The following is a 55,334-nucleotide window of genomic DNA, read 5'->3' as shown; positions in this document are numbered from 1 at the left end:
AAGGATTTGGTGTTTAATTAGAATGAACGCTAATTACAGCCCATAACCAGTGGTAATATCGAGCCTCATGGTTTGTTTGCTTTAATGGATTTCTTGCCTCTGAAAAAAAAAAAACAAAACAAAAAAAAAACAAAAAAAAAAACCAGAGCAACTCCCCATAACTGAATCTGTTTATGTTCAGTGTAAACTCATATCGTTGCCTATGCAATACAGCTGAAGTGTTTGAGCAGCTGGATGTAGTTACGCAAATAAATTAGCTCACACTTGGTTGCTTGACATGGCTTTTATTTCATACCAACATGCTGAGCCAGAAAATGTTGCAGTTCCCTGTGAATGGCCTCCTCTGGCAGCTCCTGCTTTCGGATAACCTGCACATTTGACTTTGGTTTAGACGGTTTTCATTCTGTGGTCACTCGCCTGCTTAATTTAGCATCAACTGACAAAGCAAAAGTTTGAGTTACCCATGCAGGCTTGTACTCTATAATATTGTCGCCTTCAGCTATAATCATAAAAACACCAAATCAAAACACCAATGCAGTTTCCACTGTCAGACACTACATATTGCTATTGGATTTGGTGCCTGAAATATAATAAGATTTACAGCCCACAGGAATTTAATGTGAAATATGTCCGTCCCACTGGCTGTTTAGTCTGCAGGGACCTCGATACTCACACTACACTCACTGACTTTGAACTAATTAATGGATGTCTGTTGATCATCTTTATGGTTACTCCACTGGTTGTAGAGTGTGTTTCCTTGGCGTGTTTATATGTTGATTTATGCATGAAAATAAATCAAAGCACTAAGAAAAGGAAAAAAATGTAACTCCAAGATGTATCAGGGTGATAAAAAAAAAAAAAAAAAAAAAAAACCTTGGAGGCTTATGAATGCATCTTATCTCACATATAGAGATTGTGTGTCAGTGTGTCATGACATATTGTAATGTATCATTAAAATTCACAATGTAATATGATTGAGACAAAGACAAGGGAGGTGTAAACTGAGATTCAGGTTAATGATCCATGCCATTATAAATTAACCCGCTGTGTACTTATTCAGTTACCCTATTGTACATTTTTATATAATTTATTGTATGTTTTGTCTATAAAATGTACAAAAATTAGTGAAAAGGTGTGACGTAATGTCTCAGATCTTGACGTTATTCATTGTTTAAGAATAGGCAAGAGGAATAATGTGTATATTCTGTGTCGAACAAGAACTGACAAGGTAAGTTAATGATAATTCTTGTGTTAAAAGCAAGGAGCAGGTTTCTTCTAATGCACATTTTGTATCTATATTGATTTCATGTTATTTGATATAATATTAGCTTCATTTTTTAGACAACAATAAGACTGTATTTACCTGAAAATGTCAACTGGTGTAACCACGAAAGAATGATTAGAATTACACCACCTTAAAGTTGCATTTACTTAGTTTTATTCAGTATTAAATACTTCTAATGCAAACCGTATAGGATGATTTACTGAGAATTTCTCCTTTTTAACCCTTTCATGCATGAATTATGAGAACCTTAATCAAGATTTTTTTTTTTTTTTTGTTCCTGTTTTTATTCCTCTTTAGGCATTAAAAAAAAACAATGCGATTGAAAATTCTTTTTATGAACCTATTTTTCATGGAGTTGCAAAAATGTCCACTCAGCTGGACACCAAGTGTTTAATTTTTTAAGAAAAGAAACATGCATTTACTGATATACTGTGTGAAAACTATGAAATAAAAACATTTTTAATGCTGCAAATCTGATGTTTTCTCACATTTTAACATACTCTAATACTAATCATAACCCACTTCCTGGAGATAATATGCAAAAAAAGAACTTTTTGTTGTTAATTACAGTCTAGTAGTAACAATAACAAGCAAGTGCTTTACACTCAAACATGTTACTACAGATGAGGTTTATCAAGAACAGCAAAGTTACAGTAATGGTATGAATTGCAATGTATTGGATGATGCATGAGCACCCAATGTGTTGGCTGATATGAAACTAAAACAACAGAATCCATGAATATACAAGAGAACAGCTGTAGAATAGCTGTCCACTGTAGTGACCACTATGCATGAAAGGGTTAAATAGGTAACTCTTTGGGTTGTACAATTACACCACAAATTTGCACAACATTATCCTAAAATGGATTAAAAACAGAAAAATACAAAAAAAAAAAAAAAAAAAAAAGAACATATAAAAATCACCACCAGACATCTTATGTTACACCATTGGCCAGTTTATCAAAATACTTGCTCTTTAATTAGTAAAAGGGTAACATGATTTCCAGTAACCGGTTGTCGCTGTTTTGATCACTGATTTTTTCACACATGGCTTTTGTTGTTGCTTTGTGCACCCTCTACTGTGCACAACATGATGTTACTGCTCACGGCCACTGGAGGGCAGCAGCACTCAGCATCTCGACACATACTGGGCAGAAAGCAATAATGTTGACCTCCATCAGCACACTAATTAGATACAGCTGAGGTGAATGCAGTCAATTGATATTTTGAACTATGAACAAAGTTGCACTTTCTTATATAATTGCATTCCCACTCACTGTTTTTCCCTGGACGCTGCAAATCTGACAGAGAAAAAGATTTTACATCAAACTAAACACCAAAAGCTTAAAAGCCTTACATACAACAGAGGCCCCAACTCCAGCTCTGTCTGATGCTTCATTAAAATTCAAAATCAATCACTTTGTGCTTTTTTGGAATACAAATTTGATACTCTAATAGACAGTGTGGATGTTTGACCAAACAGCTGTCCAGAGGAGATACAACACATCTCAAACGAGTCTGCCAAGCCCTTAAGCCTGTAGAAGGACGGCAGCCAGGTTCACTCAGAGGTCTGAGTGGAAAGTGTGTGTGTACACAGACACCGGCGAGATATACTATATTCATGTCACTTTCACAGACCCCGACTGTGTATTTCCCTCTCACCTCTATGAACACTTGGCCATGAACGGCAGGCGCTGCTGCCTGTTTCATGTCGGGACGTCACAGCCTGTATTTGTCCCCATTGGAGTGCAGCATAAAACAGTGCTGCATTAGAGCCAGGCCTTCAGGGTAGTAAATAACAGATGATGTTCACTCTGGCCAGGTCTTCATACCATGGCTCTAAACAGTTTCCCTGTGAGTTATAGCTGTTTACTAAAAGCCCTTGCCTTTGTTATTCATATAGTATATGGTGGGACATTACACAATATACTACAGTGTAAATATAAAGCATCTGAGAGATGGCTGCTGTTAGCTGCTCTACTTTTCTATTTCCCTGCATAAGCGATTAATCAATCATCAAACATTTGTATAATGTACATTTTGGGAGAAGTTACAGACACTAATGCTCGCTCATTTCCTACCTTCTTTTCCAAATTGACTTCAGTTTCCTGCCTTGACTGAAATATAGTGAAGCTGTGAAACGGACACTTTTAACTGTTTATTGCACTGTGAGTTAAATCCCTGCTCCACAACAGAGAATAGGCTTTACTGAAGACAAGAACTAAATTGTGTACCTGACAAAGAGCTATGCTTGTGCATAAAACAGAGCTTTATTTGTAAAGGACTTAAAAAAAAAGTACAACAGTGATACAATATAAATAACTGGAGCCAGTGGTTTAGACCGCTCTCTTTGACTTTATTTAACAAATATAATTAGCAGATGCATAAACCAGCTTTTGAATCGTTTAACAATACGCAGGAATTCCCCTAAATCCACAATTCTTTCTTTCAATCATTTGCTGGTTTTGCTTGGACTACAGATATTTGGTCACATTGGAAAATGTCATAATTATGAGCATATTGTCACTTTTTACCAGTCACTACAACACAAAGTATGACCAAAAGCAATACAAACTTTACTGATTTATTTACTTTAATACCTTATTTTAGTATCTGGCATTAGTGAAAATCAGCTAACGCAACCACAGTTTTCTATAATCTTATGCAACAACAAAATAAGCAATATTCCTATTCTTCTTGACACAATAGGCATACATATAAAATAAACTGTGATAGTTCATTAACATTGACAAAATAAATAATATTCACTATGTACAGTTGTTATAATACTCATCATCAATAGCCTTTTTTCTCTCAAAACGTACGACATTTTATTTCAGCTACGTCCTACTTGGTCAGGAAGAAGAAAAAAAAGGTAAAAACTTAAAGGTTGAATATCTTTGTAATTTCCAGTATAATGCAGAACGACAGATGGGACAAGGCAATGTTAAAATATAAGATCCTCAGCAGTGACTTTGTTGAAACGCAGATGTTTTGCACATTGAAACATTTGATTCAAATGCATCATAGCCACATAAAAGTTATTTGCACCTAAGTGTTCTTCCTGTTCCAACTTTTCTAGGGTAGGCGACTGTTTATCTTGACTCCTGTCTTTGTCGGACTGAGATGACAAGCTTTGACACAGTGAAAAAAAACCTGCACTTACTGTCTCAGGAATTACCCGGCAATGTTTCAGTGAGGCCAAAAAACACCTGGAAATAGCTTGTTTTTTTCTTAAAAACTCAAAGCGGTCCATAATGCATGAGATTAGTCAAGTGAAAATGTCCTTGGAGTTGGCTTTTACCGAGGGGGAAGAAGCACTCAGTCACTGAAATGCAAATGAAATTCTCACAATGCTTTAAAATAACAAGCTACATCCTTGTCACCGACTGCTCACATGTGGATTTCTTTAATTGAACACAGAATGCATGAAAATATGTAGACGCAGAATGATACTGATGCTGTCATTTAATGTACATGTGAGAGAGAAGAGTGCAATCTCAAGAAAGTGATTTAAGGGTTGCTTGGATTGATTTGCCATCCTTATGTGCGCGTTCAGCATTTTAAAAATACCTTACTGCCCACCAGTGTTTATCTGGATGACTTTACTTCAATTACAGCATTCAGCAGGCTTACTGCGCAGCCAAAGATGGCAAGGACGTCTGCCAACAAGCTGGACATGCAATTCATACAAGTCCCACATTTTACAGGCTTTCTTACAAACATTCTGATGTATTTGCTGCGTCTGACCGAGCAAACTCTTTCTCTGCACTAAATGCTGTGCAGACCCACAGCAAAAGGTGCCCCTTTCTTGTCTCGTCCCAAACATGTAACATCCTTTTTCCGCCTTCTTCCCTCGCACCTCCCTCCCCCAAATCCCCCCCGCACTGATTTACATCCTTGTTCGTTGCGTGACCTTCTATGGTGACAATGTTCACACATTTTTACCCTTTGCACGATCTGAAGTTCACTGAAGCACAGTAGGTGAGGAAAAGATATTTAAGCAAAACAGCTTTTATCACAAAACACAGCTTCTTCACCCACTGCAAAACAAATGCATAAAAAAATGGCTTGTTCTAGAATTGCTCCAAGGTTTTCACCCACTATTTACGCATTCCTCCTTCGATCCTTGTAAACATCCAGAAAATCTGCTTTCTATTGGTTTTTACCCAGATTTATTAGAGAACTGACTGAGCCTCGTGCTGAAATGACACTTCTGTTGTTTGCTAAAACCCAGTAGGCACGAAAACTCGATCTTCTTCTGAAGTTTTGGACAGTTTTACTTTTTCAAAATCTAGCTTGCAGCGATGCTATAACCAGCAGAATGAAGGCCAATTCTGCTGTAAGTAGGACAGATGCCTCTTCAGATTATCATTTATCTTCCAACGGATGCACAGATCACAGAGTTGCCGAACAAAAATAGGTCAAGGTGCATGTTAGCCATTGGTAGCTCACTGTTCCTGTTGACCTCACTGTGTTTTCATAGGAGCTTTCTGAAGGTGTGTTTACATTGGACACAACAGATAAAACCTTGTTTAGTTTAATTTCCTGCTTTAACATACCTGAGCCAGATTGCACACACAAAAAGCTGGGAATTTGATGCTTTTCTATATCCATGACAGTCCAGCTAAGTAATAATGTGCTAAGTGTGTCACTACAAAGTCATAGATGGCTTTTAACGATGTCCTGAACCTGACTATGTCTAGGCCTACATGCTCCGGTAGGTTTTGATGATATCTTTAATTGTCCGCCTGCAGATGGGGCAGCAGGCGTTGGCCATCTTTTTCAGTTTGAGGCCACAGGTGTAGCAGAGACACATGTGTCCACAGGCGTACAGGACTGTGTCCACGACGTTCTCGTAGCAAATTGTGCACTCGTCGCTCCACGAACTGGAGCAGGATGGGAAGGTAGGGGACTCTGGGTGACTGGAGAATGGAGAACTTGGAGTTGTACCTGAGGAGAGTGAGGAAAACATTAAAAAATTAACTTCATCCAAAGCTGAAAATAGAAGTTTACTAGTGTTTCAGATTCACGTCTTGACATTATAATGTGAAACATTTTAATCCTATAAGGTTATTGTGTTATAAATACTATATTATTTGTGCTAGAGTTAGGCCTTTATTTCTGATTTACACTGTTTATTAAGTAGAGATGATAATATTGTTTTGATCTGCTTCTATTTGCAAAGTTAAAATAAACTCTAGAGCAGTTTTCTATAAATATAGCCCTTCCTCAAGTGTTTCAAGGTAGTGTTTCAGTTGACAGAAACTATTCATTGCTTAAGAGAGCTCTTATTGTGTAAATGTTGTACTTGTAAATTTCTACAAATGACAGTTTCACTGAAAAGTATCACACACCTGCAGTGACTTAAACTGGCCAGTGACTCTTTAAATGACTGATATAAAACAACAAAGTGTTTAAGCAGAATTATTACGTTATTGACGGTAGTAAGTAAAATCTGTAAATGTAAACGTTGTGTTGAACTGGCAGTGCATTATATGACTTGCATTGTATTATGTTTTTTACCTAGCCTGTATTTGAGGACTGGCCTTTATTCATGTCAGCCTTGGCCCCAGCTATTAATAGTGGCCTGGCCTGAAATTGACTCAAGGTATAAGGAAGAAAAATTGAGGAAATTCAGTGTACATATCAACTGCCATCTACCAGTTGAAGCATAGCTACTGTGACTAGATTTTCCTTTTGGTTGAGCAGATTTCCCACACCGACCACATCATTAAAACCACTGTCTACAGCACAGGTGTCAAACATGCGGCCCAGGGGCCAAATCCGGCCTGCCAAAGGATGCAGTCCAACCCTTAGGATGAATTTGTGAAATGCAAAAATTACACTCAGATATTAACAATCCTTTCATTTCAGGTTCCACATTCAGACCAATTCAATCTCAAGTGGGTCAAACCGGTAAAATACTATCATAATAACATATAAATAATGACAACTCCAAATTTTCCTCTTGGTAAATGTAAATATTTCCGTGTATTTACACTAAAACAAAGTATAATTTTGCAAAAAATGTGAATAACCTGAACAAATATGAACCTGAAATGTCTTAAGAGAAGTACAATTTTAACAATATTCTGTCTGTTACTAAATGTTTTGTGTTTGTAGATCCACTGTGATCTATAAGTTATAATGTACATGTGTAAATGATAAACTGAGGCAGAATATTGTTAAAATTACACTTATTTTTTCAGTTTGCTCATGTTATTCACATCGTTTGAAAGGATAGTTCGTAGATGTAAACATTTTCATAATGTAAATTTACTTTTTTCGCTCTAAAAGATAGAGAAAAGTTTGGAGTTGACATTATTTATATAGTATTATGTTATTATTTTACTAGTTCGGCCCACTGCAGATCAAATTTAGCTGAATGTGGCCCCTGAACTAAACTGAGTTTGACACCCCTGGTCTACAGGTTGTACTGTTAGCATAGATTGCTAGTAAGTTCTTTGTTTACTGTATTTAGTAGATTAGGTCCCATTTTCAATTTTTATGTTATTAGCTATCCTAAAAACATGGCTAATGGTTGAGCTACAATGGAAACACACACTGCTGTGAAAACTTCCAGAGGAAAGACCCTTCAGCCAAAATCTCTGGGGTTTAACCCTTTCATGCACAAATTATGAGAACCTTAATCAAATTTTTTTTTTCCTGAGTGTTTTTATTCCTCTTTAGGCATGAAAAAAACAATGTGACTGAAAATTTTCTTCTGAAAAATAAATAAAAATAATAAATCATACAAAAATACATAAAAAATAATAATGAAAAAAAATTCTTATATTTTTTATTTTCTTCTATTTTTCATGAAGTTGCAAAAATGTCCACTCAGCTGGACACCACATGTTTAATTTTGACGCACAGAAACATGTATTTACTGATAAATTGTGTGAAAACTATGGGGAGGGCTTGTAATCCTGGGGGTTTATGCTCAGGAGAGATCTACATAATGTTACCAATTCATGTCAGAAAAGATATGTAGTGGCTTAAAACTTTAATAAAGATGTGTGTAAAAAAAAAAACAAAAAAACAAAAAAACAAAATCCATGAATATACAAGAGAACAGCTGTAGAATAGCTGTCCACTGTAGTAACCAGTATACATGAAAGGGTTAATTACATTATAAAAATGTATAAATGAGCGTGTGACAAAACCCATTAAAAAAAGTTATGAAATTTTAAGTTACAGCAAATCAAAGACCGCAATTAGCTTAAAACCACTCAAAGATACTATCACCCTTTACTTAGCACAGAGCTAAGCTAATTGTTTTTATGTTTCCTGTTTCTTCTTCTTAAGCTAACTGTCTGTTTGCTGTAGCCTTATATTTATATTGCCGTATTTAACTTCTGGCACGAATGAAAATGAAACTTGACAGGGAAGACATTGCTTAAAAAGGGGTTCTAAAAAATGAATAGGAAATTAGCTGTTGGCTATGGTTGAATTAATATTAATAGTAGCATAAATGACTACACTGTGTTCATAAAAAAGAATAATGGGTTCATCTTATCTGACATTACTCTAACTCATTCTGTCAAAAAAAATTACAAGCAGGGTATTAAAGACATCTGATTTTATATATATTCATTTATTCTCCAGTGGAGGGGAAACACAAAGAGGAGAAATGGAATAAAAAGACAAAACCTGTTGAAGAGGAAAAGGCTGTCTGGTAGTTGGTATTGAAGCTGGAGTTGAGGTTGATGTTTAAGGATGCGTTGAGGTTGGACTCTGAGTTGCCACTGCAAAGCATTGTGGGAGTGTTGGGTGTGCAGGAGGGGGAGCTGGGCACAGATATCTGGGTGCCTCTGAGGTCAGGGTGCAGAGATGAGCCTGGGGATAAACAAGGAATAAGTCATTTACATTGGCAACAGTTGATTTCCCTGCTTTTGTTTTTTGTTTTTTTTACATTACATAATTTCAGCTGAACCGAAGATGTCAATCCTTTACACCGTGTTGATGATCTGCATCTCTTTTTGTCCGTCACACTCTCTTACACTTCCTCAGACACACACAGCCTGTGCTATCTCGAAGCAGATGACTTGTGAATCCACAGCGTCTGAGTGTGGGTGTGTGTGAGTGAGTCAAGAGCCTGTGAGTTTGTGTAGTCTTGTCAGTGACGCCAAAAGACCCCGTCTCCCCTCCCCAATTCCTCCTTCATATGTCCATGACCACCCTTCAACTGTGTATCTTTCGTCCCTCCCATACTGTCCATTCCCATTTGCGCCTTATAACCATCTGTTTTCATATTGACAGCTCATTTTTCCTCACAGAAATACCGACCCTGATTCCACAAATTCTGATCTAGTCTTCCTGACAGACTTAAAACATTATTTACGCTCTGTCCTTCAACTGACCATGACATAAATGTTGCTACACCACTGGACTGCTGCTTATTTGGCACTGCCATCCATCCATGTTGTCAAACGATCTGGAATTGTTAATTAACATCCAAGTGCATGATTTACTAGTTGAACGCTTCATACAGTGGAAATTTCAAGGAAAGTTTAGCCATATATGGTGATAAATGAAAGAAAAGTTTAATAAAAGCACCTTCAAAATGCAAAAATAAGCACTTGTGTGGTTTATTCCTTGCACAGAAATGTGTACAATATGTTGCACAACTCTCGCTATGAACCCTGCTGCCTTTTCACTTGGACCAAACCGACCTATTGAAGTCTCAGTTTCAGCCTATATAAACAAAGCATACAAGTTTTTTAGTCATGCAATAACCAGTCTGCCCCTCAAAAAAAAAAACAACAAACACAGAAATAACTGCACAGAGACAAGTCTCTTGGTAATCTAAGTTTGCTTTTAAGGTTAGCACTGAGATCAAAATGTTTGTTTCACTTTGCTGAGACATGCCTCTTCTGAGTCATCTATTTTTTTATTCTTTTCAGTGTTATATATATATCTATATTGTAGAGTGCACACAGGACTTTATGCATACAGTAGCATTTATCCACGACAGAGCTGTAAATAAGTCCCTTCCATTACCTACTTAACATGACCTATGTGGAGCAGCTGTTAGCAAATGTCTTGGTCAACTCTAATAAGGCAGAATGTATAACCTTCAGGTCTATTCATGTGCACTTTCATCAAGGTTACCTTTCATCCTCTTTTGTATTATGAATTTACTGCTGGCTCTAGGACCAGGAATGAGTATGTGAATATTTTTGCTATGCAGGCTCAACAAGAGGTCCACTATATGCGGATGAGCATTTGTCCGGTGGCTTTCATCACACAGTTAACGCATATAAATGACTCTGCCACACCCTATGAGGCTATATTTTCATAGTTAATGCAGGAAATAGTTGAAACAGAAGCTGAAAACATACCACATTGGGATGCATGGCATAGAAAATGTTGGTCTCAATGAAATTTGTTATAAAATTAATAATGAAAAGCCTTTAAAAAAAGACAAATTGACCATGTGAGATCAACAGACTCCCATCTGTTCCACTTCACAGGCTTGACAACACCCAGCCATGACAAACTGTCACTTGCCTCAGTGGCTAGATGTTTCCATGGCAACTCATGGCGTGCGGCTGCAGTGAGTGGGTGAGCAGAGACGTCACAAATGCACTCCCCACAGCTGGAGTGGGTAATGACTCGAGGAACGTTCGTACCCCCAAGAATATAGAGAGACTGGGAGGGGGAGAAGTGTGTGTGTGTGTGTGTGTGTGTGTGTGTGTGTGTGTGTGTGTGTGTGTGTGTGTGTGTGTGTGGGTGGGTGAGTGAGTGTGTGTGTGTGTGTGTGTGGGGGGGTATGTGCATGGAAAAGAGGACACACCGGAGGACCAGTGTAAAAGGAATGGACTGTGGATAGAAAATCAAACATCTCAAAAACCCTCAGTGCAATTACATTTTAATAATGCATATGGAGTGCATCATAAGGAGCTATCACAGGCTCCCTGTAGATACATAATGCTGGCTGCTGAGAGCCCACGCATGACAGAAATAACCTCCTCAGCCCTGGTCTGGTGTGACTACATGAAGAAGAGAAGAAAAACACAGCAATACAGCAGAGACTCAACTTCCTTTCGCTCGACAAATTCAAATCAGGCAATAATTTGCAAGAACAATCGATAATATTTCCAAGCTTCACTGCATTTTAACTGTGTTTAAAACATTTCCAGAGATTTCTCCTCTAATTATGGATTTACTGTGATGAAAAGCCTGTATCCTTATCATTAACAACTTGCCTGGGATGCAAAGCTGGCGTGAAAGAAAAATAAAGATAAATATCATTATCTGCAGGAACTGTAAACAAATCACGAGCGCTCACATTTGTTCTCCCAATACTCTGCAGTACTTTGCATTTATAAGACTCTTTGCCCAAGTAATGCGGCTGGTTTATTTTATGAAAAACACAGGGCTTAAAATACCTTAAGTGCAGCACTCCTGATGACGAACAAGGCATTTTTAATATTCCAAAATGCAATTTAAGTCACACAAGAAGCGGTAAAGTGGAATTCACTTACTGAATACAAATATCAAGGCGAAGGTTGTATTTTAAGGTAACAATATTAAATTTGCATTCAATCAACAGAAAAAGCAACACTTTGTGCACTTCTTACAGGAGAAAACAGCATGTCCTCAACTTAACGCCTAACACTGTTAGTCTTGCCAAGCCTGTTAGTGATCATTTAGCCTTTTATTTTGAAATCCTCATCCTCTTATCTTTAGATATTCAATCCAGTTTCCAAAAGTCCACCATCTGAACACAGACACGAGTAACCTCTGTGTAACATCAGCTGATATTGCGTTATCATTGTGTGAAATCTGCTGGAGTCAAACCGAATTGATAGAAATCCCAGAGATACAAAGTTGACATTCATATGCACACTGTGGGAGCGCAATGTGAATTCCCAGGAGATAAATGAGTTGATAAAAACACAGAGAGCAGCCCAGAATGTTGGGGTGAGGGGGAACATTTTCTCACAAAGGTCATTCAACGATCAGACACATCAGGTTCTGAATGGAAAGTTACAAATGACATCTACTAAAACTCTTCTGAACTTGTCATTATGCTTTAATCCATGACAATAAAATACAGAAAATGCTAATCCTAATGAGAAAGGCTTCTTGGATTATATCTGGTATTTTCCATGTTTTATGCACGCAAACAGCACATCTTAAAATGTAATTTTTATTCAACTACAGCAATACCTTTACAAAACACAAACAGTTCTGTGTTATAGGATTGATGTCACTTGTCCAGGTTTTCTTTCTATGTTTAAGCCTTTCAAAGTGTTATCTGTTTTCTAAAGGAATATTAGTAGTGAATGAATCTATTGGTCACAGAGGTGTCCTATAAGTCTAAAAGTTAATGTAAGGCAATAAAACAATGTATGTGTTTCCATGTAACTGTCAAGCAAACATTTCACAAAAAAGGCAAACAAGGGCATTTAATATCAAATATTTTAGGGCAAAAAAGGAAAGTGTAAGAAGAAATAAAGGTTGACTGGTCTTAGCCTGTCTCTATTTTCATTCTAAAATGGCGGTGATGTTTTTTTCTGTTTGATTTGTAATAATCAGTATAGCTAAAACATTGGTTAAGCTAGTTTTAATCTCTTGTAAAGTATGTGAAAAAGACAAAAAAAAAACACTTTTTTTGCATCAACATTCTACAATGTGCAAAAAGATATATGCTTGGAAACATGGCCTCTGTCAGACAGTGACAGTGTTTCTGTGCGTATCACTGATGGAACGTACCTAAAATCCTGAGTTGCGTGATGGTTCCATGCAGGCCGTAGAACATCCACAGCGGTCTGGAGTTGTCCACGCACAGCTGCATCCCTGCACTGACCCCATTATGGCTCATCATGACCTCACCTTCTGCATTTACCACAAAGCCTAAGATGTCCCCGCTGTGTAGCGGCACCGCCACCCGACACACTGCCCAGAATTCCTTGCGGTCAACCAGCGACTCTGGGTTGGATGGCAGGTCACTGGGCCTAAGAGTAGCAGGGTCACATGATGTCACCCCATAAGACAGACACCCAGGTCGTGTGACACCTGCTTTTGTCACCTTCACAAAGACTGTCTCTGAACAGCGTAGTGGCCGACTGGTGAACACAAGGGTCCGCTCATCACCACGGTGATCCAGCCGCGCCACTGTCTGCTTATCCAGGATAGTCACATGAATGCCATGCACTGAGTGGAAGTGCACATCAGTGTCCAAATGAGCAGGCAGCAGCGAGCACTGCTGGGAGTTCTGAGAGTTTTGGGGCACATGGCAGGAGCTGGAGCTCAGGGGCTGGAGCTGCTCTTCCTCCTCTTCCTCTTCTTCCAGATGCAGCTCTTGCTGCTGCAGGCTAAGGTCACACAGGCTGATGGAAATGCGAGGGTCATCGCTGTTTCGCTGAATGGAAGCCCGGTGGGCGGCAGCAAATGAACGAGGACGCAAGCAGTCTAGGGGGACCATCTCACTGTCTGTGGAAACAGAAACACAGGCATGTTACGTAATCACTCATCTGCAGCATCAAGTACAAACTGCAGCCAAATTACTCTCTTTTTTGTTCATTTTTTTGGATAACCTGTGTTCACAAGGATTTTTTTATTTATAACACTACAATAGAGGAACGTTTGAGTCATTTCATGTGGAAAAAAGTGAACCACCCAAAGTAATTTATGCACTCACTTTGTATTCTGCACATTTCTCTTCAAACCACTAGTTTGTTTCACTTTCACTGTTTGGAGGCTGCTCATTCATCATACCTGCTGTTGTAAAGGAACGGTGTCTTTCAGCCTCTCTGCTTTTTAAAAATTGAATTAATTGTAAAATACACTCTGAGCTAAAGCTTGTAGTTCAACAATATGAATAAAAATGCCAATGTTTACATTCTAAGATGCATCTCCATACTTTAACTGGGGACAAACTGTAGCTGGAGGCTAGCAGCTACGCCACAGTAAAAGAGACATAACAGCTTTATGTAACATTAAAGAGGTAAGTGATGCAGATGATAAAGCTCTGCTGTCTTTGAGGAACCCTCTCTTTCTCAGACAAGACATGCTTAGGGACCCATTTACTTATGTATCTGTCAACTTCTCCTTATTTTTGTTACCCCAGTCCTTTGAATAATGCGTGGACTTGCAGATATAGTCATCGGTTATTAAATTATACAGTAATGTGGGTTTTAAAGGCCAGTCTTTCCAGCATTTTATAATAAGGCCATCAGTCTTAGTCAAGGACTGTATGTGTTTATATAGTATAGGTTTCAAATAGCTATGAGCTGCCACGAGTCATAGCTGTTTACATAACAAAGTGTCTCAGTAGGAGTGACTAAATGTACTGTATTCTACCTCTGCACACGCTTAACATTTCCAGTTATGTGTCAAGATGCTAAAAATGGTGTTTTTTCCTCTCATTGATATGGAAAGGCATTCTATAAACTGTATCACATGTCAGTCTGTGTCATGTAACGCTGTCACAAATAGTCCTTCCCTATGCTAATTTTGCTGACTGTAAAATAGAAGCCACACGAGTCCATCAACGCAAAAGAGAACAGAGACAAAAAAAAAAAAAAAGGAGCGTGTCTTTCCATGGACACAGTTGGGGACACGTGGCCAAATTTAACACAGCCCTCTGACACAGGCTAAAATTAGCCTGATTGGACATTTGAGGAGAGTGGAGAGGGACAGACAGGCATGATGGGTAAGTTATGTTGCTCACAGCCTCATTCTGCTTTGGGCTTCCCCTATGGAGGGCTACGAGTGCGACACAGGAGGAGAAGATGAAAATTTGGGTGGGGTGAGCACTTGAGTGGAAAGAGAGAGCGCGGGAGAGAAGAGGGCATACCTCACAAGCCGCTTTTTTATCACACAAAGACAGCACATCTCCGGCCAGCCACTGATAAACTGCTTGAACTTAATTACTTCCTCAGTCAAGAGTGTCCACAACCAAGCATGGGGCTCTTATTATTAGCAGCCTTATCATCTTCAAGGCAAAGTTATCAGACTTTGGGATGCAAGAGATAATTTCTATTCTGGCCATTATGGCTTCCTGCAGTTCACAGTTTCTGTTTTTGTGAGTGGCACGGCAGTGAAAACAATCCATGAGCGGAATTAAAAAATCGCACATGGAAGTTTCACACACCAAATCAAAGATGCACACAAGGTAAAAAAAAAGAGACAAAACAATCAAAGATAAGATGTGAGCCAAATAAATATGTATGACCTCTTCCTGTTTTTGTGTCTCTGAGGAGACTGGGATAGAATTACGTACATAAAACACCTGACAAATATAAAAAGCATTGGCTCACACTGTGGGATCACAGCTTGAAAACACAATACACTATATTTGTCTTCGTCTTATGAGTGGATGTGCACCTACATTCACAGCAGGTTTGCAACATTCACAGCATGTTGCACATTCATGCGGTTAAGCATTGCATTCAGACAAAAAAAAAAAAAAAACACACCCAGAGCAGGGGACACAACAACACTCTTGTCTTTACTTAGTGCATTATGCAACATAATTCCAGCAGCACAAACACAACAACAACCGCTTTTTCTGTCTCATCCTGGACAGTGTTTCAGCGCTACGGTTTGATACAGAGGCAACACCCTTCACTACAGACTTAAAGGTGTTCCCTCTTAAACGTTGAACTCATTAAAATGTCAGTCACATTCAGACAGGTGCAGACTTGTCATTTGACCTCTTATAACTTATTGTGAATTTGTTGGAGTACGTTAACCTCACAGGAAGCTCAACAAGCCTTAACTTAACATAATCACTTGGCGATGCTCCAGTGATTTTACAATAAGCCGTGTTGAACATAATGGTCATTATATTCTACTTGGAAATGTTAATATCTAAATCCGTCAAGCGTCTTTGAATGGCAGGAGTAAGTTTTCTTTTGGGCACAATAACAGTACAGACATGATTGAGAACTGGGCTTTGTGTCTTTGAGCGGCTCCAACTGCTCAACCTCAGGAGAAAAGCTCCTTTTTACTACAAAAACACATACCAGACTGACACTGCTCTGCACGGTCAATGGCTGACCTCTGGGCTTCGGTGTTTTTATTAACCGTCGAAACTGTGAGAAAATTCAGAATTCAGTTTTGCTCAACATTTAGCGTGCATTAGACAGGAATTTGTTGGCTTTGAACAAAGAGCACACCCATGCCAAAACCTACACCTTTGAAAACCACAGAGAGGTAAATACTGCGCTTCATATTCACCTCCTCAGACAAGTCCAGACCTTCACAGACAAAAACTCTTAAGTCGATCCGGAAAAACGAGTTGCTAGAAAACAAAACACAACGCTGGGAAAAAGGGGATGACCAGGATACGACAAAAATATTTGGCATCCTGTTTCAATTCCCAGACTGACAACTAACTAACATACGGTTTTTACTGCCAAAACAAACTGACTGCTGAGCTCCACCTCTTCTTTTAACATGGCCTCAGCTGTCTTTATGCATACATTACTGCCCAAGTGTTTTTGATCTGAATCATTCAACTAAATTCAGGATTTTTATGTATCCTATGCTTTTTTTAGTCTCTGACAGCACTCCAGCGAGACAATGGCATGGAAATGAATAGACATGGGAGGGTTCAGTTTATTCCTTGGCCCAGTGGAACAGGATTAGGAGGCTTTTGGGGGGTTTTAGTAAAGCTGCAACCTCTATACAAGGTCAGCTGCGGCAGCCGTGTGTGTGTACATGTGTGTGTGTGTGTTTGGGGATTTGCCATAAGTATGCGTGCCCAGGGTGCCTATCCAGGGTCTGTCTACAATGAGTGAGTGAAGTCATCTGTCATGAGAAAGGAGTTCGGGAGGGGAGGTTGTGTCCCGAAAAGGAGAGGGAAGGGCTTTCACTTATCAAAGAAAAAAAAAGAGAAAGTGCTCCAGAGGGAAATCTGCATTGATGAGCTTTTAAGGAGAGGTATCCCGGTCAAGATAATGAGTGTGAAGCAGGAGGGGCTGAAAGGCAAGAACGCTACAATATTGACAAGTAGGAGAAGCTGTCCAGAGTATCTGTGCAATGGGAGCCACATGCTGTTTGTGGAGTTTTTGTTAGATCAAGTTAGACTTTTTTGGTCCGGCGCCAGAAGTCTGAATTTTGGATCGTGGTCGTGGAAAGAAAATGGGACACGGCGAGGTGACAAATGGCAGCAGTGAAAACCACGCTCAGCACTTCAGGGATGTCACGACTGCAGATTGTCTCCTAGGCCCCTTAAAAGCCCCTCCTGAGCTTAGCTTCACTAAAAAGGCTACATGCATAAAACACCACGCACTTTCACACCCCAATGCTTTCATAACACAAATTTTAACCAAATCCTCCTCCTTCTGAATGTGCAGGAATGTGGTGTGTGCAGCAACTTTAAGGTTTTTTATCTGAGGACAGTTTTGGCCATTTCCATTTTCCATTTTATTTATTTATTAAGACAGGGACAATGCACTATATACATTAACCTTAAAAAGGAGAGATGTAGTGTACCAGGTTGTAGCACTAATGCTAATTTCCCTCTGTAGTCGCTGGGCAGGCTGATGTTATTAAAAAAACAGACAATAAAAACTAAAACATACAAAAAGCAATAAAAATGCATTTCTATAACTCCATAACTCCATTAATATGTTTTTGTTTTTTTTGCACTGAAATGTAATGATTACACTTAAAACATGACAAAACTTTTTTTTTATTTACTTCATCACAGTAATTTATTCAGGATTCATGATTTAAAGTGTTTTATTGTCATGTGTTGAGTAAAGTAACAGGTTTCCCTGTACAATGAAAATCTTACTTTGCCATCTACACTGAATTCCAAGAGAATTTAAGATGTATAAACATTAAAATAGAATAATTTAACAAAGAAATTAAAAGAAACAAAAAGTGGCATTTAAGAATGGCATGCAAAAGAAAACGAGCATACAAATATAAACTACTATTACTTAGAGAAAAATATATATTTACATAAATGTGCAATATCTGGGTAACTGCAAACCATCATAGGTAAATGGTAATTAGCACTGACGCTAACTCCAGCATATTTACATGTTTATACTAAAATGGAATGTATAAATGTATTCATTAATGTGCACTGTCCCGCCTAAATAAAGACATAAAATTAAAATTAATTAATACATGTGCAACACTGCTTGAGACAAATAAGATGTAAAATGTGCAAGACTGTTAGGGAAACAGTATGATATATATATATTTTTTTTATTTCAATAGTGTTAAGTCTGGACAGATGCTTAAAGAGGACCCTAAGTAAAGTTCCATAAAATAAAGGCACTATGTAAAAGATCCATCCATCCATCCATCCATTCATTCATTCATTCATTCATTCATTCATTCATTTTCTGACAAGTTTAATCCTCTAGAGGGTCTGGGGGCATGCTGGAGCCTATCCCAGCATCCAGTGGATGAAGGCAGGTATCACCCTGGATGTGTTGGGGGCATATAGAAGATTATACCTCACATTACATGAAGTTTCTGGCAGACTCTGTTTAGTGCTGGGAACTGTCATTTTTTTATGTTACCTAACTCCATTACCAAGCTAACAGCTGTTTCCAGAGACTACATCCATGATAACAACAGCCTGTACACTGATTTCTGTGCTGAGAACTCGGTGTGAAACCCTTAAGCTTCTTCAGTGTCTCACAGATGTCAATACAAAATTTATGTAAGTATAAAAGCACATGCAAATATATGTATTGCACCTTTAATTACAGATTTTTTGTCAGTGACAGTTAAGTGCAAACACATATTTTATAACTGAATTAAGTCATGGAAATGTAAAATGTCATGTAATGTAAATATTATAACACAATAATGGTTCTTTAACAGTAATGTGATTTCTTTTTCCAATTTGTTAAATGTGATACATTACTAAGGAGGTGGCTGAGGTTTGATCAGACAACTAAAGTCATCATTGCTAACATTAAGGGCACAATGGATTCATAGCCTTAGGAGCTGACTGTAGATATATCTATATGTGTGCATCTGACATTGGTATATTGTTAATATGTCTCATTTTTTAAGTTCCTCCATCTTCCATTTGATTCTCATCTTTTGTTTTTACAATGACATCTTTGCATAACTTTCTGTGATTGGTCTAAAGTTCAAGTAAGTAAATGGTAAAGTGTTCTTGTGCATGTACTACAGTGGTTCCCAACCTTTTTTGGCTCATGACACCATTTTAAAATTTGAAATTTCTGGCGACCCCAGACATTCAGAATGGAGACATTTTTTTGGTTAAAATTATTTTTTTTTTGATCATGTAATAGTTTGCTATACTATGTTACAAATAAATGTTAATTTTAGACAACATCTAGTCTATATAATGTATATTATTATGGACGGAGGCAGAAAAGCCAGGTGTAGATTACTGCACAAAATGAGAATTTTATTTTCCTTGGTCAGGATATGTACAGTCAGTCCAGCTTGGATTCCCAAGGCTGACAATTAATACTGAACAAACAATAACTCAAACTACGAATTATGAAAGAGCTGCAGCATCTGAATCCGACCACAATGAACATTTGACAGATAAACAGTACCACAGTGCTTCAGTTTCAGCTTCAGTTTGTCATGTCTTATATGTATTGGAATTTTCTCTCTCAACTCACCATATATTTTATTAGTAAGTTTTTATTTATTTTCATCAATTACAAGAAATTTCAGGTCACCCCATTTGAATTCCAGGCGACCCCATGTGGGGTTCCTACCCCAAGGTTGAAAAACACTAATGTGCTAGCTTTCAGGGTTGTTTCAAAGCAACTATGACAGCGTAACTAACTATTTAAGCTACCTCTGTTCATGTGTAATGTGACTATTAGTACTTTTGGACAACTAACGTAACTAACCAAACACTTTCAGTAAAATGAATGTCTCTGGTGCTTTAATCTGATCTCAAACACATTTCCTCAATTAAAGATACATCTTATTGTTTTGTCACAGGAATATGGACAGAGCCTCTATCAAAACTAAACAAACCTGCACATGGACACAAAAAACCACACAGTATGCATTAACATCAGAACTGGGACTAGACTCTGGTCATCTGAAAGTGATTAGCCTCGTCTCCGATGGCTTCCCCTTGTACAGCGGGGCTTCCAGGATCCAAACCTGACAGGCTCCATTACGATCTCTATTTTGATTTCTTTGCAAATCTGTTCGATTCCATCTGTGCCGATTAAATCCCAGCTGAGGCTCAATAGTCTGTCCGGCGGCATTTATTTTGCTTCAACAAATCAAATAAATTCCAAGCACTGAGATCACTCTCATAAATACATGGACCGATGTGTACATTCTGGCAGATGTTGGGTCAGAGGACGGTCCAACATTTCAGTTTGTAACAGGTCTCTCCATTATTACCGACTGTCACAGTTAAAATGATGGTCCAAGGGATACATGAGGCAGTTTCTCTTAGTAAATTCTGCAGGTAAACAGAAGCTTTTGACATTAAAACAACTATAAACCTTAAACTTTAATCTGTAACACCTAAAATCTATTAGTTTTTTTACTTAAATAGGTGATTACAATGATAAGCTGTCAAAATTTATGGACTTTTTTTTTTATTAATACATAGATAGTGAGACACACTTATGAGGAAATCTGAGAATATGAACCATAAACCATTTTATTTATAACAGGGTCACTGGGAATTGGCTCTCTTTGGCTTTAGTTTAAGTCAAATAATGACTTCTTCCACAATTCCCCATCCTAACATTTGCCTTTTAAAGCCCCAGAGCCCTGCTTGTCTGCCTGCCTCTCTCTGTGTTTGGTCTCCAAGGTCGACCTCAGCCATATAGACCGGAAACACCAATCAAAAGACACCATCTCCTCATTTGCCAACTAATTTTTAAGAGCCCATGAATTCATTTCTTGCATGTAATTTCTTGGCTCTTGACTCAGACCAGTTTTAGAGACACCGTTACCAAGGTTACCATTACATCCACTGTGTTCCTCTTGTTGCTCAGGGCTAATCTACTGCAGATTAAGGAGGTTCATTATCATGGGCATTGCTATCATTGGTAATTGTAATATTTTTTGGATGAAAATCTTCCAGAAACCCCTGCCCCAGAAAGTCCTCTTCTTCACTCTTGATCCACATCATATTTACATTTATACATTTACAGATATTTTACACAATTTCCTTGACATAATATTTCCTTTACTAATGAATTCTTATATAAACGCAATTATTTAGTAATAAAACACACCCTTTTAATGACTTTATGCTTAGAGTAATTTATGTTAACTTATGTGAGCATATTTTTAGAGATACGGCTACACATCCCTACATGAGTCAGTTTAATGGCTTTATGACTGATCTTTTTGGCCTACTCTTAAAAATACATTTTAGAATCCATCAATATCCAGTGAATAACAGACAGTTTTAGCAAATGTTGCTAAGGTTCAGTGTAAGATGCATGATATAATAAAAAGAATTCAGTGCTTTTTTTTTTTTTTTTTTGCAAAAAACATCTGCATTCAAGGTTCAAGGTTCAATTTATTGTCATTGGACACATGATAAATATTCCTGTAACCATTTGTGATGAATAATGCATAGTGAGGATGATCTCATGTGTTTTGGCATTATCATCTCACTTGTTTTAAAATCCATGGAAAAACATTCAGCATATCCAGGTTAAGCTGACCTTTTTTGGACACATAATGTTATTGAAACTAGACCTGAGCAACTGAATCAGCCCCAGATCATAACACTGACCCCACAGGCTTGTACTGTAGGCACTAGGCATTATGGGTAATCACATCATCCACCTCTCTTCTCTCCCTGATCTGACTCTGGAATGGGGTCAGTCTGGACTCATCAGATCGTCTGATGTTTTTCCATTGAAACACAGTCAAATCTTTATGCTCTTTAACAAATCAAAGCCTTTTTTCTGATTAGCCTCATTGATATGTGGTTTTCTTAAGACTATACAGCTGTTGAGTCCCAATCCCTTGAGTTCTCTTTGCAAGCTTTGTTTTTCTGACCACATTCTTTCCTCGATGATGATGGCGTACCACTATCCTTCCAGTTTTAATAATGCACTGGAGAATTTTCAGCCCAAATTTAGTAGTTTCAGCATTCTCCTTATTTGTCTTCTTTGCTAGATGCTGCATGATAATAATTTAACCTCTGTGAAATATCTTTTATATCTTTTATATCCATGATGATCATAGGATAGTCCTTCTGTTTCAGAAATGAGAAGCTATTACCGTATTTTCCGGGCTATAAGTCACACCTGACTATAAGCCACAGGTGTCCACGTTGTGACATGAGATATTTACACAGAAAGATGGTAAACAGAGAGATTATTTAAATATTTATTTCCATACCTTAACTGCTTTTTTCCAAACAGTGCCTGTAACACGGCAGTAAAACGGCAGAAACAGGCTGGTTAAAAAAAAACAGAAAAGTCATTGATCTCCATCTTCATCTCCCTTCTGCTCATTGAAACCACTGCAGTCGTCTTCTTCAGTTTCAGAGTTGAACATCCTCAGAAAGGCTCCGTCACACACCTTTGACATCTCTCCTCCGTTGTTGCTCAATGGCACTTCCGTGCAGCAGCTCTATTTCCTTCTTTACAGACACATCGATTGCTTTTAACTTAAAAGCTGCAAAATATGTATTTCTTCCTGTGTTTTCCATGATGAGGGTTTGTGCATGACACGCAAAATGATTATTAAAAGTTAAGATTAAAACTTCTCCTCTCAGGTGGAAACCTGTCTGTCTCACTTTTGCGCTTCCTGCTAGAGCGCCCCCTGGAGGCTGTTAGCCCATATAAATCTATACTCGAGCTGCATCGCAGTATAAGCCGCAGGGTTCAAAACAAGAAAAAAGTAGTGGCTTATAGTCCGGAAAGTATGGTAATTGCATCCGTACTTGATTCATCTGAAACATTTTAATCTCCGCAGAGTTAAATCCAGGTACAAACTTTTTTTTTGGCCAGGCTGTGTATTTTTACTGTCTTCCATTTTACATAATATATAATTTTTGTACTTGTGCTGTACATTGTTTCCCATAAAGCTGGAATAAAATATTTTTACCTCTTCTCATGAAAAGCTTGTGACAGTAGTCGCTTTTCCATTGACCCTCAAATTGTGCAAATATAACTTGTGCATAAAAATTTACCTAATGAAAAAAACAACAATTTCGCCAAAAGTCTCATATTTTGATTAAATGTTTTTGCACTTGCAAGAGGTGGTTTTTCGGGCGTAGCGCAAATGGTATATCACGCAAAACTGCAATGGAAAGACCTTTTTTCGCAACTAGAGTCAGGTCAATTAAAAAACCAGACGTTGACGTACGTTACAACAAGCGAAGAAGAAGAAGAAACATGTCGCGGTATGTGTGGACACACCAGCAAACCCAATCATTTTTTAATTTAGTAGAGATAGAGGGTTAATATATAATAACAATGAATATATCTGTAAATCAACACCATATTTACGTTCGTCACCATGTTTATGGAATTACTTCTCGTGTCATCTCGCAATAATAAATAAAACAAATCATCGCATTTGTGATTTAATGGAAAAACCAACATTACACACTTCTGTTTTTTCAACATTTAGTTATATCGGTAAAGATTTGTGCAGATGTCCAATGGAAAAGTGACTAATGTGATGTATTCTTGATAGATACAGTGTAACTGTGATTACTGATTACTGTTTGTAAGTAGGAATAAAATGAGGAATGTGACTGAAAAAAAAATACACCTTTATGGGCAGCAGTGTAAAATAAGTATTTGTATCTAATTACTATACAATCATGTTTATTACCAAGTTACAACACAAGGTGCTCACTGGCAAACAAGAACATCTTATTATAAGTGTTTTGTGGAAGAGTGCTTATCAAAATCAAAAACTAGTTCTTTGTGGCTTGTTTTAGTAAATCATGCAAATGTACTGCACATATACAAAATGGTTTGATTAAGCATGTGAATCATGGATACAAAATACAGATACAAAATAGCCATGACTCACTTAATGTTGATCATAACACGACTTTTCAGGGCTGTCTTGTACAGACTGTACTAATGTGAATGTGCATTGTTGAAGGGACAACGCATCTATTTGGAAAAAGAACATTAAGGACTTGGACACAATAATCTCTAGTCTTTGAATTTTACCCAAAAAGGTATCAACAAGGGCTGAAATGGTCCTCTTGACCGGAACATAAGTTGCAGCTTCAGTTATTTCCAAAATAGGAGAAGTTCACACAAGGTCCATTCACTATTCCAGCAATATCCTAAGGTGAATTAAATCAGGTTTATATGTCCAGTTCCTTAAAAAAAGGATTACTTTCACATGATTTATTAGTGTGATCATCAGCATACTGAGGCAGTGTCGGAAGGAAAGGGAGCCAAAGAGGAAAAAAAAGGAGCGACAGGCTATAGTATGATTCATGATTTTGGTCTAATTCTGCCAAAATAATTCAGCTCAAGGAAATTACTAAATGTTTAGAATATGGAGACATTTAGCATCTCTCTTTGCCTTTCTCCCTCACTGCCTGCTGTTTGCCTTTGGCTGGAAACTGACTTTTGACAGATGACTTTGCATATTGTTATTACCATGCTGAATTTCCAGTTTATTGTTTTTGGAGCATTTGGCTGTAAGCAGCAGACCTGAAATCGACTATATTAGAGCAACAACCATTTACAGTACTTCAGGGTAGTCAGATCCTTCAGGGCTGTGTCTGATTGTCTTCATCCATCAAAATTAACAAAAGACTTTAGTTTTACTCCCAGAGGACACAGATAAGAAATACATGTACACAACGTAGCAGAGTAAACATTCATACAGGCTGCACTTCTTTTCTGTTCTATACAATAATTATAAATATATCGCTCTTAAATGAACACTGAGCTGTTTAAACCAGTGCTGTTTTTCCAGCTCAGCTAAAGACTGACGCTTGGTTCTATATGTATTTCTTATCTCTTATGTTAGTCTGCACCTCTGAGAATTTCCAACAATTTTATCCACAAACACATTAAAACTCAGCATAATCTACGCTGACAAGTGAAACAATAAGTGGGATCTTTAGCAAGCGAGCATGAGTGTTGAACACACTGTGTGAGCGAACACAGACAAAAATAGACACAAAGAAAGGAAAGGTAGAGCACAATCAGGTTCAAACAAACCAAAATGTTTGTGCAACACAAATCTTTTCAGTATTTCTATGCTATCGTTTTCTCGGTTGAAAAAGCAGGTATGACTCATAGGTGCGATAATGTGACCTGATGACAGGACAGTTTCAGTTTTAATGTTAGCAAAATGAGATCGAGATGATAACAGGAGCATTTGAGACAGAATTACGTTGCATACGTGCATGGATTTATAGATGATACCGACACACTGTGCTCCAAAGCATTGGCTTTCATTTTTCAAGGCTCAAACCCCAAAGGAGGAAACATAAGCGATGGCTAGTAGGATCTTACTAAGCATGAAAAGCATACAGGAGGAGGTTTTCCCCTCCATGATGCTTTACAAGCCTAATGTATCGCAATGCCATGTACGCAGATGATTGATGTCAACAGCCCCCTCTTAATCACCTGAGAGGGACAGAGCCTCTTGACAGTCTGGCAGCCATTTTGGATTCTTCTCTAATGACTGGAGAGACATGTTGCAGATGATGTTAGCTGAAGCCAGTCTCACGGATCACTAGCACTCTGTCAGTGATTAAGTGACTCATCTACCTCTAGTAAACAAACCCCCAATAGAGCATCTTGCATCCATCAAAAGAAGCCTTTGACTCGCTCTGCTTATCTAACTTGGAAGGAATCCATCATACCTGTACAAAACGGTGGATGCTGTGTGGTCTCTCGGGATTTGTCCCATAAACAAACACATTCTGTTAGGACTACAGCCATACATGTGTAAAGGGAGCATGATGATTCCCCATTACTTTTTTGACTGTGGATAAGATATACTATTCCCATATGTGCTTCGCTTCTGGGAAATAAAACTGAAAATGCTTCCCAACTTCAGTATCTGTGACCTCATTTCTGTTCCTTTTGCAACAAAGTAGGCACTCGGAAAAAAAAAAATAGCTTGAGAAAAATAAGAATTGAAGCTTTACATTTTTAGAATGTTTTTCTTTCTCACAGCGTGGTATCTAAATAAAGACAAATCTAACCTTGAAAACAGATATTTTGCTCCAGCAGCATAACGCACTTCAGCAAATCTTTTGTCAGCCCCTTGAAGGGCTAATGCGTCTCCGCATAGCGCCGTCCGTTCTTTACAAAACCCAAGCAAGGCACTTTAGCCTTTATTGATAGCTGCGTGAGTAGGACAAGTATGGTGATGTAACAGATCTTTCTTAAATTGCATGGGCCGCATTGTTGGTCAGGACAAACCCTGAGGCTCAGTTTGATTTCAGCAGATTAATTTAGCTTCCTCTCTTACGTAACACATCTCAGCTTTCAAGCAGTCTCACTGATCTCAGGTTCACCTTTGACTCGTTGCATGGGTGGCTAGCTACTGAACTGCGCTCCCTTGATAACAGCTTAGTGAGGAAACAACATCGCTTTTGAAAAGATCCTTAAACATCAGAGCAAAACATTATAGGAGGAAGACAGTTTAACAGCGGGCAGCAACATAAGTGAAAAGAGAGAGCATGAATTGTAATTTTGATACATGATATTAAACTATATGAACATCCTGTTGGTGGATGTGCTTAATGTGGGTTATCTTCAGTCAAAAAACAATTAAACTTTTAACTACAGTCTTCCTAATCTTAATTATTTTCTATCTTAAGTCACTGATATTGAATGAAAACAACATCCTTACATAGGAAAAAAACAAAAAACAAAGTCACCTTAGGACAATTAACAGAATCCAGATTCCAAAATCAGTTCTGTGAAAAAACATATTTCCTTCCCAAGAGGTTGACCGCTGCCTGAAGAAACTGTTACATACAGGCACGCTGACATGAACAGGGACTGTTTTATAATTAATCCATGAAATATAAAGGGCAATGAAGTAATTGCAGAACGGATATGATCAGATACAGTTATCCCTGTTGACAACAAGACTGAAAAGAAGGGCTGTGTCTGCTGTGTCAGCTGCAGACTGACGTCAAGGCACAAAAAGCTTAAAGAAAGTTCAGCGTTTTGTGAAAAAAGTAAATCAGCTACAGTTCATATTTAAAAAAAAAAAAACACATTTACATTATCTCACTGAGCCAGAATGCATATTATTTGAGTCAAAAACTTTATCTCAGCTTATTTTCTATTGTATTTTATTTGTTTTGTTCATTTATCTCAAAAGCCAAATCAAGGTCACCTAACCACAAAGCCACAGCGCTTATTTACAGCAATACTCCATGCTTCATTTATCTTGTGAAAACAAAAAAGAAAAAAAAAGAAAGAAAAGGAGAACAACTGCTGCAGACCTGTAATTCCCACCTGGACAGATTATGTGATAAAACGCCTTTTCCCCACAACAGGTGAAATTTGGCTGAATTTATCAGCTGGTGGAGCATTAATTTCAGACCCTAGTGTAAGCATCATTAGGTATAAAATGGCACCCTTCTGTTAAAGGAAAATAAGCACATGTGCCAATTTGCAACACCAGACTTTGATGTGTCCGCCCATATTTCAGCGACTAAGTGTTAGCTGAACTGCAGCCAACTGCCGAGACAATACTGGGCCTTTGAGATATACCATGCTCTTGACTGGTGACGCTCTCAGGCTATGGAGGAAAGCTGATAGCCAAGTGATCCTTCAGCTGACTGAGAGCTATAAGGCTCCTGTGTTTAAGCCGTCAATGTGGGGATAAAGTTTGATCGATGTGGGAAAACTGGTGTAGAAACAAGAGGATTTAGGGCTATTGGCCACATATATAATCAAAGAACAGCCATAACTCAACAAAGAAATATAAGCATTCATTGCAACTGTAGCGCTAAGATTAAGCTTTTCCTAAATGCAGGAGTTGTTTTGTATATTTTCATATTATATACAGTATTTCGAGTGATTTTTTTCCTGCGCTCCATTCTGCCTGTAGGGGCACTAAACGACATGTTTTAGGAGTCAGTTATATTTCCATAAACACAACGAAAGTGCATTTTGATATTTCAGAGTGGAAAATGCTTGTGGAAATAGAAACACTTGAGGTGGTTTTGGCCTTTATTTGTGTAAATACACAGCATAGATTCAGATCAGCTGTTTGCTGCGTGTTCCAAAATACTCCGATAGTGTGAAAACTGGTACGGCAAGTCTGGTACAGCAGGTCATGAGGGCTGATGAGGAGACCAGATTAGTACTCTGACCTGAGGAAAAAGTCATGACTGTCAGTTCTTTACTTTTTTATTAGAGCCATGTATAATGTTGCCTGTGCTGCCACCATCTGGTGACAACAGCCTCTTTCAATTACTCCAAATCAATTTATGGAAATAAACATAATTTGCATACTGTTTTTGTTTTTTTTTTACATTTGCTTCAAATTTGCTCTATATTTTATGGAAACACAGCTATCGAGTATGTTTACGTGCACACTAGTGATCTATTAATGTTGAGACATGACAGGTATCATCTAAACAGCATGTTCTGGCTGGATTTTCTGAATCATGCCTTTTCCCGAACAGAGCATTTTACAGCTAAGACATATGGGATTATTCCAGGTTTATGAGGATTCTTTGCACATGCAAACAGCGCTTTCGGGATATGTGTTCCATTTTTTTTTTGGTGTTTACCGCAGGTTGTGACACACAGCCCCTGTTTACAGTCAGCTGGAGCAGAGGTTAGGTTGTTGAAGGAGACGTTCGCACATGGGGAACATCTGCCACCAATGGAAAACAAACCAAAAAAAAAAACAACTCTTTTTAATCAGCATATGCACAGCTGCATGTAAACAGGAATATTGGAGGAATATTCTTTTTCATTCCATTCCATTTCCATATACAGAATAAGAAATATTTTGTGCAAGCAAACAGTCAACCTGACCTCATGTTTAGATATGTGGACGTATTGTGTATAAATACATATGTTAAATATAAAATTCAGATTGCAGGAGATGTTTATTCTTATTCAAGTCCATCTGAAATCACATCGTCATCCCTATTTATAAGTGATTTCTTAATGGACTGTTACAGCCACATAAACTACTGCTGTATTTCATGAAGATTAAGGACCTCTTGAGCATTTCTATTGACTAAAATGGCATTAGCAAGCTAATTAATTAACATGCTTGTAGAGTGACATTAAATGTGCAGTGTACCATGGCTCCGTCTTTCCGCTAGTTGAGGCTAAGGTTCAGGACAAGCCGTGTGTGTCTGTAAGTTAGATAAGTGGGAAACATTAGAGGAACTAAATGTAGGTTGTTGTGTAAATCTGTGGCTCTTGTGTTATGAAGCAGGCTGCTGTCTGGCTGCGAGTCACTGTGTGGGAGGCTCACAGTTGCAGAACAAACTGGTTAGTCGTCATCCTTAATGCCCTTTCTCATTTAAAATCGAAACATGGCGCTCGAAAACACATGAAATAAAGCGTAATCCTCATTTTTTTTTGGTGTGGTAAGACAGTCCTGTGTGTGACCATCTGCCATCTACGAAGTGCAAACACAATACAAGGAGCAGACGACTTCGGACTTGGATCCACGGAGTGAGACATTCCACTGGTTTGATTGCCTAGAAGGGAGGTGGGGGGGGGGGGGGGGGGCAAACAACATAGATGTGTCTTTACCTGACATCATCCCTGCTCTTGTCTTTCCTCTTGTGGTGACCAACACACGCCTCTTGTTCTTCGACAAGAGCTGTGTGCTAGTCACCACCACAAGGCCAGTGAACCCCAGATAGACCCACTCTGGTGCTGGATACCAAACAGCCCATCACAAGATAGCACGCTTCTCGCTGTCAACCACACCGCAAGAAATGAGGTTAAATGGCGCTATCTACACATTACGGGAGCCTCTTCTATTTTTATTAACAGTGCTGACAGCCTCTATTCGTTGCAGAGAGCCGGTGCAATTCTTGGAAATGGTTATAAATAAGCATTGTGGTGTCTACAAGGATACCTATTTACCTCTCATTTTGCATAGTTTTCTTTTGTTTTGAGATATTACATGAAGCTGTGCAATGCATAATGCGTTTTAATCCTTTATCAGGCATGTGACTATTTTTGGTCATTTCCGCATACATAGCAAGACAGTGACAGCACCTGTTACAGTGAGGACAGTGAGTCAACAGTCTCAGGTCCGATGTGGTCTACAGGGTCTGTAAGGTCCACCTGTGCATGAACAGTGAGTGTACCTGCTTTGTTAGGTACCATGAAGTAATGGTACTAATGTAAGGAATGATGTTCAAAGGGAGAATGTGGATGTGGACAGGGGTCTGGATCAGCACTTATGTTGGTCTAATGTTCCAAAAGTGATGTTCTAATGTTCTAAAATACATGTTCCTTGCACCTTACATGTATTTTTTTATTTATATATACTCCTAAGATTTTTTTTTTTTTTTTGCCACTTATGTGTAAGGAGCCAAATATGGTAACTTCATTAACCTTCATTTTCTTCATGACAATAAAAAGTTTAGAAAAATTTCACAAAAATAATAAAGTCTTGTCATGTCCTCCCATAACACACACACACACACACACACACATGGCTCATTGATGCTCTACGTTAAAGACGCAGATGGATACGGATGGAGTGTTCTGTCCTTCCCCTGTGTACATTATGTGGGTAATTCTGTCCATTTTCCGGGAGCTTGCAGAGACGTACCCAGACGTACGAAATGGAGCAGTACCACCGGGAACAGTGGAGGCAGTGTTGAGATTTGAAGAGAATAATTTCCATTTTTCAAAGAGCGATTGTGTGAGTTAGTGAAAAACGAGCGACATATTGATGACAACTACCCTTCTTAATATTAGCGTTAGTATCCACATTAGTAAAACCTCCTCTGTCGTTGCCATGTTTGTCATCATTGCCTTTCTTCTTCTTATTCATCTCGAAAAACTTCACTGGTCAAAACTTTCATGGTATTCCACCAGAATGGTAATTAAAAGCGGTGCCCTCTGGTGGATTGATTGATAAATGCTCATTCAAACGTACAGGACGCATGGAAGTGTGAAGTCAGTGACGCATGACGACGTTAGAGACGGACATACCTATTCATGTATGTAAAGCGAGCATAAATGAGCCTTAAGGGTGAAATTTTGAATTTCAGAGTATTTCTATGAGTGGCCTATAAAGTTAATAATGCATTTAAGGCTGCAATCTGAGCATGTCTCAGATAAAACAGTGCAGTGAAAATGTAGTGTTAATGATCAGTGAGGACCTGTTTGCTCTTAATTTGTTCTTTGAATAACTCAACGGCATCATGAACTTGTTTGAATAGATTTCAGACATTTTGAAATTCCCTTCTTAGGCAGATTTCTTTGATACTAATGACCACAGTAACTTTACAATCTACCTAATCTCCCACCATCTTTTTCCACTGAACTATTTTGTGGCGGAAAATTAGAACAGCTGTAAGTAACATCACCTTATAACCACTTACACTTTAAAAGGAATCAGATGCTGGGTGGTTTTTCAGTGCAGAGTATTAAACTTACACTCACCCACATCTAAAACCAGAAAAGAAAAACTGACTCACCGAGCAGCTGTACACCTCTGGTGAGGCCGTAGACGTCTATGAGAGCCCACAAAGGTTCAGCGACGTGCACCCCACTGAAGAATAGCATCGGGCTGGAGTCGTTGATACGGTAAAACACCCGACCCTTCTTGTCTACCCAGAAGGAGATGACGTTCCCCTCATTGGAGAGCTCCTCTGGGAGGGCTTTGGCCCAGAAGCCGCTCTGTGAGACCAGGTCAGGGCAGGCGTACTTAGGCAGGGTGTCAGGGTTGATCCTTGACGGGTCTTTTGATGTAAAACCAAGACGTAGAGCACCGCTCCAACAGCACTGCTTCTTAGTGATCTGGAGAGGACATATACAGTAGACCATCAAAAGTCATCAAAAACAATGGTTATGCAATCAAGTACTAACTCCTGTGTGTATCATGTGACTAAAACAGACAGAAAAGAAAACATGGAATGCCTAAAAGCACTGTTTTTGTAAGTACAGTGCCATAGCTATTGATGAAAGAACTGAAGTGATTTTGGTTATTATCAAGAAAACATGGAAAACCGATAGATATCAGCTCTGAAATTAAACTCTTATGAGCAATTTTTGTTGCTATCATTATATTTGTCCAAACAAATGTACCTTTAGTTGTACCAGGCATTAAAATGAACAAGAAATTATCTAATAATAATTTTTTTCCGCGACTGTAGTATGTTTGATAATTAAAAAGAAAAAAAAGGATTAAATCAAGTCCACCCTCTTTTTTTTTTTTTTTGATCGACCTCACACTAAAAATAACATCGCTGTCCTAAACAAGATCAGTACCTTGGTATGTTTATCACCTGCAAACGATTTTTGTCTTATTTCGAACCTCTATTTACTTTGCATTTACGGTGCAAGATAACAGTATTCCTCACATGGCAATGCTTGCCCTGCTCTCTCACATTCGAGACATAGATGGCCTGATAGGTGAAGTGGAAACTTGTTCTAAGCTGCTGCTTTGGCCCACACAGGAGCAGAGGGAAAAAATAAATCAAAACAGAGGAGAAAAGAAAGGAAAAGCAGAGACAAAGAGAAGAAAACAACAGAAACATGATACAGAAGAGGACTTGTGCTGCCCTTCATCACTATCACAATCTGCTGTGTTTACATATATTACAAAGTATGCTGTGTTAGATGTTACTGCTCTATCTTGACCCACATTAGTGAGAGAAAAATGCTGCGGTGTATGGTTTGTACAGTTTTTTGCGAAAATAATGCAGTGAAGAAATAAAAGAAAGCACTATGTATATGATAAACTGTGTGCGTGTAGAATGCAGCAACATAAAACACTCATTTATTCTTTAATTTTTATCTTCAGAGCATTTAGATAAGGTGATTTACTAATGTTAATTCTTCCATTTTTCTTGTATACTGCATTACTACACAACAGCTCCCGACAAAACCCCATTTTAACATTTTTATTATGATACTTTTCAAGCTGCAATGACTAATCAGTCATTATGATGATGATGATCCATTAAAATTGTCAATGAAAAATGTCAAATGTTTGCTAGTTTTTCCTTTAGACTGTAAAGTTTGGACGTGTAAGTCAACAGGTTATGGAGTCTGATTCTTTTGATTCTTTTATGGATTAACCCATAAAGACCCATACATCCACTGTCGACCAAAACTGTCTATTGATCTAAGATGTTTAATACCTTTAGATCCACTAATCTTATCAATACATGTAAAGAATTGGTGTAAAATACGGTTTGTCATCTTTTCATGGTCATCAGATATGACCCATTTGGACGTTCAGAGGCTCCGTAGTGAACGTGGAAACACTGTCATCGTCTACAACATTGATTCACCAGTAAAACCCATAGAGTTGGATCAATGACAGTAGATGGACACATTTATACGTTCATTTATTGATATTGTTGCTGTAAAACTCACTTTTTCATCAGTTTTGTCTGTTTGTGATATAATAACCCTCAACTTTAATCTGAGCTTTTATGAAAATCTACATGATCAGTGAATTAAATACAGGAAAATACAGGAATTACACTGAAAACACTAAATGAAGAAGATAATATTGCAACAAATGGTGATAAATCACTTAGAAAAGGTTAAATAGAGAGAAAAATTCATTTGGGAACTGCAACAAAATGGGTTAAATGAGTAACAGATAAGTTATTCAGCTGATTAACAGAATACTAAAGTTACAGTTACATTACCAGTCCTTGAACATATCACAGTCATCAAAGGCTTTGTCCTGTTTTTACCTTCAACCGAACTTGCTCGTACACAGCGATCGGCCTGTTTGTGAAGGTGATGGCGTTGCAGAAGCTGGCCTGTCTCTTGACGGTCCTCTGCGACATGTCCATGACGATCTGCGAACCCTTGGTGCTCGGGTGGAAGAGCAGAGGGAAGGAGGACAGGCTGCCACATGGCTGAATGGGCAGGCAGCGCTTGGGCTTATGGTGGCATCGATGTGTTGTGGCAGGAAACGGCCCATTCAAAGAATCTACAAGGAGAAACAAAGGAAGATGTGGTCATTTTTGCAACACATATTAAAGGTGGAATATACAGATTGCTGGAGAATTAACTGCAACAAAATGCTTAATGTAGAGTATTTGATTACATTCATTCATTATCTGAACCTGCTTTATCCTCACTAGGGTTGCGGGGGGTCACTGAAGCCTATCCCAGCTACTTATGGGTGAAGGCAGAGTACACCCTGGACATCACAGGGCTGACATATAGAGACAAACAACCACTCTCACATTCACACCTATGGGCAAATTAGATGAACCGATTAACCTATCAGTGCATGTCTTTGGATGAGGGGAGGAAGCCGGAGTACCCGGAGAGAACCCACACAGACACAGGGAGAACATGCAAACTCCAGACAGAAAGGTCCCACCCCATTCAATGACATATTCTGCAATAATACATGTTTCATTTGGAACAAGTGGTGCCAGGCACAACTAACCCTGCCCCTTGCATGCATTGTAGCTTATTTTGGCACCAATCCAGCTGATGTCATCATGTCTGTGCATGTGCTGACATCAGTATAGACAAATTCCAGCCATTATAAGTAAATGGGCAAAAAAAAAGATTTTAAAAATTCATAAAATGTTTTTACTTTGACCTACTTTTCCCAAAATGTAATCACACCTTTTCTGGGCCACTGGGAATCTATAAACCCAGTTTGGAATTAATTCAACCAATAGTTTTGCTGCTAAAGTGTTAACAATCCAAAAAACAAACCGAACCAAAAATAATACTTTTTAGTTTCAGTTTAATTGTGTTTATCCAGACATTTCAAGCATTATACCAGTGGTTCCCAACCTTTTTTGGGTCGTGATCCCATTTTAACATCACAAATTTCTGGCAACCCCAGACATTCAAAACGGTGCCTTTTTTTTTTTTTTTTTTTCCGGTAAAATTAATTTGTTTTTGATCATGTGATAGTTTGCTATACTATGTTACAAATAAATGTTAATTTTAGATGACATTTAGTCTATAATGTATATTATTATGGATGGAGGCAGAAATGCCAGGTGTAGATTACTGCACAAAGGAAGAATTTGATTTTCCTTGGTCAGGATATGTACAGTCAGTCCAGCTTGGATTTACAAGGCTGACAATTAATACTGAACAAACAAGAACTCAAACTATGAATTATGAAAGAGCTGCAGCATCTGAGACTGACCACAATGAACATTTGACAGATAAACAGTACCACAGTGCTTCAGTTTCAGCTTCACAGTTTGTCATGTCTTATATAGATTGGGATTGTCTCTGTCAACTCACCATATATTTTTTGTTAGTAAGTTTTTTTTTCTTTTTAACAATTACTAGAAATTTCAGGTCACCCCATTTGAATTCCAGGCAACCCCATGTGGGGTCCCGACCCCAAGGTTGAAAAACACTGTATTATACGTTTGTACAGGATACAATGTTTAAAAAATTAAGGAGTTTGAAAAGGAATAGGCTGAAGCCTAAGCTTACCTATGCCTACCCCTTATTCATATTCAATACCCCTTGCCTCCCCTTCGGGGAGGGGGGGGTAATAAAATACTTGATGCTGTGAAGTGCAGGTTTGATGACCTTTTAAAATGAAGATGTCTTTCTTCTGTCTCTTTTCTGTCAGAAAGATGGAAAAAATTTGATTTTTTACCTTGACATGTTTTTTTCCATCTGTCTGACAAAAAAGAAAAAGAAATCTTTACAAGTTCAGTAGATAAGATGAACCTAATCGGACTTTTAAAATGAAGCGAAAAGGTCATGAAATTATCTACTTTCTACAACATTAGGGTTTATTTATTTATTTATTTTTTTAGCTCAAGTAGCTATAGAAAAGGCAACATTTGCCTCTACTTTCTTTATTAAGGCAAGAAACTGTAACTATGCACCTGCTTTAGATATGAAGGACAACGTTCAAGGTAAACGGATGCAAATTGAGTTAAAGCATATATACTGTATATATACATAATACATGCCCAAGGACAGAAGTGCTGCTGCGGCTATGCAACTCAGAGGAAAAATGCAGCTGTGAAAAGTTTGCAAAATTGCCTTAATTTCAGTAATTCATGTTAATGACCATCTACTTTGTTTTTCTTAGCAAATCTCTACTGGTTTGCGTTCTCTCTTTACTGGAACACATTTGTATGAATATATGTAAGAAAAAGGGAGGAATGAAAAGGATGGAGCATATAATAATTAGTGCTGCAGAATGTGATCTTCAGGGATCTCAGTGGAGTCTTTGATAGTATATATACTAAATATATTCATCTAGCTAAACTGGTACTGACAAAAGGGTGAAGCTTTATTACTACATGGAACTCCAGTGAGGAGTCATGTTTCATATGGCTTTATATGAGTAAAACTACATTACAATGCAAAAAAAAAAGAAGAAAAAAAGCAGTGACCACCTGCAAGTACAGCTGCAAAATGACATTAAATGTGTAAGAAGTGCCAAAATAACCCACAGGATAATAAATGACTCATAATAATAATCACTCAGGTCTTCATGTTTTTCCCATGTGAAAATGCGAATTATGACTCGTTCAACTTACAGTAACTCTCCGTACAGATAAACAGCTTCACATCACATCTGTCCTTCTGGTTTGAGACTGATGAAAAACTTGACCAAGTGATCATGGGAAATGATTCCTCCATGCTCCCTTTTCTTTGGCCTAAACTCTCCCCATTTCCTGGTGGTGGTTTCTCACAAACACCATGTTCTTATTAATCGTGGGCCAGACTGTTGATGATTCATAGGTAAGAAGTGCAAATATAATCTCTTTACTCCTGCAATATTTTGGAAAGACGTTAAAGGACAATATAATCACAGTGATCGATGACAACTTGAAGCCAAAAGATACTCAAGGCACAATTAATGTTTGTGCTTGAGGAGTGATTTTATGTTCGCACCTACAATTGGAAGAGTGTGTGGGAGATGCATGTGTTTGTATATGAGAAAAGAAGACCACACAAGCCACCACTGAGAAACAGCTATCCTCCCTTTCCTTGGGAAAAAGTGACCTTGGAGGCTCAAGAGGTTTACGATATCCCCTGGAGACAAATCAATTACTAAGACTGTCAGGGCTGGCAACAACCGATCATTCAGTGTCTAAGGTCTGATCGCTGACACCATCACCTTCCCATTTCAGGACAGAGAGACAGGTTGAACACAGGGTTACAACTCTTGAAATTTAAAAGATTCATCTTAGACGGTTTTTCAAGAAAGGAACAAAAAAAAAAAAAAAAAAAATCAGGCATATTCTCCAATGAGCGTCTTTTTACAGTCTCATGTTGCTTTTTCTCCTAAAAATCAAATCATATTTATGCTCTGCCAAGTGTTCTGGATTCAGTACAGTGTATTTGTTAAGCTCTTCGTGTGCTTTTGTTGCTGGAGTACAATGTTGAATTGTACTCTTCGCACAACAGAGCTCTTTAATGAAGTCATGACATATCCTCTAACCATAGTGCATCCATGATGTCATGTCATACGTGATGTCTTCAGGAAAACACACCAGGACTGTATTGTACTCAGTCTGTGACAAGGCCCAAGACTGAATAGAGAATTTCCTGTGAAGTCTGAAAACAGCACCAACACCTCTTAGCTGTCTACAGACAGTGTGGCAGATTTCATTTTCTCCCTATTTTCTGTATATTAATTTCACTTCTGCTCCTGTGAAATTGAATTCTATCTTTCCAGGCGTTCATCTCACATCTGTAGCTTTGAAATGTGTTTCAAGAACATTATAACTTAGCACACAGAGGGCTATGACCTGCAAATAAAGTCAGATAAGTAAATAAATGTGTAAATAAAAATACCTAAATTTGATTTAGCCTTCGTGACGGCAGAGCTGCTGGTTAAAGCCAACATTGTTGATGACACAGTGGCTGTCAGAGTATGTTTACAAAGTCAAGCAGTCTGACAGAGAGGTCCAGGTTAACAGTGACCAGAGCCCTTCATGATAAAGAGGTGCCATGACAAACGTCAGATGAGCAACTTAAGGAAGGATAATGTTACTTTAATGCACCACCGCACACAATGTGACTAACTTTGCTGTCATTAATTGGAAAGGACAAACACTGGGGATTCAAAGAGTGGCCCTGGCCAATGTCACCTGGCCTCCTACGCTCCTCTGTGTTCTGTCCCGAGGCTTACACTCACTACGAAGCCTCAACAGACTCTCTAATGTGGTGTGACGTTGGTTATTGAGACAGGAACAGGACTCCTGTACAACTTACAAGAACCCCCCGTGAAAGTGACAATGTTGAAAATATAGACATAAAGCAGAAACAGGATGCAGTAGTAGCACATGATGCTACAGGTTGTCTTAGTAGGTGATAATATTGTCCAATTTAATGATGTATCATAAGAAAGTGATATTTTGTGCCTTTTATCTGCAAATTAACAGTTATGGAGTATACATATAGTCAGGTATACAGCGTAATATTTACTTCTAAACTATAGTTTTGTAGTTTACATGAACAGAAAGACTCAAGTTAAGTATCTACAAGTACCTTAAATATTCTTGTGTTCTTACACACAAAACCCAGAGCATGGACTGTCTTATTATCAGAGCTGTACACCAACACCTGTTGAAGTAATACTGACACTGACCAGTAACACTGAGACTACATGATCTAATGTTAAAGTCAAACAGCAAGGGTGTTCAGCTCCAAAATGAAGCCAAAGTTGAACTAGGCTTACGCTGTCGGGGGCCAACAGCAAGGGCTCTGAAATCCCCCCAGTCCACTGCTATACATAAATCTATCCATGATAATTGTTGAACAATAGATATGAACTCAATTTGAGCTGCATCGACCTGATAGTGGCAGAATATTGGTCAGAGAACCAATTTTTTCTCACAAAACTCCACCTAGTGAATGAAAACGACACCATATGAACTATGGATGGTAGCCAAAAAATGGACATTTGTAAGACCATCAATATGAACCAAATTTTATCTCAGTTGGCCTATTATTGCATGATTTCTGTCCAACAAACTGATTTTCAACTAAACAGCCACCATTTGGATGACTCATAGAGAAGCTGAAATCAATAGGGTCCTTCCACTGGGGGTCCCCTATGTTGGTTATCAAGGGAGAAGAAATCCAACTAAATCTGTCCTAGTTATTGCGTTCACACGAAGGATATCCGGCGGCAGGTCCGGCGGCAGATCCAGCAGTGGCGAGGGGTTCAAGGTAAACCCATTATATCCTCAAAACTGGAGTTTGGGATAAAAATATCCAAAAGTTGTGATACCACTGACGGCCACTGGGGGCAGCTCCAAAAAGCCCTGGTTCCCATAAACTTACATTGGACTTCTCTCTATAAATACTAAGTCAGTATTTTTGCCCATGATTCATTGTCTCATTCTTTTATCTGTAATAAATGAACTGGTGGTCCTTATTTAACTCTTTCCTCTTCTAATCAGATCTTAAGTCCAACAGAAATCATGTTTGTATGATAGCTCATTCACCTGCTGAGTCAGTCTGTCAGTTTCAGTTCATTTAATAAAATGCATTTTTCCTGACATACATCTCCAATGTAATTATGTTTGACAGGTTTCACTAACAACAGTGTAAAATGATTTTGTTGCTCAATGCTTTATGAAATTTACCATTTCACTAAATCACGAAGTTAGCACTTAGCATTAGCTCACCTCTGACCCTTTGGGCCCCCATAGTGCTGCCACTTTTATCCACCTTTGGCTCCAAAAAGGCAACAAGTTGACAGCCACATTCAAATCTAGGGTCATTAAAATGGCAGGTCAGACACCAATGAGTGATCATATACAGTCTGTGGTTAAATCATTGTTTTCTTCATGGGATGATTTTCTTTATAACTTGTGATCAGAGGATTTCTCTAAGAAAACAGTTCATGATAAATTAAATTTCAGTTTAGTTTAGGTTATTTGAGTCACCAGGGAAAAAAAATACCTTTCAACCTGTTGCAAATGAAATGATCAAAAAGGAAACAAGGTTACCTTTTTGATCTCTTGACTGTTTTCTGGTTACCCTGGTACCTGTTGTGGCTGTTTTCAGAGCAGCATCTGGGGCCACATATGTGTTTGACAGCTTCAATTACCGGTCGTTGTCAAGATGCAACGCTACTGCTCTACTCCATCCTTCATCACAGCAGCATCATGGCAGCTGTCTCCCACGACATGAGCACAACATTAGGTTCAATGTATTTAGTCTTTTAATTTGGACACACAGGAGAGAGCTGAAGGAGGAAGGTGTTTTCTGTTTTGCCTTTTACTTCATTATTTGGGTTTGAATCCCGCTCTGTTCATGTGCTGTTGTGTCCTTGGGCAAGACACTTCACCCCCCTTGCCTCCAGTGCTGCTACTCACACTGGTGCATGAATGTGTGTGAATGCTCGGTGGTGGTTGGAGGGGCCGTAGGCGCAGATTGGCAGCCACGCTTCCGTCAATCTGCCCTAGGGCAGCTGTGGCTACAGATGTAGTTTACCACCACCAGAGGGAGAATGTGAGAGCGAATGAATAATGGATCCTCTGTATGTGCTTTGAGTACGCATTCATAGAAAAGTGCTATATAAATCTAATTCATTATTATTACTTAGTTGTAGCATAAATGGACAACATTAAATTGTTTTGTATTTAATGTAGCCTAATGCTGGTTTGTCATTTCATCTGTTCGTTTTGGCGTTATAAGATAAGATAAGATAAGATAAGATAAGATAAGATAAGATAAGATGTCTTTTAGTTAAAAATACATATCAAATCATATCAGATCATATCAGATCCTTTTGGACCATTATTATGACCATATATTTGTAACCTCTCTTATTATGCTAGCTCCCTGTAGCCAGATAACAGCCCTTGCAAAACCTTTAAACCTCAACTTAAAATCTTAGCCTCTAAAATTTAAGAAACAGAACCCAGTAGGGCCACAGCGTATGTTTTAGCATTTGCAATACATCATAAATACGTATCATAAATGATCACTTGACCAAAGTCTAAACACAGTCTTGAAAAGTGCTTTAATCTCCAACTTCGTAGGCTACTCTCGGACGGAAACCTCAGTGATGTGAACATGTAGGAATGTCATTAAGGGGGAGGTAGATGTTCTGGATGATTAATGGGTCTGCGATCTAGACATAGATCCTGGTATATGACAGGGATTATAGATATTTACAGTTTCATGGACCCAGCTGAGCACTTGTCAGAAGGCCAAGAATTCCTAAAAACAGCCCTGCCCATCACAGTGAAACTGAGGACAGGACTAAAGTCTATAGATTGACCCCTACTTACAACATGTAGCGGGGTCAAGGTTAATTTTTTTCTGGTCAAATGACGCCACAACAATTGAAACACATAGTTCAGTGTGTCTGTTCTGTTGCACAGGTTGATTACTCACATCAATCAAACTACTCACGCAATAGTTTCACATGCAGTCATTTGTAGACAATCGTAAAAGTAAAACTAAAAGTATTCACAAACTTACTCAGTGTATTTATTTAAAAGTGAGCTGCACAATTTCACAAAACAGTGAAGTAACCAGCAGTTTTTCTTTTAGATTAATATCATGTAAACACACCACTTAACTTTATAAAGTGAAGAAATGATAGATAGATAGATAGATAGATAGATAGATAGATAGATAGATAGATAGATAGATAGATAGATAGATAGATAGATAGATAGATAGATAGATAGATAGATAGATAGATAGATAGATAGATAGATTTCTGTAGTTTACAAGTGAAATTAGTTATTTTCATGCAAGAAATCAAATAAATAATGTATAGTTTTGGATACCAGAAACACTGATATGAAAACAAACAAATCATAATGATAAAAAAAAAAAAAAAAAAAAAAAAAAAAAAAAAAGAACTGAAAGAACTTGTGACCTGGATAAAAAACATTTTGTAATAATCTGTTTTCAATCTCGATTAAAGATTATGTTAAAGTCTTTAAGAAATTAAGAAATCAAGCTGCATTCTGGGGGAAAAAAAAAAAAACACTACTTGTTGCCCACAAGTTGATAGTTGGAAAGCATTCAGTTTGTCACTTGCTGCCAATAGAGGCTGATGGAAAAAGTTATGTTTAGGCTTCCAACTTTACAACTCTGCTGTTTGATCTATTTTAATTGAATCTTTATGTGGACGAAGATGAAGAAATAGAATCACAGTTGCATCTCTGGGATGTTTTTGTTTTTTGTTGGTTTTTTTCCAGTGATGCTGTAGAGAGCTGTCTTATTTTAGAATAGGTGAAATTTCCCTTTATTTTAAGCCAGTCGTGACTTGGAAAAGGATGGTAAAACTTGGCTGAGGCAGCTGTAGTTGTCATGTATCTCAGGCTGCCTGCTGGACGCCTACAGTTTCCATGCACAGAGGCTGAGAATCTAAACCGTGTTCCACTGAGTGTGTGATTCATCAGGATTTAACACTGATCATGATGAAATGTCCTTACCGTAGAAGGTATTCCTGGTGATCTGACCTCCCATGTTTGGATGCAAGGTGCGTTCACCTTTTCTCTCCAACTACCGGCGGATCCACAGTGTGCGCCCTCAGCCGCGCGTCCTCAGCGGCGGCATGATCCAGACGCGACGCCGCTCATAAAAAAAAAAAAACCAAACAAAACAAAAACAAAAACAAAATCAAGTCCTCGAGGATTCAGAGGCAGGTTATGTCTGTCTGAAGCACCATCGATATTAACTAAGAGATACAGTATGCAGCGGCTCCCTCCAGTCCGTGGACAAGATCACGCTGAAATTAACATAAAAGGTGGTGGTGGAGGTGGGGCTTCCATGACTATTAACACTGTAGCTACCGTGGAGTGGATTTGTCCACTTCTACTGTCTGTTAACTTCACATTACACAAGTCCAAGGCGATTTGGAGGGATTTAGTAACACTTAAGTCACTGTTTTTAACCCATTAAGACCCAGTGCTACTTTTATGACAATTCCCACATGATTTTTTTTTCTGTGTATTTAACCTTTCTTAAGTGATTTATCACCATTTATTATAATATAATTCTCTGTAGTTTGCTTTTTTCAGTGAAAATTCATTGGAAAAAATCTAAATCTTACCAAGTGTATTTTTCTCCTTTCTTGTTAAAATATCTCATCACACTTAAAATAGGACATAATCACCTAAAGAGTAACTTGTAAGTGAATTATAACAACTTCTTTTTAGACAATACATCTTGAAAATATTATTTCAAGAAATCTTACCAACATAATTTTTACGTTTTCTATTGGCAGATTTTTTTTGCTAGAATTAAGCCAAAAAACCTTGAATTAAGCGAAAAAACAAAACTGCCAATGGAAGAAATGAAAATTATCTTGGTAAGCTTTCTTGAAATGAGATTTTCAAGATCTGTCATCTAAAACTAAGTTTTTATGTCTCACTGAAAAGTTACTCTTTAGGTGATTATGTCTTATTGTAAGTGTGATGAAATATTTTGACTAGAAATGAGAAAAATACACTTGGTAAGATTAAAATTTAGACAAGTATTTTTGTATATTTAATTCACTGATCTATTAGCTGTTCATAAAAGGTTAGGTTAAAGTATATCAGAAACAGAGAAAACTAAAGAAAAAGTGACTTTTTCTTCAAAGATATCAATAACTGAACATAAACCAAGTGTCTCTATCCACTGTCATTGATCCAACTCCATGGGTTTTACTGGTGAATCAATGTTGTAGAAGATGACGGTGTTTCCACAGTAACTACGGAGCCTCTGAACGTCCAAATGGGTCATATCTGATGACCATGAAAAGATGACAAACTGCATTTTACACCAATTATTTACATGTATTGATAGAATTAGTGGATCAATAGGTATTAAAAATTTAAAATCAGTAGACGATTTTGTTTGATGGCGGATGTTTGGGTCTTTATGGGTTAAACCAGGGGTGGCAAACTCACTTTAGTTAAGGGGCCACATTGAGCCAATGTGACTAGTAAAATAATAATATAATAACCTACAAATAATGACATCTCCTACTTTTTCTCTTTAACTAAAAGTACAGTACATTACATTCAGAAACTGCCCTTAAACAAAATATGTGAAAAGCCAACATCCATGAAACAACCAGAACCAGAAGAAAAATAAATAGAATTTTAACAATGCTATTCTTGGCTTATCATTTACATATGTGCATTACAACACAAAACATTTTGTAACAGGTATCTGGAACTGAAAAATATAGCATTTAACTTCATGATCAATAGAACTTGTCAAGATTCAGTGACACACTTAACTGTCAATGTCATCTGTGTCATTTTTGGAGTTTGCAAATTCATCCTGTGGGCACTGAAACATTTGGAAGGCAGATTTTGGCCCATGGGCTGTATATTTGACACCCTCTAATGACTTGTGCTTTCTAATACTCAACATATACAAGAACTACGATGCATTTCTTAGTTTCATTTTCATTTCCCTTCAGGTCATGACTCTCTTATCAGTACACTAAGACTCCAAGTTCCCGTAATCTTCATCAGATAATACACAGCCAGTGAAACAGGTTTTGGAGATGATCTTACCCCCACCTGTTAGGAGGCAATTCATCTGATGTCAGTATTGACACTCCACACGTGTTGTCTTGTAAGATTTCCTTGGTGGCAGCTCGAGGGGAGATGAATGCTGACACTTTGTGACAGCCTTGAATATGAAGTGGCCATGGTGACCAAGCAGAGACACATCTGGCCTCAGGCTTGTCATGATGTAGGAGCTGAGAAATAATGGTTGAAAAGCAAAACAGAGAGGCCATGTAGTAAATAAATCACAGCTTTTCATCTTATAAAGGCTATTAGATGGGATGTAGTTGCACATTTTTTATAGCATATAAAGTGTGCATTGTAATCCACAGTCTTATCTGAAAATCAAATGTGTTTCTAGAGGGCATCTAGAACAATAAACCTAAAGTGCTGTATACATTAAAACACGTAAAAGACAGTGGAAGTAAGTCGCTGTGAACAATTTCCCAGATTATTCTCCTCGCTTGCGGGATGTTAAAAAAGTAAATTGAGTGTATCAAAAGTATGTCCTGCTCTTGCTTCAGGCTTGTCTGAGGAGCCTGGCTTCATCGGTTCCCAGTTGGCATGGTGGCCTCCATCCCCAGCGGGCACCTCTCAGGATCTGCCTTGTCGCCTTAGCGTTTACATAACTTGTGTCAGCAGCCAACCCTGTGAGACACTGTATTGTCTTGGTAGCTGGAGCTATACTCTAGTGTTGTTTATACAAACTGATTGCGGTTAACTTGACTGTCTGTTAGCAATTTGCAGCGAGGGTAAGGCCATATGACAAGGAATTTTTCGTGCAGTAATTTGCATTGAGATTTTTTGATGGAAAGCGGTCAGACCCATTTTATGATGAACTGAAGATGTACAAGCAAAAGGAAAAAAAGTGTGAACAAAGCACTTAGGAATTTATGGCACAGACCCTGTAGCCATTGCAGTCACAGTTAATGGAGTTTGACATGCCACCTGATCACCAGGCTGTCAAACTGTGATCAGACTCTCTGTAATACAAAGAGAAAAGTTGTTCAGTGTGAAATGATAAAACATGATGCTTTGTATCTTACAGTGACCCTGTAACAGCATGCCACTAATCATACACTGGTGTAAGTTGCCAAATATTTGAAAAATGTGAAATATCAGCTACAAAACACAAAAATGAAAGCAGTTTTCCTCAGATACATTATAGTGCACACAAGGCAAAAATGTTGTGAATAAGTACTTCCAGTGCTATTACTTGAATACACAGGTAATTCCCACCTTTATCTAACTGAAAGTTTCAACGCGATATCTTTATAATTTCTTGCTATTTATATTCAGACATTAACATTTTGACACCAGTGCTGCTATTACCTACACTTCTGGTTCGAACCTTTCACTGAGACTGGATATACACTTTATAGCCTGACAGAACAGACTGACACCTCCTCCCACAGTAGATTATTTGTAGATGGGCGCCTGGCAGGCAGCAGCTGCCTGGTGGGGTGTGCTGGCGCAGGGCCTCTGTGGACATCTTGACAGCCTTGTTTGAGGCAGCCGTGTGCATGCTTTGCTCTCTTTGGGATGATCCATGTTGAACAAAAACACCATTCAACTCTGAGTTTGGACATCTGCCCCGGAGCCATATGCAAAACATTACAAAGAAACTCAAGAACATCATATGATCCTCAACAGGGGGCGTCAGCAGAAAATGAACCCTCACCAGCAGGCACGTTAGGAGGTGAAATCAAGTTGTCAGGATGAAATTAAGTCTTTGTGACAGAGACACAACAAAAACACTGAGAAAAGTTCATTGATTATAAGAATGTCATCGGGAAAAGTAAAGCTGGAAAGGCTTGTATAAAATAAACAGGATCGATTGGTTATTGGCCAAGTTTGTTCAACATGAAGAATTCAACTATTGTCAGTGTTGTAGCTGCAGAGCCAAAAGCTTCAGACAGACAGTCAAATGTGAAACAATATGCAGAAGTACAGAATAAACAGAATAGGACTCAAGTTTATTATCCTAATTTACTTTGTTGCTCATGCGGGTTTGTTTTCATGTTATAAGAATTCTCTTTTATTTCCACACCCTGATACCCAGAGGCATCATGTTTTTGCTAAAGGATTGTGGATTTAACACAAGAATAGCATCATGAGCCTGGTTTAGATTTTATTTAGCCTGGCGTTCACTGGTGTGCACTGATCCAAATACATGTGAAGATCCTTTGGATTGATGCGATTGGAAACCTGAGGGACCCTGGATCACCTCAGTGAGAGGCAAACTAAATCAGAGTTTATCTCATCCTGCAGGACAAAACTTATGACCCGAATCTGTGGTAAATCTTTGAAAACTCCAGAAGATGTTTAATGTGCTCTTTCTTCAGTGCAGCTTCAATGTTATTGTAAAAAAGACGACAAGTGACTGTAAGTTACAGATATCTCCAAGGTTAAAAAAACAAACATCTATCCTTTAAAATATTATACTGTGTTTTTTTTATTTATTTTTTTACTTTTATCAGTATGAGTGTTGGATTTGTTTTATCTGCCAGTCAATATCTGACTAAATACTTGGTAAGAAACTATAAAATCCCCTGTATTGATCATATAACATGCTGAGCCCTTGGGGTCATGAGGGTAATTGTAGTTGACATGTGACTAAGATGGATAATGATGCCTAAGAGCACAAGTTGACCCCAAATGCTGGGTCAGGAAAACCGTCTTCCATGTAGGGTAACTGAGAAGCACAGCCGCAGGGGTGGATGTGAGGAGTGGCGTCAGAATGTTTACAGTGATTTGATTAGTAACAGTGTTTTCAGTGTTACTTATTACTTATTGACGTGGATGTAACATTATGTATATCATTTATTGAGATAAATACATTTTGGTCTTTTATTTATTCACTTTCATGTTTAGCTCTATTTCTTCTCATGTGAATAAATAGTTTCGACATTAATCAGGATGGTAATATACACAAGTGCCATTTGGACAAAGCTAATAGTTGCAGTACATTTGTGAAAGCCTGCTCACGCCCCATGAATCCTAAGTGCTTAAGTTGAAGGCGACTACTTTTCTGGTTCTAGACGATGTTTTACCTCTCATCTAAGAGGCCCCTTAAGCACTTAAGATTACCCTGACCTGGATGACTGTTGGGGACTCTTGAGAAAACATTAAAAAACTTTAATAAGAGATTTACCTTGGCATTAACCCTTTCATGCATAGTGGTCACTACAGTGGACAGTTATTCTACAGCTGTTCTCGTGTATATTCATGGATTTTATTGTTTTAGTTCCATATGAGCCAAATCAGTGGACACCTATACATCATCCCATACACTGACATTCATACCATTACTGCAACTTTGCTGTTCTTAGTGAGGATAAACCTGATCTACAGTACCATGTGTGAGTGCAAATCAATTGCTTGTTATTATTATTAGACTGTAATTAACTGTTTTTCTTAAACAAAATGTTTGGTTTTTTATATTATCTCCATAAAGTGATTAATAACTTACAATAGAGTATGCAAAAATCTGACTTAACATCAAATTAGCAGCATTAAAAAATACGTAGTTCAAAGTTTTGGCACAGTATATCAGTAAATACAGGGTGTGTCCCATAAGTCTCCATACGTAGGAAAAATAAACGTTTCTTGACATAAACCATTTTTATTTATATAATATGATGTATATGACTGCCATTTTGTCGGGAACACATTTCAATGCGTGTCCTCCACTGCTGAAGAACTATAAAGAAGAAATATAAAGAAATACATGTTAGAACCATATGTATTATGTCTCCTATGTATGGAGACTTATGGGACACCCTGTACATGTTTCTTTGCTTTAAAAATTAGATGCATGGTATCCAGCTGAGTGGACATATTGCAACTCCATGAAAAATAGGTTCATAAAAAAAATTTCAATCACATTTCTTTTTTCAAGCCTAAAGAGGAATAAAAACACTCAGGAAAATTCATGCATGAAAGGGTTAAAATACATGCACAATAGACAGGGACAGAGGTAATGCTTTTGCTCTAGACCTTTAATGAATTGTTATCCAACCCATGAAGGATTTGGTTTCCAACTCAATGCAAAAACAGGCCTGAAAGGAAAAAATGTTCATGTTATGGGACCTAATTGACTTGCAAATGATGAAAATGGGTTCACTGGAGAATAATAATAATAATAATAATACTTATTCTTAACACAGACGCAGATCAAATGATGGTATAAACTCAGCAAATATACAGGTTATCTGATCTTCTGAACATATTTGATCTCATAGTTTTGATCTAATTGTAAAAGGGAAGCTAATGGGGTGAAAAAGCTCTGATAAACCCACCGCACATGACATGCTGAGCAAAAAGCAGTGGTAGACAAAGTAAACAGCTTAGTGGTGATCAAAAAAATTCAGCACATTACGAGTAAGAGATTTCCCTAAAGAGTAAGTGGAGACCAACACAAAGATAAAAAGCAGAACGGGTATTTGGCTTATGTTAGTGAGGAGGATGGAAACAACTTGAAAGTATGCGACTGATGCTTGGAATGATAGATGTTTGAGTAGCCAATTACATGTCATTTAATGTCAGTAAAGCCCTTTCACAAGTTTTAAGTGCCTGCAATGAGTGAATGAGTCGATGCAGGTTAAAGTGTCTTCATATGTTAGACCTGACTTGAACTTGTCTCACATTCAGTAACTTGAGACTGTTGAACTTTTACCACCGTACCAACAATGTGACTCATTTCTTAGCGGAATGATGCAAGGTAAAAGCCATATTCAGTTGTTTTAATTAAAAGCGTCATCCGTGTCTGCAATACAGTAAAAAAAAATTCATCATTATGTCCAGTGAGTAAACACCAGACACATTGTTTTTTTGTTTGTTTGCTTTTTTTGCCTCCATGCATCGGTTTGAGCTTTTTCTCAAACTGCTGCACATAAAGGAGCTGTCATTTTAGAGCCTAAAATATCCATCACATTTCTGGAAAATCTCATGCACAATAATCAGGTGTTTGTTGAAAAAACAATTGTCTTGCAGGGCCAGTCATTATTTCCTCTATTTCCGTCAGTAAATATGCTTTGTTCTCAAAGGCACCAACAGTCACACCAGACCACGTGACCAGAGCGCTGCTAGTGAGGAAAATAATGAGGTATTTAGGGGAATTTGATGGACATTTTATCTTTTTTTTTTTTTTTCCTTGTTATTCTTTCCACAAAGATTGTTCACATTATTACCAGTAGTCTGACAGATGACTCACATAGTATCAGTCGCTACTTCGGTGCAGTTTGACTCGGCTTGCGCGAGCAGAAAATTCCATATTTTATCCTAAAATGTAATTGCTCTACAGTTGCACACAACAGGAGCTTCACTATAAAGGTTGACAAGTAAAAATGGGCCGTGGTCAAAAAGAGTGTATTAACTAGCTGACTGCCTGTGTCTGCTCTTTGCCGCTGGGCAGGTGCGTCATCATGGTTTATCAGTTTTCTGAATGAAATGGCTCCGTTGTCTGGGAGCTATGCTGATGAGAGCACTGAGAAGAAAACATAGAGCTGGAAGAAACTCGAGAACACAGAATTATCATTATCTGTGACTTTCTTGCTATCAGTAACATTTTCTCACAATTGGCAGAGTAGAACCATGAACTACTTTTAATAGAAATCAGGTCAATAGTGTGAACAGTGACGAGAAACTCTGGACACAAATGTGCTCTTTCACTCAGTCACTACTTAAAGGAATGATAGTTTGTTTTTTTTTAAATGGAATTAAGCATTTTAAAACATTTCCCTGTGGTCTACATAAACTGTAAATGATATACTTGGGTCTGAAATCTTCATTAATTCAACTCCACAGGTCCATCTTCAACCCTATTTCTGAGTAATGACACCAGAAAGGTTGTTTTGAGCGCTGGCCCTTTAAATGCACATGAGCCACTTCACCCCCCCCCTTCAGGTTGTTGACTGAGCTGCTCTGTCCAACCTGTTCAACCAACAACTGATCATTTTAGGTAATTGACTCAAAGTTTGGACATATTTTCGGTATGGACTACAACTGCTGCTGTTGACAAACAATTATGTCGTATTCTGAGAAATTTTCACTTGAAGTCTTGACCTTATATGTGCAAATGTCCTGATGGAACTAGTTATAGACATAACAAATTAAGCAGAAATTAAAACAGGTTGTAGAAATCCACTTGATTTTTGCCAAAATGAATATAAAGATAGCTTTGCAGCACCTGGAGGGTTCAAATTCAAACTTTTTGAACTATTTGGGTCCAAAAAATACACAAATAAATGTACCAAAGACTAATAAAAGTGGTTTTGGGAAAATATGACCCCTTTAAATAAAGCTACTCTATATTTGTACTGTGTCACTTTTCTATTAGATGCTCTTATGCACAATGCCTGCCCAGAAAAAATTAAGGTCACACACATATTATCTCATTGGGCTTTAGGTTGATAACAGGAAGCATTCACCACAGCATTGCTTATGCTTGCAAAGTTTATCCCTTTAACAACGGCAATCTCTCCGGCACTGCATTTTGCACTTGACAGCAAAAAATTACTGTAACTCCTGAACCGTTTGCGCTATCCACAAAATTCAACTGGCATCTGAGAGCTGAGATCCTCAGCTTTCCGACACTATATACCACTTTACGGCAGCAATTCCACACAGGCTAAAAAACACCTGGAAATAACAAAAAATACGAAGCCATAATCTGGATACTGATTGTTCAAGACCAAAAAGCATGTTTGAACAGATGTAAAATAGCTGAAAAATTTTTTTTTTTGCAATCTCAGAAAGTTTCTTTATGGACATTTACAGTTGCTTCTGATAATAAATATGCAAAAAAAAACTTCAAGTCAATTTTTTTCCCTTTTATTTATTTATTTTTTTTACTAAAACACGTCTATGTAGCTTCTCATTTGCCCAGGTCATTGTTCTTCTTGGTAGTTCTTCTAGGTTCAACTGGACTCAAAAGAGCAAAACCAGTCCAGTTCAACCTAGAAGAACTACCAAAATTAACTAAAACACACTGTTTTAAGCATTTATTATTTATAATAATTATAATTAATGGCCAGATATTGAAAATTAAGATCTTCCTGAAAACAAAGGTGTAAAAGAATTGGCAAACAAGACATTTTCTGACACTTTTATTGCAAAGAAAAAATAAAGACACCTAGGCAGCCTGTTATAATGGCAGTTTTAAAAGGCTTATGCAAATTTGTATTAAATATCCCAACACTTTTTTTTCATCAGTAGATGCATGAATTTTTGTACCAGATCTTGTATTAATGATAGGAGAGTTGAACTGCAGTATTAAGTCGTCTTCATCACATCCTCCAGATTCTCGATGGGGTTCAGGCCTGGACTGGTGGCCAATCCATGTGTGAAAATGATGTCTCATGCTCCCTGAACCACTCTCTCACAGTTTGAGTTTGATGAGTTGTGGCATTGTCCAATTTTATGCTCTCTAGCAAACTGATCGTTGTTTAAGAATTGAGAAGCTACTCACTGTGTCATTTAAGTTTAAATAATTTACTGGAGTTGAAACATATCAATCAAAGCAGTAATTATGCAAAAGAAGGACTTCATCTATTTGCTGAGTTCAGTCCAGGTGAAAAACTTATACCACCTTAATTTAAGACACTTGGTTCTGTGTAGTTAACAAACTTAATAAATATATGTATTTGTATAGGCTATATACCCTTGAATAGTGAGCTTATTATCTTAATAATTTCTCACTTATTATTTCTCACATGAAAGTACTTTAACATAATTAATTTTTCACAGAGCTGCAAGCAACAAATTGAATTCCATTTTGTCCCCAAAAGAAAGAAATGTCTCATTTGCCCAAAGCTAAAGCCACAAGCAACAACAAATGACCTTTATAATAGGTTTGTAAATTCACCAGTGTGTCTGTGTAGAAATATCTTATATTTTCTACCTTACTGTTTCACACCATGCACTCACAGGAACAACCACCTGTAAGGCTACACCAGACTTTCATCCACTGCCAGGTTCATTAGCTAAAATGCTGTGTGGATTTTATTCAGTTGGATGCACAGGAGATGAGGCTGGGTTATGCTTCTACAGAATCTGAATGTCTGAATGAAGCTCAGACGCATAAACACAGATTTCTATTTCTTTTAATACTGTCATACTGGTGCATATAACTTGCACCAGTTCCTCGTCCACAACATTAAACTGTCCATTGAGGCTCATTTAAGCTGGAGTAAATGTTGTCCTCATGATAGAATAATATGTATGTATTTTGTTAATGTAACCAGATACAACTGCAGCTCATAGTGACTGAAAACTATGAATAAGGAAATTCACTATGGAGCTCAGTTAAGAAACAAAATCGACTATTGTGCTGTTCATTAGATATAAATACAACCTTCACCTTACCCTCCCCTGAGGGAGCTGCTCACAACATGAAAGGACCTCTTTAGAGCCAGTGTTTGTTTTGTCCACTCTGGGCTTTTTAGTGAAGGTGATAAGTCAGGTCAAGCAGAACTTTATTTGTCCCCAAAGGCAAAATTAGTAATGCAGCAGCAGCAGCAGTAGCAGCAATAGCCCACAATCACATACACAGCCAAGCACAACAACACAATATAACAATAACTCTAGCAGAGAAAAAGGTGAAATACAGTGCTCGACACAAAAATATAGACAAAAAGATCTGAATTTTGTTTAACAGGTATGGCTGATGGGTCTGCTGATGTTACCTGTCTTCTGCTGATGATTATCAGTGAAATAGCTGAAGACATGATGAAGCGTTTGCTGGTTTTATCGGGTGGATAAACCTGAGGAAAAGATCTAAAACCCTGGGTACAGGGGTGGGTGGTGTAAGACACAATGGACTGGGCTTCATGGCATTGTCAGCCTCAGTCTGTAGATATAAACAGCTCATTCCTACGTAATAAAGTCACAGCAATCTGTGCTTTCAAGTGATTATGCACTACTGGAGACATGATAATTATGAATATTATATCACAGGACTGTAATTACATCCTCTTATCTCACACACTGGTCCACTACATTGACCTTGACCAAGGTACTGGTTTAGATCTGGAGTAGGTCCCCGGGGGCCGTCAGTGGCAGACCACCTGTGTGTGTCCTTGGTTTGGCTAAATGGAGAGGTTGAATTTCCCTATTGGGACAATAAAAGCCAATTCTACTAAATCAAATCCAAATGGTAAATTTCAGTTTGTGTATACATTTAGTATTTTGAACATAAAATGAAAAGTCGTGTTTTAAATTAGCTTAAAGGTCCCGTATTATGCAAATCTCACTTTGTGAAAGTTTTCTTATAGTAGTGTGTGTTGCAGTAGCCTCATTATGAGGTTCGAATTTGAAAACTGTCTGTTTCCTCCCTGCCTTGCTACACCACATTTTGTGAAAACGCCTACTCAAACGGCCGAGTTTGAGTTGGGTCCGCTTATGACGACATAAGCGGATTTAACTCCTCCCCCTGACTGTGCCCCCACCCTGCATGAAAAGGTGAGCCCCACCCTGGCAAAGTACCTCTTGGACAACAAACATGGCGAAGGCGAGACACGCAAGTTGGGGTGTTGTTGAATGCACACACCAACACGATAGTTTATTTTTGCTCCCCACTTCCGAGCCTCTCCGTAAAAAGTGGCTGGATTCTATCTGTGACGGTCATGGACCAAACAACATTCCCAAACGCTTGTATGTGTGTGCCCGGCATTTCACGGACGAGTGTTTTTTTTAACATGGGCCCATACAGCTCCGGCTTAGCACAAAGACTCCGAATCAAGAAGGACGCAGTACCAACGCTTCGTGACCCAAGTACAAGTGTGGGAGATGTAAGTTCTTCTCATTTTTTTGTATCTTTACTGCATAACCCTACATTACGGATAAGCTGGTGGTTGATATGTACGTCTAACGTTAGCATGGCAGCTAACATAGCTCGGTTACTGCTGCTAACGTTTGCGTCCCCGTTAACATGCAAGAGCTGATAATATCAAGAGACATTCAACAGAACTACTTTGAACACGGGCCTTTTGTGGTTGGCATCAGTATAGTTAGCCTCAAGCTTGTTAGTAGCTGCCTGCATTAGTGGCGGCAGGCGTCTTTCCGTGTCAGGTACACGAACACGACACAACACCGCCGTTTTCCGTCGGGGCTCAATCACGCCTCAAGGCAAAGAAACCCAGTGTTTGGAAAGACGTTCTGTCTGAGACATGTGTATGATGGCCTCACAGTCAACATTAGCGCCTAGTACCGCTAGCGTAAGCCGCGTCCTCTCCCAGAGAGGGGAGGGGGAGTGGGCGTGGACAGATGCGATCATTTGCATACCCGGAAGCAGGCCCAGAAACAGCCTGTCCTGAGGAGGGCTGGTGAGAGGGACTTTTTCGACCGCTGAAACTCCGAAAAAAGGATGATTTTGGGGCGAACAAACTTAAATACTATGTGTTTGGGCTTCTGAGACCTATATGACGTGACTGAAAAATAGCATAATACGGGACCTTTAATACTGTATGAGTGTTTTAATTCTATGTACGTTCTATT

The 55,334-nt window shown here is 38.2% G+C and overlaps 1 protein-coding gene across 1 annotated transcript; it reads right to left on the bottom strand.

Moving 5' to 3' along the window:
- Nucleotides 1-3,817: 3,817 nt before the first annotated feature.
- LOC115434411 (E3 ubiquitin-protein ligase NEURL1) lies at nt 3,818-43,129 on the bottom strand. Its single transcript, XM_030156349.1, has 6 exons — nt 42,765-43,129; nt 34,086-34,327; nt 31,851-32,172; nt 13,013-13,732; nt 8,942-9,127; nt 3,818-6,238 (listed from the first exon to the last, which is right to left on the bottom strand). The coding sequence occupies exons 1-6, from the start codon at nt 42,796-42,798 to the stop codon at nt 5,994-5,996; spliced, it is 1,749 nt and encodes a 582-aa protein (XP_030012209.1). The 5' UTR covers nt 42,799-43,129; the 3' UTR covers nt 3,818-5,993.
- Between the last annotated feature and the right edge of the window lie 12,205 nt (nt 43,130-55,334).

The sequence above is a fragment of the Sphaeramia orbicularis genome, chromosome 15, assembly GCF_902148855.1.
Source record: "Sphaeramia orbicularis chromosome 15, fSphaOr1.1, whole genome shotgun sequence".
In the NCBI taxonomy this organism is placed as follows: Eukaryota; Metazoa; Chordata; class Actinopteri; order Kurtiformes; family Apogonidae; genus Sphaeramia; species Sphaeramia orbicularis.
Note: the sequence above shows the minus strand (reverse complement) of the source record. Positions and strands in the feature narration are given on the sequence as shown.

Coding starts and splice junctions, on each gene's coding strand:
- LOC115434411 (XM_030156349.1), bottom strand. CDS start 42,798: ATGGGAGGTCAGATCACCAGGAATACCTTCTACG. Junction 9,128..13,012: donor CACGCAACTCAGGATTTTAG/GTACGTTCCATC, acceptor GTTTATCCCCAG/GCTCATCTCTGCACCCTGAC. Junction 6,239..8,941: donor AGCCTTTTCCTCTTCAACAG/GTTTTGTCTTTT, acceptor CACTCTCCTCAG/GTACAACTCCAAGTTCTCCA.